Genomic DNA, 72089 nt, shown 5'->3' with positions numbered 1-72089 from the left:
ACTGATTCCAGTTTCCCAGGTCGTTCCCTCGACCTTGCTGCCTCTGAAACATACCTTAACCCATGGTATAACTTTGTTCCTCATATTCATATTCTTTCTGTTAAAATCTGAACTGACTACTCCTTACAGGATAACTTAGCCTAAATCTCCAGATTCTCATAACTCAACTCATGAGTTTCTTTCCAACTCATGTTCTCAACATGGAAATATAAAATACACAGTATACAACTGACAGTGCCAAAGATAAGGCCGATCCAAAGTCAACCTGACCAGTCCTATCCAGGACTCAAACTGTCATACTAATCTAGGGCTCAACTTGCCCTTATCTCCTCACCGCTTTTCATGGTGATACTTTAAAGAAAATATAATCTTCTACTTGGAACTCCATGCTCCTGCTTTTCAAATCAATATAACTTTTCCATTTACTCTGAGAAGTGAGCATCCAAGCTCTAACCTTTAATAATCTCTAGGCATGGCAAAATGGGGTGGTGAGGTGGGGCGGGGTGGGGCCCCGACCCGACGGGGCATCTTTGCCCCGTTTAAAACAGGGTGGAATGAATTCAAACAGGGCGGGGTAGCCCCGCCCTGCTAGGAATTTAAGTGGGGCGAGGCCGCCCCGCTTCGATTTTTTTTTTCTATACTCTAACCCAATTCTCTCATGCTACTTATATACATAGTACGTAAAATTGACATTTTATATGTGGTTTAGAATATTTTTAATTCTATATAGACTAGAAAGAATTATAAATATTGAAAAATATGTTTTATATAATTCATCCTTATTCTTATTTATTTTGTTAATTTTAAAATAAAAAAACAAAATATAATATTTGATGATGTAGTTGATACCAAATGTAAAATAAAGATTACAATAAAAAATAATATTTAGGCTTAGTGAAAATTCTAAAATTATAATTTAATGTTTATAAAAAAAAAAAGTTAAATGGGGCAAATGGGGCAGGGCAGACCCGCCCTGATTAAGCCGGGGCGGGGCAACCCGCCCTGCTCCAAGAAACTAATCGAGGTGGGGCGGGGCGGGGCGGGGCAAAATGTTTGCGGGGCAGGAGCGAGGCAGGGCAAACCTGCTCCATTTACATGCCTAATAATCTCAATGATCCCCTGGATTACTTCAAGATCCAGATATAATATCTCACCCATCTCATTCAAATGAACGAGTGATAAACATTCTCTATCATACCTCACCTCGTACTAGATAACTCTATCGGATTTACCATCAGTCTTAGGATAATGAGTTGTACTAAATTCCATCTATATACTTATTGCCTTCCTTAACCCTTCCAAGACTTGGAAGTAGCAACTGAGTCCTCATCTAATAAGATAGGCCTTGAATTCCATGAAGGCGCACTACCTTTTTCACATAGAAGTCTAAAAACTGATCAATTGTGTTACTTGTCCTTACTAATAGAATTGAACTCACTTAGAATACTAGTCCATAATGACCCAATTCCAACTCATACTGGCCCACTATCCTGGGAAGCCCCACCGCAAAACCCATCGCGATGTTTCCTTATTTCCATTATAAAATACTCAAAGGCTACAATAGCCTTACTAGTTTCTGATACTTTGTCTTGACCTACTAACAGGCTAGGAACTTTGCCACATATACCATTATGTCCCTCTCCATCCCAGGTCATCAATATAAAGCTTTCAAACTCTGGTACATTGTCATGATGCATGTATGAAGAGAATAAGAGAGTAGTATGACGATTCATCCAGAATCTCCCATTTAATCTCAGTGTCCATCGGATCCCAAATCCGATCCTTATACCATAATAACCCATACCTGACACAACAAAACCCTTAGCTAATCCATCTAAGACATTCTCCTCAATCGTCCTATCTGTGGTTCACTTAATTATCTTTCCTTTGATCTTTTTCGAAATGATAATCTCAAGGGTACAGCTGGCCACCTGGCCCACCAGAAACTCTACTCTAGTTCTGGTCAGATCCTTTAACCAACATGATGCTTAGGCAATCACTTTTTACCTATCACTGAGGTGTCATAAAAACCTACTAACTGATTCTGATCTACAAGAAGACTCAGAACTCTTTCCCAAAACACATATAATATCCTGCCATCCAAGGAAACTCCCGCCTACTGAGGCGTTCCTTGACCTTGGCAAATCTCCACAGAGAATATACTATAATACTGTCGATCAAAACGATCACAAATCCAATTCAGATAATCCTTGAATACTCTGTTCATCTAATCCATCAAAACATAACTTAGCATTAATCAATTCCTCTAAACATAATCCAGCACTCCCACTACTCTTATCTGATACAAAAGTAGTCTTCTGCATATCCTTCTCTCTGATATCTAGCTGGTACTAACCAGATCAAAGATCCACCTTGGAGAATATCATCTTACCCAATAACCGAGTCTTTTAATTCTTACAACTCTACTGAGCCGTTTAAAATAGTGCCCTAGATGTGATTCCATTCCTGGCACCAATCCAATCACCATTCTATCTCTTCATATAAAGGTAGCCCTGGCAATTCCTCTGGAAGCACATCCAGAAACTCACAGACTAATCTAGTCTGTCCTGATCCCATCGGCACAATCTAAGTGGTATCCACCACACTAGCTAAGAGTTCCATGTATCCTCCTGCAACAGATCTCTAGCTCTAGATATAGATATCATCAGCATACAAAATCCATGCACAGTGTCAACTGCCACAAGGGCTTCCCACTCTCAACTCAAGAATTATTATTCTTCCCTTGCATTCTAACATCGCCTCACACTTAGCTAACCAATCTACATCCAATATTATACAGAAGTAAGTCATAACCAACTTTATCATATCAACTGATGAGTCCTTTTCACCATAATCTAACTCATCTCTTAAATTACCAATATTGTGTCACATTTTCTTTATAACATAACCATGCAATTTGCATAACAAGTCTATGCCTCTCTAGATGCAACAAACAAAGAAATAGCATGGTACCAAAACCAATCAACATAATACAAAAAAAATTAGAACTAGAAAGCTGACCTGCCACCCCTGAGGAACTAGTCTCAGTCTCAGTCTCTGACTGCATCGGAACGAACACTCGAGATGGAGTCGAGCTGTCCATCCCCTTTTGCTCATCCTTTCTTAGCCTTGGGCAATTCTTCTTATGATGCCCAAACATTCTACATAAGAAACATGCCCTTGCTCGGCATTCTCCCAGATGACGCCTCTTACACAGAGTGCATTCTGGGTAAGTCCTCTACTCCTTCTTCTTGCTTGCTCCAATAAATGGAGGCATCACTGCTTGAGCTCCGTGCTCTCCAGCACTCTCCTTCTCAATCTGATTTCCTGTGCTCTCAAAAGCAAGAGCCTTTCCTACCACCTGAGCATAGGTGGAAGTTTCATGCACTGGGGCAATTCTAAAGCCCTGAACTATTTTGGGATTCAATCCTTGGATAAACTTTTCCTTCCGAGCTACATCTGTGGGTACCCTATCAAACGCAAACTTGGCCAACCCATCAAATCTCTTAATATGCACGGTTACTATTGCATTGCCCTAAACCAGGTTCATAAGCTCATTCATCTTAGCTGTCTAGGCCGCATCACAGTAATATCTTTCATTGAACAGTTGCCTAAATTATCTCCAGTCCATCACATCTATGTCTTGTGTTTGGGATACTACTTCCCACCACGTCTGAACATCATCCTGCAATACATATGCCACACAGATCCCCCTATAATGACCTACCAACCCCATACTATCGAGAATGGAACTGATCATGCCCATCCATTGCTCAGCTCTGAATGGATCTAGGCCTTGTTGGGGTTTTATGCCCTAATTAAAACCTAAATTCTTTGTAATCTCATTTTATTATCAATAAAATAATAGAAATCATTTTTTGACTTGGTTAATCACTTTGCTCACATGTTTTATTTTCATGATTATTTATTTAATATAAACTTCTATTAAAACCCGAGCATATAGCTAATCTTATTTATAGTGACGTAATCACAATAGAATATAAATATGATTATATGTTCAAAATAAGTTAGTCCTAAGATTAGTCAGTGCACCTGATTTACACTGACTTGCCAATCTACGATATGATCTACTTACACATTACAGTGTTATGTTCTTTCCAGAACATAAGCAAAGTAGATAAAGATCGGATGTATTTGTTACATCGGACTGGACCGATATTGACAGTTGATAAGATAAGTAAACATGTCGTTATTATCTACTCTATTCATATCATATAGTTGACCATAGGTCAATTCAATATCGATTCTGAGTGGTTAGTATTCTAACTGATTGTATTATTTGAGTTCTTTGACTTGTTTGTTACCAGCTTACCCTACGGACTAGCCCATACTTACAAGTTGGGAACTCGGTAGTATAGTTGAGTGGGAGTGTTAATCATAGATATGAACATCTATAGCTTCTGATGAAGAAGTGAAACGATGATTTCCTTTTAGTTTGGTTCAAGGTGTTATATGATAGAGATCTTATTTCAGTAATTAAATTAGTTTACTAAAATATCATTTACAAGGAACTAAGTGTTTTAAGGATAAAATACAATGAGGGGTAAAACGGTATTTTAGTTCTATCTCATTGTAGACCGTCTATAGAGGATTGAGTGAAAATTATGGTTGTAACAATGGATAATTAGTAGCGTATCTATATTTGTTATAGAGCGTTCTATGAATTCAAGAGTGCAATTCCGAGTCTATAGTGGAGTCACGAGGAATTAATAAGTTAGTAAATTTATTTGTTAGATTTATGATAATTTATTGGAGCTTGATTTCATAGGCCCATGGTCCCCATTGTACCTTGGATAAAATCATCTAGATAGTCTCAATGAATTGATTTAATCATCAATTATAATTTTCAATGTAATGACCCAACTACTCTAGACTTTGGACCATTAATGACTACTATACATAGACACTCATTTTTAATAAAACTTACAAGTGAAATAATCATAACTTCATTAAAAACTTGTAAAACAAATGTTAAACTACATAAAATTTAAAGTAGGATATGGGATCCCATTGTTTTTAAAAGAAAAACATAACATAATTTTAAATAAAATGGATTACATAATAAAGTGCGGAAAATACATATAAAATTTAAAGAGACTTCATCCTCGAATCGAACGCTCGGTCCATCGATTCCATTTCGCCTCAATACACATCCTCAAGCTTCCAAGAACCTTTCCCGCCACCCAAGCTATTTTCCTGCACATATAAACATAAAGGAGTGAGCCTAATGCCCAGCAAGGAAAACCTAACATGTAAACCATATACATAAAAATTCATAACACAACATATAATAAAACATATCATAAACATATGTCACACATATTATAATGGCCATTATTACTTGGGGCTCGTAAACTAAACAAGCCATATGCCCATTAGATTTGTGGGGCTTGCTGGCTAAGCAAGGCATATGCCCATAAATTTATTCGGGCTTGTTAGTTATACAAGTCATATGCCCAAGTCTACAACATACATAACATAACACATAAGTCATAAGTTAACATAACACATAAATCATATAGCATAACATATAATACCCTATCCTATTTTCCTTACCAAAAGTACCTGGATATGAGAACAGATTTGGGACCTTGGGACACTCCTAAAAACCATCAAAGGAAGGTGAGTATACTTAAAGAAAAAGGGATGAAAATAATGAAAGAACTATACCATCAAGAATATACTTACCAAAAACCTTATGTTTAAGATCTTAGATTTCCTATCCAAAAATAAAGAATAAATTAGGATGCTGAGTAGAAAACTATAAGAACTTAAGGAGAGCAATACCAAAATGAACTAGAGTTTGGAATACCTTGAATGCTTCTATGGCTGATCTAAACCTCAAACCGAAATGTGCTATAAACCTTACTTCCCAAGTGTTTGGTAAGCTTATAATGATTAAGCTTATAATCCCCAACCCAAGTATTTAAGCACTCAAAAATAACCTAGCAGCTTGCAGCCTCTGAACTTAGCTTAATGAATGAATAAATGGCTGGGTACTAGGTCCTATTTATAGAGTTCAAGAATGAAAAGATCTTCATTTAACTTTAATAAAATAATGGCTTTTTAAGTGAAAAATATTTGAATTATCGTTCAGCATAGGCTGAAGACTCGGTCAAAAAGATGCTGGACTTATCAAGAGGTTAAAGATTAAAATGAGAACGTTTTCAAAAACATTCAAAAATCCATCAAAGGAGTCGATATATCGCCCCTAGTAGGCGATATATCGCCTGGGCCAGTATGCCCGAGGCTCGTCGAGGTGATCGTGCGAAGTTACGTGTTTTTCGTATCCCCGTATTGCGATATATCGCCCACTATAGCTGCGATATATCGGCATACGCTGAATATTTAAACACGAAATTGCACATTTTCAGCCTAATTTGAATTGAGTAAACAGCATTGACTAAGTCCTCTAACGTTTTCAAAGCTGCTGACAGACCCTAGGATATTCAAATATTACTCTTAATAAACTTATTCCTCAAAAATACTTAATTATCATTAAACATACACAAGACAAGTGTTACTATCTTATTGGGTCTATCTAAACCTTATAATATAATAAATATCACCATCAATATCAGTCACATTAAACAAACCTTAGGTTAAAATTAATATTCTTAAACTATAGATTAAACTTAGAAAATCTAAAAGTGTTACTATGAGTGTCCAATTAAATCCCGATCTGAACCAAAATCCATAGTCATAAAAATACTACTACTATTACTATTGCTACTACTATCTAACTAGCTAAGTAAAGTTCTTGGACTCTACAATCAAAGTTGACCAGGTCAATTTTGGATAATTTCACAGAGTTGTGTAATTTTGAGAAGAAAAGAGAAATTATGGCAGATTTATTAATTAAGATTAATTGGTATCTAAATTAATAAATAAGTTTAAATCAAGGTTCAAATTAAATCAATAGAAAATAATACAGGCCTTGATTTTAAGTCCAATGGACTTATAATCAAATGGGAAATTTCACGGGCCTATAGCCCATGATAATTTCGACCTAGGGCTTCAAAATTGCTATTATTTTATTGATTTTTTAATTAAATTAAATGACCTAATTCAGTCTATAAAAGTAGTGCTTATAGAGAAGTCAAAACAGAAGTTTAATCACTAGTTTTCTGATAGTTTTAGATTCTCTCTAAACACAAGTCATTTTCTAAGCCTCTTTATTATTTTCTCTTCTTCTCTCTATATCTATCTCATGTGTTGAGAATTGCCCACACTAGTCTAGGTGGTTCTAAGGATACATTGGAAGATTGTGAAGAAAATAGAAGGTCGTTTCAGTTTCTTGATAATACTCTGCAACAGAGAGGATACAAGAGTTAGAGTAACTGAAGAAAGGACTGTTTCATTCTGCTGCGTATACTGTAAGTATTCTATTCTTTGTTTCTCTTTGAATTCAATTTTAGAAACATGTTTTAGGCTATCTCGTATTAATTTGTTTAATATTAGATATACATGAAAATAAATAAAGATCCGGTATAAGTTTTCCCAATAACTGGCCTCAGAGCCTTTGGTAATCTTTATTTTCATGCATGAACATGTTTAAAATTGGATTATTTGATATGTTTGAATAATTGGATGGATTTTCATGTTTTGATGAAGCATATTGATTTTATGTGATTTTTAGCAATTTTTTAGGTTATTTTGTTGTGTTTTCTATGCTATTAATTTTATATATGCTTTATTTTGTGTAAAACATGTTAAAAATTAATTAGAAAATGGTTTTGGTTTGAAAATTTTCACAAAAAAAATTTCTAAGTTTTTTTGCACTGGCTCCCATGTGCGCGCACGCCACCAGCTGCCCAGCCACCATGCACTCGGGTGAACAGTACCCGAAACGGGTACTATTCATCCTTTTTTTTTTAAATAAAAAATATTTAATTGTGAAAATACATTATTTATTATCAAAACCAAAATTATATATATTTTTTATCATTTAATTTTTTTTAAATAAGATATTTTTGTTAGTTGGGATTTAAATAATTAGATATTTTCTACAAATATTCAAATTCAAATTTAAAAATAGATTCACAACTTAATTTTAAATCTTTTAATATATTAAAATATTAGAATTATGATATCAGATATTTTAGATATTTTCATTTAAATTCTTGATTTTTTTATTAAATATTTATTTGAAAATATAAATATCTTTTTATTCTATAATTTTTAATATTTAAATTATTTGAAATTTGAATATTGTTAGTTAGATATTTTTATGGATATTTGAATTTGTTTAACTATTTTGAGATATTTTAGGGTTGTTATAACTATTTATATTATATTTTATTTATTTTTAAATGGTTAAAATATTAGCAAATAGTTGTAACAACATAAGATATTTTAGAAAATAGTTAAGATATTGATTTTAAAATTTAAAATTGGTTAGATTTTGAAAAATATCATTTTTTAGCCAATTAATAAAATATTTTTTTTAAATAAATGGGATTTAAATTAACTTTGGTTAATTGTTGATAAATCCTATTTAAATTATATTAATAATTTTTTTTCAAATTATCCTAAACCAAGTTGATTGTTGATAAATGAAATTTAAATTAACTATTGTTAGTTGTTGATAAATTTCATTTAAATTGACTTATTTTTTGTACAAATTTAATTAATTTGAATTTTTGATAAATTCTAGATAATTAATTGTGGTATTTTTTCAAATGAAATAAATTGTGATATTTTTGCATAAATTCATAGAATTGCTCATATAGTAACATGATTAGGCCCATCCAATTATAACATGTTTGTGTTGCACTTGTAAATATGGAGTTTTTTCCTTGTGAATTCTATTCACAAGTGAAGCTCTATGTTACGAGACGTCCTGAAAGGGCATCACATGATGGTGAAGGAGTTGGGGTAAGAGAGTCACCCTCACTAGGCGAGGGACTTTGGCCACTCGCCGATCCAAACTTCACCCTCGCTATGCGAGGGCCCCTAGCTGGCCATCCTCGTGCGCCCCATTCCAGCAGGCATCAAGCCTCGTCCACACTCGGAGGAAGAGCGTCAGCCTCGCTATGCGAGGGACCCTCGCTATGCGAGGGTTAGGGCTATGTGGAGGTGTCCGTGCTCCTAGCCTCGCGACGCCGCACCTCGGAGGAAGAACATCAGCCTCGCTATGCGAGGGTGAGGGCTGCGTTGAGGTATCCGTGTTCCTAGCCTCGCGACGCTATGCTCGGAAGGAGAAGAGGCAGCCTCGCCATGCGAGGGACCCTCGCTATGCGAGGGTGAGGGGTGTGTTGAGGTACCCGTGCTCCTAGCCTCGTGTCTATGCGATCCGCATAGGCCGGCCCTGACCCTCGGCACCTCGACTTCTCAAGAGCCTCCTTGGCACAGGCATGGGATCACTTAGGGGAATCTTGTTGATAGGCCAAACGAACGTGGAGCATTTAACGGGAATTGATGAGGACCACCGAGTACGGAACACGTGCGCTGACACGGGGTGTACGGTTATGGAGAGAACAGAGGCACGACCCTATGATCTGCGTCTGAGGAGTAGTGGCGGTACGGACCTGTACGAAGAGTGGTGAGACCACTGGGACACCCTCGACCATGCGCCAGAGCCGACAGTACTATGTCCAAGGCCACGACTCTGACACCATCAGGGTAGACACCACTACGCCCTGAGCCACTACTTTATCAGAGTACCTATGTACGTCCCAGTGGTCTGGGACTCGTTTGTATCCTGGGCCAATAGAGCCTCCCCTATAAATAGGCTCCAACCCCTCAGGCTAAGGGGTTGGAAAACTGAATGTAAAAACGAGACTTATGAAATATATGCTTCTGGTTCTCATGCTTGCCTGAGTTTTCTTCTGTTGTTTAGAGTTCTCTCTATCTAATTCATAGCTTCTTATAGTATAGAGATTGAAGTTTTCTAACCATCAATCGTTGACGAGTTCTTACCGTCAACAGTTTGGCGCCGTCTGTGGGAACGTAAGCACCAAGCTACTGTTCTTCCATTACTTCCGGCAAGGAGAAATGTCAAGACGTTCGAAGCGACTCAGGGAGCCTCGAGAGGTGGAGGTCCACCTTACCGGAGTCCAACTGAAGGCCTCCATGATGGATCCACCTCCACCTCGAGACGCAGAGCTCCAAAGGGACCCTGAGGTTCACGATAATGACGGGGAGGCCTCGTCACCGGCCTCCCCGCTTGGTGAGAATCCTCCAAGGACAACTACTGTACCACTCGGGAAGGCCAACGAGTTCCCTCCCCCTAAATCGCTACAGATACCGAACTCCGGCCGGCAAGACCCGGGCCCCTCGACGGGTAGACATGATAAGCAACCCCGGGTCCATTCCGTGAGCTCGAGTTTTAAATCTCGTTTCTATGAAGAGGAGATTCATGAACTGCACCGTAAAAACCAAAGACTGGAGACTACCTTGGAGAACATGCGGGGGGTGCTAAATGGCCTGGTGCAAGGAAAGTCGAATGTGACCCTGCCCAAGAGGGAAGAGAAGGGTCGGGAAACCACTGTCCCAGTAGGCGACGGGAGGACCAGGCACTCCACCAGTAACACCCCTAGGAGAGAAAGGCCGAAGTCGGAGGATGAGCCAGTGATATCTAAGACGCAAAGAGATGCTCCAGAGACCCGGGGAGAAGTGGGAACTATTTTCGGAGGTCCGGGGTTTGGAGGGGACTCCCGCAGAGGACGAGATCGGTATGCTAGAGAAGCCAGGCGAAGTCCACCACCCTGTGTCATGAGTTTGGAACAACGACCCCCGAAAAGCTTCAAGGGAGAAAATGATTCGATCACCTTCACTGAGGAGGACGCACGGGGGGTACACTTTCCCCACAATGATCCGCTGGTGTTGACAGTTCAATTGGCGAACATGCGTGTGCATCGAGTCCTAGTGGACAACGGGAGCTCAGTGGACATCCTATATCGCCCTGCTTTGGAAAAGATGGGACTGGGCATTCGTCATCTGAAGCCCTGCCAGTCGTCCCTGTACGGATTCACAGGGGACTCAGTACAACCCCTTGGAATGATCGAACTGACACTTACCATGGGGGAGCAACCCCGACAAACTACAGTCATGTCTAACTTTGTTGTAGTAGATTGTGCATCAGCTTTCAACGCGGTATTGGGGAGACCCTCCCTGAAAGAGTTGAAAGCCATAACTTCAATATATCACTTGGTTGTCAAGTTCCCGACTCCAGGAGGGGTCGCAAGTATGAAGGGAGAACAGAAGGAGGCGAGGGAGTGTTACAACACCTCACTTCGCACGCCTGTAAAGCCGCGTGAGCCAATGGCCATGGTGATACACGAGGCGCTATGTACGCCCACGGGGGGTCCACAGGAGCTGGACCCTCAGGTCGTGGATGAGTCAAGAGCAGCACCAGTGGAAGAAGTAGAGGAGGTTACAGTGACGGAAGAACCCTTAAGGAAATTGAAGATAGGGAGGAGCCTGCAAGGTGACGTGAAGGAGGAATTGATGAAATTTTTGAAAGATAATCTAGACGTGTTTGCATGGAGTCATGAGTACATGGTGGGCATAGACCCCAGTGTGATGTGTCACCACCTGAACATCTCCCCAGAAGCAAGGCCCGTCAGGCAAAAGAGGCGGGCGCTAGACCCAACGAGATACGCAGCATTAAAGGAAGAGGTCGACAAGTTGAAGGCCAACGGGTTCATCCGTGAGTCTTTCTACCCTGTGTGGGTATCAAACCCAGTACTCGTGCCGAAGCCAAATGGGAAGTGGAGAACTTGCGTCGATTTCACGAACTTGAATAAAGCTTGTCCTAAGGACAGCTTCCCACTTCCCAGGATAGATCAGCTAGTAGACGCGACAGCAGGACATGAGTTACTAAGTTTCATGGACGCCTACTCAGGATACAACCAAATCCCAATGAACCCGGCAGATGAAGAGCACACGTCATTCATTACAGACAAAGGGCTCTACTGTTACAAGGTGATGCCCTTCGGGCTCAAAAACGCAGGGGCCACCTATCAGAGGCTGGTGAATAAAATGTTCGCCAATCAGATAGGAAGAAATATGGAGGTGTATGTGGATGACATGTTAGTGAAGACCAAAGAAGCAACGGAGCTCAACAAAGACCTTGGTGAGATGTTTGACACGCTAAGGAAATACCGGATGAAGTTGAACCCAGTCAAGTGCACCTTCGGGGTATCCTCAGGAAAATTCTTGGGCTTCATGGTCAATTCCAGGGGCATCGAAGCCAATCCTGACAAGATAAAGGCACTAATAGAGATGAGCTCGCCGAAGAATAAAAAGGAGGTGCAGTGCCTAACGGGAAGGGTAGCAGCCCTTAACAGGTTTATCTCCAGGTCCACTGACAAGTGCCTCCCATTCTTTGACATCCTCAAAGGGAGCAAAAATTTCGCTTGGGATGAAAGATGCGAGGAAGCATTCGTCAAGCTGAAAGAGCACCTGGGGAAGCCACCCCTGTTGGCAAAGCCAGAGAAGGGCGAGAAGCTGTACCTGTACTTAGCAGTGTCTGAGCATGCCATCAGCGCAGCTTTGGTTAAGGGAGAGAAGAAGCAACAACAACCTGTATATTATATCAGCAAGCGTTTGGTGGACGCAGAGAGCCGGTATCCAGAGATCGAAAAATTGTCCTATGCGCTAGTTGTGGCTTCGAGAAAGTTGAGGCCTTACTTCCATGCACATACAATTGAAGTCCTAACAGATAGTCCGTTGAGACAGGTCTTACATAAGCCTGAGACTTCGGGGAGACTAATGAAATGGTCGATCGAACTAAGTCAATTTGATATTGTATACACTCCAAGGGCCTCCATCAATGGACAGGTGCTGGCAGATTTTATAGTAGAACTCACCCATCAGCCGAATGAAAGAAGGAGTGAAGGAGGGGAGCTGTCTGTTATGGAGGAAGAACTACGAAGTGTAGAGGAGTGGAGTTTGCACGTTGATGGGGCATCAAATGAAGGAGGATCAGGAGCGGGCATCATGATGACTGGGCCCGAGGGACATAGAATGTATTGCGCAATCCGATTTGGGTTTGAGGCCTCCAATAATGAGGCAGAGTACGAGGCGCTCTTAGCTGGCCTGCGTTTGGCCCAGGAACTGAGAGTGACGCGCCTTCAAATCTTCAGCGACTCTCAGTTGGTGGTATGCCAAGTAAAGGGAGAATACCAGGCAAGGGGACCCAAGATGGCAGCATACTTGGAGAGGGTGAAGGGCTATCTGGGGCGGTTGGTGGCATATACTATAGAGCAAATCCCCAGAGAAAAGAACACCCATGCTGATGCACTCGCAAAGCTGGCATCCACCAAGGATAGTGATGTCTTGGAATCAATACCCGTGGAGTACTTACCAAAACCCAGCATCGAGGGTGCAGACGTGCACATGATTAGCGTCCCAAGAGAATCATGGACCGAGCCAATCAAGAGGTACCTGGAAGAAGGAACCTTGCCTGCGGATAAAAATGAATCCCGGAGATTGGTGTACAAGGCCGCAAGATACACCCTGGTAAATGGGGTCCTTTACAAAAGAGGATTCTCAATGCCACTCCTGCGGTGTGTAGAAGAAGAGGAGGCGTTGAAGGTGTTACAGGAGATACATGAGGGAGAGTGCGGCAACCACGAGAGCGGACCCTCCACGGCTAGGAAGGCCATGAGACAAGGATACTACTGGCCTTCCATGGAGAAGGATGCGCATGACTTTGCCACGAAATACGACAAATGCCAGAGGCACGCCAATTACCCTCGGAAACCCCCAAGTGAACTGACCAGCATGACCAGCCTCTGGCCCTTCGCTATCTGGGGAATAGACTTAATCGGCGCTCTTCCTACAGGCAGGGGTGGAGCGAAGTACGCAGTGGTGGCGGTGGATTATTTCACTAAGTGGGTAGAAGCGGAACCCCTTGTGAAGATAACCGCCAAGCACATCACCTCTTTCGTCAACAAATTCATTGTATGTCGATATGGAGTACCCTACAAGATTATTTCCGACAATGGTACCCAGTTCGAGGGAGGAGCTTTCGATGAATATTGTAAGGAAAGAGGCATAAGGAGGAGCTTCTCCGCGGTTGTGCACCCCCAGGCCAATGGGCAAGTGGAGGCCATCAACAGGGTCCTTAAGAAGAACCTAAAGACAAAGCTGGAAAAGATGAAGGGAGCCTGGGCAGATGAGCTACCAAATGTGCTGTGGGCCTACAGAACCACCCCACGCACGACTACTGGGGAGTCCCCTTTCTCCCTGGCCTATGGGTGCGAGGCCGCGCTCCCAGTCGAGATGCAAGTCGAGTCCCACAGGGTGCAGGCGTATGGAGACGAAGCCAACCATGTAGCCCTGGCCGAAAGCTTAGACATGCTAGAGGAGAAGAGAGAAAAAGCCCAAATAAGGGTGGCGGTATACCAGCAGCGCGCCGCAAGGTACTACAATTCGAGGGTGCGAGAGAGAACTTTCAGAGTGGGCGACCTGGTGCTAAGGAAAGTACTCCCAAACACACGAGACCCAGGCGCGGGAGTGCTGGGGGCGAATTGGGAGGGGCCCTATCAGGTGGCTCAGTGCATACCCCCGAACACTTACAAGTTGGCGCGCATGGACGACGCCATCATACCCCGAGCATGGAACGCGGAACACCTGAGGAAATACTACCAGTAAGACATCCACTCCCAACACAGGCAGTAGCTGTGTTTAGTTTGTTGCAGGATAGGCAATCTCAGTAGACGAGAATCAAAGAGGTTACCTACATAACCCCCAAGTAAATGTAAGTCCTCTATATGCATGTCGTTGTAATCGGATTACTATAAATGAAAATGTTCACAACTTCACATGTGATTTTTTCTTTTTCATGCGAGCATCAACCGAACTGCCTGCTGAATTAAATCTCACCAAGCACTTGGGGGGTAGGACAGGAGGCATGAGAAAAAAAAAAAAATCTCTCTTATATTCAAAAGGATTAGCTACCCTTATGAATATCAAAGGAACGATCTAAAAGGATGACCTCTAACTAAAGGCCGACACCCCAAGAGGTGAGGCCGTAAAGAGGGAATCGCCCAATAAGTCTAGATCGGCCATTAAGCCGGCTAGCCAAAAAGGGTCTTACAAGTGACCCTTGGAAAAAATAGTACTATGTATAAGGACGAGAAGGACGCTTCTCGCAAAAAAATAACAAGCGCGCGCAATGAATATAAAAGGACCCCAACAGCCCAACGGGTTAATGTGTCCTTACAAGTATAATCAAGGTGCACCGGAAAGATTATCGCCATCAGATCAAAGAAAAATATGTGATCCACGAACAACGGCAATAAGAGGGACCTACTAGAGCACCGTAAGTTAAAAAAAAAAAAAAAAAAAAAAGAAGAAGAAGATGAAAAAAAAGGGAAAGAGCACCTCAAGAGCTTTGGAGGAGGATAGAACCCTTGAACTCGTGAAAATAAGTTGGAGAGCATGCCACTAGGCTACGCAGATCTTGGTGTGGACAAGTGGCTTCGAAACTTGGGATCTGCGATTGAGGATGATTAGTCCTTACGCAACCTTAGGAACTTACATGGATCCCCCAAGTATTAGGTGGCTATTGTGTTTCTTCAAACACTAAGAAGAAACACAACTCCAAGCCACACTTCGGGCTTCTTCGAGCGACGTTGGAAAAATTTCCAAGGCTAAGTCCCCCAAAGCTGGCCGTGCGTGTCAAACAAGAGAAGTGGAGAGAGTCTACAAACACACTTAAAAGTGCACTTATAGACTCGGGGGGAAGTGTAAATATGGAATTTTTTCCTTGTGAATTCTATTCACAAGTGAAGCTCTATGTTACGAGACGTCCTGAAAGGGCATCACATGATGGTGAAGGAGTTGGGGTAAGAGAGTCACCCTCACTAGGCGAGGGACTTTGGCCACTCGCCGATCCAAACTTCACCCTCGCTATGCGAGGACCCCTAGCTGGCCATCCTCGTGCGCCCCATTCCAGCAGGCATCAAGCCTCGTCCACACTCGGAGGAAGAGCGTCAGCCTCGCTATGCGAGGGACCCTCGCTATGCGAGGGTTAGGGCTATGTGGAGGTGTCCGTGCTCCTAGCCTCGCGACGCCGCACCTCGGAGGAAGAACATCAGCCTCGCTATGCGAGGGTGAGGGCTGCGTTGAGGTATCCGTGTTCCTAGCCTCGCGACGCTATGCTCGGAAGGAGAAGAGGCAGCCTCGCCATGCGAGGGACCCTCGCTATGCGAGGGTGAGGGGTGTGTTGAGGTACCCGTGCTCCTAGCCTCGTGTCTATGCGATCCGCATAGGCCGGCCCTGACCCTCGGCACCTCGACTTCTCAAGAGCCTCCTTGGCACAGGCATGGGATCACTTAGGGGAATCTTGTTGATAGGCCAAACGAACGTGGAGCATTTAACGGGAATTGATGAGGACCACCGAGTACGGAACACGTGCGCTGACACGGGGTGTACGGTTATGGAGAGAACAGAGGCACGACCCTATGATCTGCGTCTGAGGAGTAGTGGCGGTACGGACCTGTACGAAGAGTGGTGAGACCACTGGGACACCCTCGACCATGCGCCAGAGCCGACAGTACTATGTCCAAGGCCACGACTCTGACACCATCAGGGTAGACACCACTACGCCCTGAGCCACTACTTTATCAGAGTACCTATGTACGTCCCAGTGGTCTGGGACTCGTTTGTATCCTGGGCCAATAGAGCCTCCCCTATAAATAGGCTCCAACCCCTCAGGCTAAGGGGTTGGAAAACTGAATGTAAAAACGAGACTTATGAAATATATGCTTCTGGTTCTCATGCTTGCCTGAGTTTTCTTCTGTTGTTTAGAGTTCTCTCTATCTAATTCATAGCTTCTTATAGTATAGAGATTGAAGTTTTCTAACCATCAATCGTTGACGAGTTCTTACCGTCAACAGTTGGAGAGCATGCCACTAGGCTACGCAGATCTTCAATCTCTATGTGGTATTTTTGGTATTTTTGCAATTGGGCTTAGATGCATATAGTGGCCCATATGTTTGTTTGATATATGGTATTTTGCAAAATAAAATATTCATAAAATGATAGGTTTTATTTGGGCCCATTAGAAAATGTAAAGTTTAAATTCTTCTCTTGTGGGTGATTCCACTTGTGAAGGCCCATTTGCTTTACATGACTATAGTGGGCCTAATCAATTAATAACAATTAATAAAATGAAGGATTAAATTCCTATCTTTTGGACCTTGTATGGAAGATAGGGGGCTTTTGTAGTGGGAACGACATACTGGACCCAACCCTCATCCATACAATCCCAATTGTTAAGGCCCATTTACCTGAGTTGGACTTAATTGCATATGTTCATTATATTAGTTAAACCTAAATATTGATTAGCAACAAATTAATTTTAAACTAATTGAATTTTTTTCAATGTGACACTTTAGAATCAATAAGAAATTATAGGACTTTGGTTTTAAAAAAATTAATATGTTTAATTTTTTTTTTGGGAAAACCATAGTCATTAATTTTCTAAAAATAAATAATAAAAATACTATTTTAATTTTATAATGAGCTTATTTTAAGGATTTTATTCGATCTCCACCGTTGGTTTAACATACTCAATAGCTTAATGGGGCCTCGAGGCGCTTTGATTCGTCCCCCTACGGAAGGTGTTCATTAGTTAATTTGACAAGGTTAGATTTCGAAATATAGATAATTATAGGTCAAATTCTACTAGACTCACCCCTACAGTGACTACTAGGACTAAATCTATGATTATTGAAACCATGGGTCTAGCTCATAAAATAAGAGATTTTGTTTTCTTATTTTGATCGAATAGTAGGTTGTTAATAGTGGTGTCCATTATTAAATGAGTTTGAAACTCTATTTAACTAGTGGTATTTTTGACTCTCGCCAACCGGGACAAGGATATCATAGATTAGTTAAAAACCTAAAGAAATAGAGATATGATTGTTTTTGGTATTTTTTTTCTCATATCTTACATATTTTTGGTATATGTTGTGCTATTTCTTGAAATTTGTGTGAATAGAAGTTTTATTGAGCAAATGTGATTGATTTCTATTTTATTGATAATTTGTAGTTTTGAGTTATGGCTGTGTCTACTCCCATCCTTTCTCAACTTTCGATGGAGAAACTCACTGGAGAAAACTTCCTTAAATTGAAGCAAAACATCAACATTGTGTTGATAGGTGAAAACTCCAAGTTCGTCATGACTGAGGAATCCCTGGAAGTTCTAGTTGAAGGAGCTACCAAGTCTGTGAGGGACAAGTATGAGCGTTGGCAGGTGGCTAACAACAAGGCGCGGTACTACATGTTGACTAGTGTGGTCGACACTCTCAAGACAAAGATGGAAAATGTCGAGACAACCTACGAAGTCATGGATCAGCTCCAAGACATATTTGGTGCCAAGTCAGCGCAGACTCGTTTTGAGGCCACCAAGAAATATGCCAATGCTCGAATGGTACCTTCTTAACATGTCCGTGATCACCTGATCAAGATGACAAACTACTTTCAGGAAGCTGAACTGTACGGAGCCATAATAGATGAGGAAACTCAAGGTTGTTTAATCTTCAATAGTATTTCTCCAGCTTTCCTTCAATTCACCACCAACTATGTGTTGAATAAACTCAACTATGTTTTGACACAGCTCATGAATGAGCTTCAGACTTTTGAGTCTATCATGGGTGGACCTAGTAAGGGAGGAGAAAAGAAGACAACTACTACTGCTGCTGCTTATCCAGCTAAGGCTGAAGCTAACCAGGCTTCGTCTTCAAAAGCTGGAAACAAGAGGAAAGGTGGGCAAAACAACAATCCCAAGCCTACGAAGGCTGCAAAGGCGAGTGCACAACCAAGTGCACAGACCCCTAAGGGGAAAAACAAGAAAAACAAAAAAGGTAAAGGTAAATGTTTTCACTGCAAAGAGAAGGAGCATTGGAAACAAGATTGCCCCAAGTTTCTAGCAGATAAAAACAAAGGTAATGATTATAGTTCATTTATCTTGGAAACATGTGTTTTAGAGAATGATAAATTTGTTTGGATTATTGATTCTGGATCTACTAACCATGTTTGTAACTCTTTACAACTTCTTGAATAGTGGGAGGAAGTGAACGAAGGCAGCTTATAGCTTAGAGTTGGGAACGGGGCGTTCGTTGCGGTCCAAGCTAAAGGAAGAGCTCGTCTAAAGTTCGGAAATAACTTTTTAATTTTGAAAGATGTATTTTTTATTCCGGATTTTAGTAGAAATTTAATTTCAGTTTCCATGTTGCAATTAGAACGATTTGTTATGACTTTCACAAGTTTTAATATATCTATTTAACAATTTTGTATTGCATGTTTTGAAAACGGGGTTTATATTCTGCGACCTAACGAACCCCTCGCTCTTAATAATGATTTATTCAACGTAGCTAAACCTAGAACCAATAAATGTCAAAAGACTGATAACAATAATATGACGTATTTATGGCACTTGAGACTAGGTCACATTGGCTATGATAGGATTCAAAGACTTACAAAAGACGGAACTTTGAGGGAACTCACCTTAGGTGAATTACCTGTGTGTGAATCTTGTCTAGAAGGCAAACTAACCAAGCGTCCATTCTTTGCAAAGGGTGATAGGGCCAAAGAACCACTTGGTCTTGTGCATTCAGATGTTTGTGGACCCTTGAATATACAAGCCAGGGGTGGTTATGAGTATTTCGTCACTTTCATTGACGATTTCTCTAGATAATCATGGCTTTACCTAATTCATAGGAAATCAGAAACATTTTCAAAGTTTCAGGAATTCCTAGCAATGGCTCAGAACCAATTAGGTAAAATGTTAAAGATCTTGCGATTTGATAAGGGTGGAGAATATTTGGATATGCAGTTCCAAGATCATTTAACTGAACTTGGGATTTTATCACCACTTACTGTGCCAGGTACTCCGCAACAAAATGGTGTAGCGGCACATCGAAACAGAACTTTATTGGAAATGGTTAGATGCATGCTTTTACTCAACTCTACCAACTTTGTTATGGGGACATGCAATTGAAACCATGAATGACATTCTCAATGTTGTGCCGTCAAAATCAATCCCCAAAACACCTTTAGAACGCTGGAATGGTCATGAACCTAGTTTACGCCATTATAGAATCTGGGGGTGTCCCGTTCACGTCCTGAGGAAAAAGGAGGGAAAGCTAGAACCGCGAACTAAATTTTGCATGTTTGTTAGCTATCCTAAAGGGACTCGGGGTGGACTTTTCTATAGTCATTCAGAAAAAAAAAGTGTTTACTTCTACAAATGCTACTTTATAAGAAAATGACTATGTCCAGAATTTTAAACCTCGCAGCAAAGTAGTTTTAGAGGAGATGGTTAAAGAATTGACTCCAACCAATGTTCCATTGTCATCAACACGAGTTGATGATGAAATTCCCACTCTTCACGTCCAACTGACGCAAATCGATTTAAATGAAGAGAGTACCACTGTTCCTGAGCAAACAATCACGGAGCCTCGTCGTAGTGGGAAGGTTTCTAGGAACCCAGTTCTCTATGGTTTGGATGGTGAAACCAATATGGTTGCTGGTGACACTATTGATGATGATCTGTTGTCTTTCAAACAGGCAATGGCTAGCCCTGAAAAGGAACTATCACTCGAAGCCATGAAATAGGAAATGGAGTCCATGTACTCAAATTCCGTTTGGGATATTGTGGAAGTACCTAGTGACTTTAGGGCCATTGGGTGCAAGTGGATCTACAAGAAGAAACGAAGTTTTGATGGAAATATCGAGACTTATAAAGCTTGATTAGTGGCAAAGGTTTATACCCAATGAGAAGGCGTGGACTATGAAGAAACTTTTAGTCCGGTAGCCATGCTCAAATCCATTCGCATCCTTCTATCCATAGCAGCCGCTCTCGACTATGAGATCTGGCAAATGGACATCAAGACAGTTTTTCTTAATGGAAAGCTTGACGAAGTCATTTATATGGATCATCCAGAAGGATTTAAAGTATCTGGACAAGAAGGAAAGGTTTGTAAGTTAAATAGGTCCATCTATGTACTTAAGCAAGCTTCTCATTCCTGGAATCTTAGGTTTGATGAAATAATAAAACCTATGGCTTTGAACAAAATATTGATGAGCCCTGTGTTTACCAACCGAAGGCAAATCAAATAGTGGTATTCCTGGTTCTTTATGTAGATGATATCTTACTCATTGGAAACAATGTTAAGAAATTATCAGATGTGAAGAATTGGCTGAGCACTCAATTCCAGATGAAGGATTTGGGTGAAGCAAGTTATGTTCTAGTTATCCAGATCATCAGGGATAGAAAGAACAAACTTTTAGCTCTATCTCAAGCAGCTTACATTGATAAAGTGCTTGAACGTTTCTCAATGACAAATTCCAAGAAATGGCATCTACCGTCCCGCCATGGAATTCATATTTCAAAGAAGTAGTCTCCCCAAACTCCTGAAGAGGAAGATGCAATGAGAAAAGTTCCTTACCCATCTGTAGTTGGAAGTTTGATGTATGCCATGTTGTATACTAGACCAGATATCTGCTATGCAATGGGAGTAGTGAGCAGGTATCAGTCAAACCCAAGACCGGAACATTGGATAGTAGTTAAGCATATCCTGAAGTATTTGAGACGGACTAGGGATTATATGTTAGTCTACAAGGGTGGTGTTCTGAACCCTGTAGACTACACCGATTCATATTTTCAGACTGATGTCGACGACAGGAAGTCTACTTCTTGAATGGTGTTTACTCTTGGGGGGTGGAGCTGTGATTTGGAGAAGCGTAAAGCAGTCTGCAATCTCATATTCCACCATGTAGGCTGAGTACATAGTCACGTTAGAAGTAGCTAAGGAAGTAGTCTAGCTAAAGAAGTTCTATTCAGATCTTGGTGTTATTTCAGAAATGGATAAACTGCTTATGTTGTTTTGAGACAATACAGGAGCGATAGCCAACTCGAAAGAACCTCGAAGTCACAAGAGGAGGAAGCATATAGAAAGGAAGTATCACATTAATCGAGAATATGTGGCCAGAGGAGATGTGAAGGTTATGAAGATTGCAACTGAAGACAATCTTGCGGATCTGTTTACAAAGACACTACCAGAAGCTACATTTGATAAGCATATCAAGGAGATGGGATTAGTAGAATTAAGGCATTAGTTTCAATTAGTGCAAGTGGGAGTTTGTTGGGGTTTTATGCTCTAATTAAAACCCAAATTCTTTGTAATCTCATTTTATTATCAATAAAAGAATAGAAATCATTTTTTGACATGGTTAATCACTTTGCTCACATGTTTTATTTTCATGATTATTTGTTTAATATAAACTTCTATTAAATCCCGAGCATATAACTAATCTTATTTATAGTGACATAATCACAGTGGAATATAAATATGATTATATGTTCAAAATAAGTTAGTCCTAAGATTAGTTAGTGCACCGGATTTACACTGACTTACCAATCTACGATATGATCTACTTACACATTACAGTGTTATGTTCTTTCTAGAACATTAGCAAAGTAGATAAGATCGGATGTATTTGTTACATCGGACTGGACTGATATTGACAGTTGATAAGATACTGTTATTATCTATTCTAGTCTTATAATATAGTTGACCATAGGTCAATTCAATATCAATTCTAAGTGGTTAGTATTCTAATTGATTGTATTATTTGAGTTCTTTGACTTGTTTGTTACCAGCTTACCCTACGGACTAGCCCATACTTACATGTTGGGAACTCGGTAGTATAGTTGAGTGGGAGTGTTAATCATAGATATGAACATCTATAGCTTCTGATGAAGAAGTGAAACGATGATTTCCTTTTAGTTTGGTTCAAGGTGTTATATGATAGAGATCTCATTTCAGTAATAAAATTAGTTTACTAAAATATAATTTACAAGGAACTAAGTGTTTTAAGGATAAAATACAATGAGGGGTAAAACGGTATTTTAGTTCTATCTCATTGTAGACCGTCTATAGAGGATTGAGTGAAAATTATGGTTGTAACAATGGATAATTAGTAGCGTATCTATATTTGTTATAGAGCGTTCTATGAATTCAATAGTGCAATTCCGAGTCTATAGTGGAGTCACGAGGAATTAATAAGTTAGTAAATTTATTTGTTAGATTTATGATAATTTATTGGAGCTTGATTTCATAGGCCCATGGTCCCCATTGTACCTTGGATAAAATCAGCTAGATAGTCTCAATGAATTGATTTAATCATCAATTAGAATTTTCAAAGTTGACTAGGTCAATTTTAGATAGTTTCATAGAGTTGTGTAATTTTGATATGAAAAGAGAAATTATGGCATATTTATTAATTAAGATAAATTGGTATCTAAATTAATAAATAAGTTAAATCAAGGTTCAAATTATAAATAATTAATTTGATAAATGATTTAAATAATTATTTTATTAATTAAATCAATAGAAAATAATACATGCATTGATTTTAAGTCCAATGGGCTTATAATCAAATGGGAAATTTCACGGGCCTATAGCCCATGATAATTTCAACCTAGGGCTTCAAAATCGCTATTATTTTATTGATTTTTTAATTAAATTAAATGGCCTAATTGAGTCTATAAAAGGAGTGCTTACAGAGAAGTCAAAACAGAAGTTTAATCACTGGTTTTCTGATAGTTTTAGATTCTCTCTAAACACAAGTCCTTTTCTAAGCCTCTTTGTTATTTTCTCTTCTTTTCTCTATATCTATCTCATATGTTGAGAATTGCCCACACTAGTCTAGGTGGTTCTAAGGATATATTGGACGATTGTGAAGAAAATAGAAGATCGGTTCAGTTTCTTGATAATACTCTGCAACAGAGAGGATACAAGAGTTAGAGAAACTAAAGGAATGACTGTTTCATTCCGCTGCGTATACTGTAAGTATTCCATTCTTTGTTTCTCTTTGAATTCAATTTTAGAAACATGTTTTAGGTTAGCTCGTATTAATTTGTTTAATATTAGATATACATGAAAATAAATAAAGATCTTGTATAAGTTTTCCCAACAGGCCTCCCTCAAAGACTGAAGGGTAATACTCCTGGAATCTTCCACAGAGAAAATCCCATCTTCTCTCAACCCTAGGCTGAGCCAAAACTGGTGCTACTCCTGGCACAATAAAGGAAGAGGTGTTCTCCGACAGGTTTCGTTGTTGCTTCAAACACCTATCTTGATGGACCCAAAACGGGTATGTTAAAAAATTTATATATCGCAAGCGCACGAATCGTCCATATAGAATAGTGATCGTGTAAGCAAGGATTTCAAACCCAAAGGAGTTGTCTAAAATCGAAAATGAAACTATTTTAAATAAAAAAATAATAAATTCTAACCTAGCTCCAAAGATTGATGAGTTTTAATATTATGAACATAAAATAAAAGATTGAAAAATAAAGCTATTTAAGATAATAAAAATAAAGCAATAATAAGTTGAAAATAAGTGTTAAAAGAAAAGATTATTAAGATACTAGAATCCACAAAATGTAAGTTTAATAATATTTATTAGTATATTGATTCCCAAGTTTTAGTGATAGTTAAAATAATTTAAACTATCATTTTCCAAAAATATTTATAATTTTAAGCACAAATTTCTTATAAAAAGATAGGATTTTTCTTCACTTTTCAAAATTATAATTTCAAACCATTTAGTGTAAATCAATCTAATGAAATAACAAATAAATCAATAAACATTATTTATAAGGCAAAACATAATATTTTTGTTCTAAGCATGGATGTGTACAATTTAATGACACATCTTACACAAAGAATATTATGTTTATACATTAATGAAGAACAAAGTGTAAATATGTTCTAACAATCTAAAATACAAGATATTTAAGATGAAAGAAATATATGAATAAGAAAAATCCATAGACTTTGTTGCATTACAAGGGAAATCAACATACAACATAAATATTATCTAGTTACAAGTTGCTTCATCATGATCTTAATAATCTTATGAAAAAGATTAGAAGCACATAACTAGAGTAGAAATTACAAAATAAAAGACATACATACTTGCAAAATGCTCTTCAAAAACCCAAATGGAAGAGAGAATGGTAGAGAGAAAATGGGAGAAAAAGATGGTAACCAAAACATTAAGCACCCTAAAATGGTCTTCAAAACCCTTATTTATAGCCAAAATGAGATTATTAAAATAATCAATTTAAATTAAGTAAATTGATTAAATTAATAATAATATAGTAAATAGGGGTAAATTGTAGGAGTGATGATGATTTTGGGGTAAAAAGTGTATAGAAAATGGGTAAAAAGTGGCATTTTGAGCCTAGGGGACAATTGGTACACTTAGACATTTTTAGGCTCAAAAATGACAAAAATGCAGCATTAGGCTGCTGGTGGCAGGCGGCTGGCATGCGTGGGCTTGTGGGCTGGGCCGACTGGTGGGATGGCAGGGAGTGTGTGCTGAGCTGTTGGAGTTGGGCCTGAGATGGTGAAGGGAGGCTTGGGCCGAATGCTATGTGGAGGAGAGCTGGGCATAATTGATTGTTGGCAGGTGGAATGGAGTTGGAATGGAATGGGAGGAGCTTCTTGGACAGGTGGCAAATGCATATATGCATATGAGGAGATGCTTGGGTGATTGATGAAGGCTTCCTTAGTGCATGGCTGGAACGAAATGGGAGGAGCTTCTTGGACAGGTGGCAAATGCATATATGCATATGAGGAGATGCTTGGGTGATGACTTGATGAAGGCTGAAGACACATGGGAGCTTCTAGCGTGGGCTTGGGCCTTGGGCCAAGCTTGGGTTGGGTTGGCTAAACAAACTTCAAAAATGCCATTATCCATCTCTTTTTCAGCAAAAATGCCACTCTTTATCTTTATTTTTCTTGCTTTTCAAGAGCAAAAATACACCAAAATCCCTAACAAAAGAAACATAAATTAAATCAAATTCAAATATTTTCAATTATAACATAAATCATATTAGTTCATTGAAAATATTAATTAAGACTTAATTTAATTGAACATTTAGTTTCACTAAAACAACATTTTTTTTTACCTCAAACTAAACAACATTAATTCAAATAATTAACTACAATATTTTACAACAAAATAACTATAAAAACACACAAAATTATATAAAATCAAAATAAGACTAATAAATTTAAAATTACTTAAAAACTTAATAAGTTAATTAAAAACTAAATAACTAAGCAACAATTAGCATATAAAATATGGTAAAATAACTCTAATTTGTAGAGTTATCACACCCCCAAACTTAATATTTTGCTAGTCCTCGAGCAAAAGGAAAATTTAAAAACACACATTATATATATTTTTTTATTGGTGATATAAAAATGATTTTCTCAAAAATTGCACAATGAAAATAAATCTAAATAATTATTATGAATAAAAGTTAAGCTTATGTAATTAATTAAATTGTCAATTTTGCTTTTAGAAAATAGGTTTTTATTAAAATTATTTTTCACTTAAACTTATAGGAAATAAGAATGTTTTTGTTATGAAAAATGTAATTTTTGTTACAAGCAAAATTGACCCTATAATTAAAAACAAAGCTTAAAAATTATTCATAATTTTAAGAGAATTAAATTCAAACTCAATCATGATTTTTATCATTGAAAATGAAAAATATCACCAAATTTTTTTTTTAAATATATATATATATTTTTTGAATTTTTATGAAAATGAACCAATAAAATAAAAAAAAATTAACAAAACAACAACATATAAATAATTTTTTTTATTTTTCAAACAAACATAATAACATAAATAAAACACAAAACAAACACAAAACAATAACATATAAATAAATTTTTTTTCTTTTTCAAACAAACATAAATAACATAAATAAAACACAAAACAAACACAATAAAACTCGATACCCCCAAACTTAATTTAAGCATTGTCCTCAATGTGTCAAAATATAAATATAAATTAAAATTGACAAGAGTGTAAAGTTTAGAATGGTCGTACATCGATATTGTGCATTGCGAAGAGAGAACAAGATTCAACGAACAAAAATTAAATCACACATAAAACAATAATACAAATAAAACACAAGTTATCAAGATCACACAGGAATCAAAGAGCATGGTAAACAGGGTCCTCAAGGAGTATCTCATCCACTTCATTAGATTTTAATTCTAAAAATGGTTTTAATTTTTGTCCATTAACTTTAAATATATCACCATTTTTAGGATTTTCAATTTCAATAGCTCCATGTGGAAAAACAATACGAACAATGTAAGGACCGGACCACCTAGAGCGTAACTTTCCCGGGAATAAATGCAAACGAGAGTTGTATAAAAGGACTTTCTGACTTGGATAAAAATCTTTTCTCAAAATATTTTTATTATGGTAAAATTTCATGCGATCCTTATACTTTTTTGAATAGTCATATGCATCATTCCTAATTTCGTCTAGTTCATTTAGTTGAAGTTTTCGTTTCTCACCTGCCTTGTCTAAAGAAAAGTTTAACTGCTTAATTGCCCAAAAGGCTCTATGTTCTAACTCAACAGGTAAGTGGCACGCCTTCCCATACACAAGTCTGTAGGGTGACATGCCAATGGGTGTTTTGTATGCGGTACGATACGCCCATAATGCATCAGTGAGTCTTAAGGACCAATCTTTCCTAGTTGGATTCACAGTTTTTTCTAAAATGTGCTTAACTTCCCTATTAGACACTTCAACTTGACCACTAGTTTGTGGGTGATATGGTGTTGAGACTTTATGTGTAATGCCATATTGTTTCATCAAATGTTCAAATGGCTTATTACAAAAGTGTGTACCGTTATCACTAATTATAGCACGTGGTGAACCAAAACGGGAAAATATATTTTCTTTTAAAAACCGAAGCACAACTTTGTGGTCATTAGTGTGGCATGCAATAGCTTCAACCCATTTAGACACATAATCAACTCCAACAAGGATATAAAGATTACCAAAAGAGTTAGGAAATGGTCCCATAAAATCAATGCCCCAAACATCAAATATGTCAATAATAAGAATAGGATTTAAAGGCATCATGTTTCTTTTAGTTAGACTTCCTAACTTTTGGCAACGTTCACAAGCTTTGCAATAAACATATGTATCATGAAAGATAGTAGGCCAATAAAAACCACATTGTAAAACTTTAGCAGCTGTTTTCTTACCACTAAAATGTCCTCCACATGCATGATCATGACAAAAAGATATGATTTTAGATTGATCAGAGTTTGGAATGCATCTTCTAATTATTTGATCAGGACAATATTTAAACAAGTAAGGATCATCCCAAATAAAGTTTTTCACCTCAGAATAAAATTTAGATTTATCATGCTTAGACCAATGAGATGGTATTTCTTTAGTGACCAAATAATTAACAATATCAGCATACCAAGGCAATGAAGAAACATGCATCAATTGTTCATCAGGAAAAGTTCCAGTGATAGGAGTGGAATCATGTATAGTTTCAACAACTAGTCTAGATAAATGATCAGCAACAACATTTTCAGATCCTTTTTTATCACGTATTTCTAAGTCGAATTCTTGTAAAAGCAGGATCCAACGGATCAAACGAGACTTAGCATCTTTTTTCGATAAGAGATATTTTAATGCAGCATGATCAGAATAGACAATAATTTTAGATCCTAACAAATAAGATCTAAATTTCTCCAATGCAAAAACAACAGCAAGCAATTCTTTTTCAGTTGTGGAATAATTTAATTGAGCATCATTTAAAGTTTTGCTAGCATAGTAAATTACATGAGGTATTTTTTTCAAGTCTTTGTCCTAAGACAGCACCTATAGCATAATCAGAAGCATCACACATTATTTCAAAAGGTATTTTCCAATCAGGAGGTCGAATAATGGGTGCAGTAGTCAACAAATTTTTTAATTTTTCAAAGGCAACATGACAATTATTATCAAAGACAAAAGCATTTTCTTTTCCAAGTAAATGGCATAAAGGCCGAGAAATTTTGCTAAAGTCTTTTATAAATCTTCTATAAAAACCGGCATGACCTAAGAATGATCTAATTTCTTTCACAGTTTTAGGTGGGGGAAGTTTTGAAATAAGATCAACTTTAGCTTTATCAACTTCTATTCCCTTAGAAGATATTACATGACCTAAAACAATTCCTTTTTTAACCATAAAATGACATTTTTCCCAATTAAGCACAAGGTTTTTCTCTTTGCAACGAATTAACACAAGTGAAAGATGGTGCAAACATTCATCAAAGGAAGAACCAAACACAGAAAAATCATCCATAAATACTTCAAGAAACCTTTCAACCATGTCAGAAAAAATCGAAATCATACACCTTTGAAAAGTCGCAGGTGCGTTGCATAATCCAAAAGGCATGCGACGATAGGCAAAAGTCCCAAAAGGGCATGTAAATGTAGTCTTTTCTTGATCTTCTGGGGCAATGGGGATTTGGTTATATCCCGAATACCCATCAAGAAAACAATAATATGCATGGCCAGCTAATCGTTCAAGCATTTGATCAATAAAAGGTAATGGAAAATGATCTTTTCTAGTAACATTATTCAACTTTCTATAATCTATGCACACTCTCCACCCCGTTTGTACTCTAGTATGAATTAATTCATTTTTCTCATTTTCAACAACTGTGACCCCAGACTTCTTAGGCACAACTTGAACTGGACTAACCCATTGACTATCAGAAATAGGGTAAATGATACCTACGTCTAACAATTTTATGACCTCTTCTCTAACTACTTCTTTCATATTTGGATTTAGCCTTCTTTGACATTCCCGAGAGGTTTTAGCATTCTCTTCTAGATGGATTCTGTGCATACATATGGATGGGCTAATTCCTTTAATGTCTCCAATGGTCCAACCTATGGCTTCTTTATGTTTTCTAAGGACATCTAACAATTTATCTTCTTGTTCTTTATCTAAAGCAGATGCTATGATAACAGGTAAGGTTTCAGATTCTCCTAGAAAAGCATATTTTAAATTTTCTGGTAAAGGTTTAAGGTCTAACTTTGGAGACTCAGAAATTGATTGAACATGATCTAAGGGTGAAAAAGGTTCAACTTTGGTTTCATTTAAGGGTATAGGCTCTAGCAAAGTAGTCACATCATCATTAAAGTCATCAACATGCAAGTTCATACCAAAGTATTTTTCACAAAAATCAAATAAGTCATTTCCATCATCTTCACAAATGCTATCTATCATGTTAACTTCATGCACTTCTTCACACTCAACAGATTTAACCACATTAAATACATTCAATTCAACAGTCATATTTCCAAAAGGTAATTTCAAAACACCATTACGACAATTTATGATTGCATTAGATGTAGCTAAGAATGGTCTACCTAAAATGATAGGAATTTGAGCATGCATATTTTCCACAGGTTGAGTATCAAGAACAATGAAGTCAACAGGAAAATAAAATTTATCAACTTTTATCAAAACATCCTCTATAATGCCTCTAGGAATTTTCACAGAACGATCGGCTAATTGAAGAGTTATAGAGGTAGGTTTTAGCTCACCAAGACCAAGTTGCTTATAAACAGAATAAGGCAATAAATTCACACTAGCACCCAAATAAAGTAAAGCTTTGTTAATAAAATGATCACCAATAATGCATGAAATTGTGGGACACCCAGGATCTTTATATTTAACAAGACTCTTATATTGAATAATGGAACTAGCATGTTCAGTTAAAAATGCCTTTTTAGGAACATTAGTGTTTCTTTTAACAGTACAAAGATCCTTTAAAAATTTGGAGTAGGCAGGAATTTGTTTAATGGCATCTAAGAAAGGGATGTTGATACTAACTTGTTTAAAAACTTCTAAGATGTCATTATATTGGCCGCCTTTTTTAATTGGAAGCAATCTTTGTGGGAATGGGGCTTTTGGAATGAAAGGATGGATTGGAATTTCTTTGTTTGATGAGTCATTGAGATTAGAACTAGAAGGCTGACTCTTTTCTTTTTCTTTTTCGTTTTCAACCTCGGGTATGTAATCGGGTTTGACAATTTTCTTTCCAGACCTAAGAGTTGAAATTGATTTGACTTCTCCATTATGACTAGACTTTCCTATCTCATATTGACCTTTTAGATTAGGGATAGGTTGACTAGGGAATGTTCCTTTTTCTCTATCAGCTAAAGCAGTGGCGAGTTGTCCTACTTGTGTCTCGAGTTTGGTAATAGATTGAGATTGATTTTGTAGGATTTGTTGGGTGGATTGCATAAATTGTTGTAAAGTATCTTCTAAGGAAGGTTTTCTTTGTTGCGGATATGATTGATTTTGTGGGGCATGAGCTTGGTTTTGTGTGTTGTATTGGTGCCCTTGATTCATTTGGGGTTGGTTTTGTCTCCATGAAAAGTTCGGATGGTTTCTCCAATTTGGATTGTAGGTGGATGAAAATGGGCTATCATTTGGTTTCCCATAAGAATGAAGAGTATTGGCCTCCTCAGAAAAGGCTTCTTGGTAGGAAGGACATGATTGGGCATTATGGCAAGGACTAGAACATATAGAACAAACATCTTTTCTTGGTTGTATTGGAGAATTTATAGTTTGGCTTATGGCTAAAGCTTCTACTTTTCTCGCTAATTTGTCTAAGGATGTTCTTAAGTCTAATTCTTCTTTTACTTCATACCTTCCTCCTCTTTTTGGTGAATTAGTTGACCTAGACCTAGGATCAAAATAATTCCATTGTTGTGAATTGACAGATAAATCTTCAAGGGCGTCCCACGCCTCTTGTCCTTGAAATTTTAAAAAATTTCCAGTATGCATAGATTGAATCATTTGACGATTAGAGGGAGTCAAACCATCATAAAAATATTTTACAAGTCTCCATTTTTCAAAACCATGATGAGGACATTTTAATAATAAATCTTTAAATCTTTCCCAACATTCATAAAACTCTTCATTATCTTTTTGAAAAAACTCGGAGATTTCTCTCCTTAGACTATTAGTTTTAGACATAGGAAAAAATTTCAGTAAGAATTTATTATAAAGTTGATCCCAAGTAGTTATAGACCCAGTGGGAAGGGAATTTAACCAAGCTTTTGATTTGTCTTTTAATGAAAAAGGGAACAATCTTAGTTTGACCGACTCATCAGAAAATTTTTGAAATTTAAATGTTGAGCAAATTTCTAAGAAATCTTTGACATGCATGTAAGGATCCTCTCTATCTAACCCATAAAAAGATGGCAATAATTGAATGATTGCGGGTTTAAGCTCAAAATGAGTAGCAGAAGTAGTAGGTAAAACAATGCATGAAGGAGCATTAGATGAAATAGGTGCAAAATATTCAAGCAAAGTTTTTTCAGGCACAACATTTTCATCAACAGGATTAGCAATAGGTTCCATGATGCTCAAATTTTTACTAACACTTTCAATTTCAAACAAAGATAAACATCTTTTTACTAATCGTTTTTTAGAGTTACGTTCCCAATGATGCATACAATTTTCACAAACAAGGCAACAAGGATAATCTCAAACAAGCAATTTTCTGATGTGGAAGATCAGTTAAAACTGCAACCACAAAGCATACTTAGAATTTTTAGAGATTTCACAACAATATAATTCTTATGGTTTACTTGTCCCCAGGCCTATTTGATTCCACTTACTCGTGCACTACTAACAACTCCCCGAGGTTAATTAGTAGAGGCGGATTGGGAATTTTGTTCAAATTTCCTTTAAGCAAAAATTGCTTATGGTGAAAGGACAAGATTTAGGTTTCTCTTTTTTTTTTCAAGTATTTTTCATAATATTACACTAAAATATTATAGAAGACAAAGAAAAATAAGGCAAAAATTAAAAAAGACTAAAATTTAGGTAAGAGTAGGGAGGCATAGAATGCCATCAACCATAACAAAATTAAGGTAAAAACTAGGAGGCACAAGTGCCATCAACTAAAACATAAGATAAAAGACTAGGAGGCAAAATTGTCATCAACTAGTAATTTGCAGAATTTAAATAAAATAAAAATACAACAAAATAAATAAATAAAATTACAACAAAGGTTAGGAGGCACAAGTGCCGTCAACTAACAAAGATATAAAAGAAATAAAATTACAACAAAATTATAACAAAATTAGGAGGCGCAAGTGCCATCGACTATAAAAATTAAAAGGATAGATAAGAGGCACAAGTGCCGTCACTAAAAAAAACAATAAATATAGAAATACACGTATATTTTTTTTATGGGTGGTTGAACCGTCCCAAATTTCTTTTTATCTTTTTTTTTTTAGTTTTTTTTATAGATATATATTTTTTTAGTTTTTTTTTAAGTGCAAAAATTAAAATAACTAGTAGAAGAATTTACTAACCTTGAGATAATTTTCGTTTCTTTTCTCTTGCAACTCCCCGGCAACGGCGCCAAAAACTTGATGGACCCAAAATGGGTATGTTTAAAAATTTATATATCGCAAGCGCATGAATCGTCCATATAGAATAGTGATCGTGTAAGCAAGGATGTCGAATCCAAAGGAGTTGTCTAAAATTGAAAATGAAACTATTTTAAATCAAAAATAATAAATTTTAACCTAGCTCCAAAGATTGATGAGTTTTAATATTATGAACATAAAATAAAAGATTGAAAAATAAAGCTATTTAAGAGAATAAAAATAAAGCAATAATGAGTTGAAAATAAGTGTTAAAAGAAAAGATTATTAAGATACTAGAATCCACAAAATGTAAGTTTAATAATATTTATTAGTATATTGATTCCCAAGTTTTAGTGATAGTTAAAATAATTTAAACTATCATTTTCCAAAAATATTTATAATTTTAAGCACAAATTTCTTATAAAAAGATAGGATTTTTCTTCACTTTTCAAAATTATAATTTCAAACCATTTAGTGTAAATCAATCTAATGAAATAACAAATAAATCAATAAACATTATTTATAAGGCAAAACATAATATTTTTGTTCTAAGCATGGATGTGTACAATTTAATGACACATCTTACACAAAGAATATTATGTTTATGCACTAATGAAGAACAAAGTGTAAATATGTTCTAACAATCTAAAATACAAGATATTTAATATGAAAGAAATATATGAAGAAGAAAAATCCATAGACTTTGTTGCCTTACAAGGGAAATCAACATACAACATAAATATTATCTAGTTACAAGTTGCTTCATCATGATCTTAATAATCTTATGTTATACCCAAAAATTGGAGAATGCATCCTAGGAGGCTAAAGAGAATGCATCTAGGAGAGTGCCTCCTAGGAGGGCTAAGAGGGTGGTCCTAGGAGACCCCAAGGAGGGTGTGGTCCTAGGAGACCCCAAGGGTGTGTAGGAGGTAAGCCTCCCAAGGTTTTCTAAGTGTTGGCTCGAACGTGCCCAAGGTAAATAGCTAAGGAGGAGAAGTCTCATGCAAGAGAATGGAGACTTAGACTTTCATAAGGAAAGTCTATACAATGTTCGATCGGACATGTTTGGGAGATGCTAAAGGAGGTTGCCTCAATGTTGTCCAAGGTGAGGTTCCCTCAATGTTGTCCAAGGTGAGGTTGCCTCAATGTTGTCCAAGGTGAGGTTGCCTCAATGTTGTCCAAGGTGAGGTTGCCTCAATGTTGTCCAAGGTGAGGTTGCCTCAATGTTGTTCAAGGTGAGGTTGCCTCAATGTCGTTCAAGGTGAGGTGCCAAGGAGGTTGCCTCGGACCACCTTGGTCCGAGGAGAAGCCAAGGAGATTGGTTCAAGGAGGAACATGGCATGCTAGAGGAGAGTACATGTTCGAGGAGAACCATGCATGTTCAACCCACCCAAAGCATGTCCTACCACCATGCATATCCTACCACCATGCATGTTTAACCAGCACTTGCATGGGTAGTGAGTAGGAGGTGGACCAACTAGCTAGAGGAGACTAAGTCAGACACAACTTCAACAACATGCGCGGGAATCTCTCATTCTTCCCACAAATGGGGAATTTGTTACATTTTGAATTTTGAATGTTTATTTGTAATATAAATGTAATAAATATAATAAAATATCCATATTATAAGGGGATATCAGTTGAGGATCCCATCTCTATAAATAGAGAGCTGATGGGATGAGAAGGGGGCTCCTTTTGCTTCTTCCTTCTAGAGAGATAAAATGGGGTCTGTCTATTCTAGAGAGAGAAAGTGCTGAAATTAGAGAGAATTCTTGTATTTTCACAATCTGTACTGAAGAAACTCAGTTGGCTCAGTCCATCAGATCTTGAGTACCGGTTTATAAATCACATCTCTAAGTGGATTAGGCTATTACCGACAATCGGGGCTGAACCACTATAAAAATCCTGTGTGTTATTTACTTTTCTTGTTTATACTGTCTGTTGTCGTTTACATTCTCTTGAAGGTTCATCGTATTTGACGTTCTCACGTCGTTGGCTAAAAACGCAGTCAACATCTTATGAAAAAGATTAGAAGCACATAACTAGAGTAGAAATTACAAAATAAAAGACATACATACTTGCAAAATGCTCTTCAAAAACCCAAATGGAAGAGAGAATGGTAGAGAGAAAATGGGAGAAAAAGATGGTAACCAAAACATTAAGCACCCTAAAATGGTCTTCAAAACCCTTATTTATAGCCAAAATGAGATTATTAAAATAATCAATTTAAATTAAGTAAATTGATTAAATTAATAATAATATAGTAAATAGGGGTAAATTGTAGGAGTGATGATGATTTTGGGGTAAAAAGTGTATAAAAAATGGGTAAAAAGTGGAATTTTGAGCCTAGGGGACAATTGGTACACTTAGACATTTTTAGGCTCAAAAATGACAAAAATGCAGCATTAGGCTGCTGGTGGCAGGCGGCTGGCATGCGTGGGCTTGTGGGCTGGGCCGACTGGTGGGATGGCAGGGAGTGTGTGCTGAGCCGTTGGAGTTGGGCCTGAGATGGTGAAGGGAGGCTTGGGCTGAATGCTATGTGGAGGAGAGCTGGGCATAATTGATTGTTGGCAGGTGGAATGGAATTGGAATGGAATGGGAGGAGCTTCTTGGACAGGTGGCAAATGCATATATGCATATGAGGAGATGCTTGGGTGATTGATGAAGGCTTCCTTGGTGCATGGCTGGAACGAAATAGGAGGAGCTTCTTGGACAGGTGGCAAATGCATATATGCATATGAGGAGATGCTTGGGTGATGACTTGATGAAGGCTGAAGACACATGGGAGCTTCTAGCGTGGGCTTGGGCCTTGGGCCAGGCTTGGGTTGGGTTGGCTAAACAAACTTCAAAAATGCCATTATCCATCTCTTTTTCAGCAAAAATGCCACTCTTTATCTTTATTTTTCTTGCTTTTCAAGAGCAAAAATACACCAAAATCCCTAACAAAAGAAACATAAATTAAATCAAATTCAAATATTTTCAATTATAACATAAATCATATTAGTTCATTGAAAATATTAATTAAGACTTAATTTAATTGAACATTTAGTTTCACTAAAACAACATTTTTTTTTACCTCAAACTAAACAATATTAATTCAAATAATTAACTACAATATTTTACAACAAAATAACTATAAAAACACACAAAATTATATAAAATCAAAATAAGACTAATAAATTTAAAATTACTTAAAAACTTAATAAGTTAATTAAAAACTAAAGAACTAAGCAACAATTAGCATATAAAATATGGTAAAATAACTCTAATTTGTAGAGTTATCATATCTCTTCCTTCTGCCTCTGCAAACTTAATTGCACATCTGTAAGCACCTACTGGAGATTCTTAGGGGCAGATGAAGAACTCAACCCTTGGCTGAAACTCCCAGCCTCTGTATAACCACCATCAGGCCTCATTATCTGCCTTGGATACATTCCTGCTAGTTGATTCTACAGTCAATAACTTGACCCATTGAACATAACGAGCATATCAAGAGCTTTCCCCACGGGAACAATCTTACCACACTACAATCACAAACCGTTGGAGTGCTAAAAACATGCCCATGGCATTCATTCATCAATCATAATCCCTGCTCTTTTAACATACATACCATGCCTCTAACTCCAGCATGAACATATCAATTATATATAATCATGGGGCATGTATTCATATAGTCAAGATCCAGGCTCTATCAGAATCACATGCTCCCTAATAAAATGTGCAGGTAAAGCATTGACATTCTATTTAAGCAGTTAAGCACATAACTACAGAAATAGTTACCATTCACTGAGTGAAGCTATCTTTGATGACGAGTGTATATGCCTAGCTTGTCTTCAGGAACCCTTAACCTTGGCTCGCTCTAATACCAAATTGTAACACCTTAATCTCCAGGGACAGTTACGGTGTGCATTTAAACAGTGCTAAACTCGCTAATCAAGTCATTTGGCCATAATAGTGTAACTAAGTATGATTAGCAGTTTAGGGTTAAATTTTTTGGTTAAATACAACGTTTTACTAAAATGTTTACCATATACATTGGGATCCCAAAAATATAATTTTAAGGTTAATTACAACAAAATATTTACAACCAGGACCTAAGAAGCAAAATAGGGTTCAACCCTAGTTCCTCTTCCAACCATCGCCCACGGTGGTCGAGCAGCTGCATATGTACACATCGTCACCTAAGCTCTCCAACTCAAGGATGGTCCAACTTTCTTTTTCCTTTGCCTGCACCACATAGCACCCGTGAGCCGAAGCCTAGCAAGAAAACTCAATATATTCATGAACAGTAATAACATGTCATCAAATTATAATTTGCATGCCTATCAATTAGGGGTGTTCGTGGTGCAGTTGGTGCGGTTTTTCTCTAATTTTTTGGACCGCACCGCATATGCGGTTTGAACAATTTTTCAAACCGCAACCCGTACCGAATAGATCTCAAACTACATAAATCGCACCGCAAAAATGCGATGTGGTGCAATGCGGTTTTGGTGGTTTATACCTATCGCCAAATAATTTAACAATTAAATATTATAATTAAGAAAGATTCATAATAAATCTCATAACCATAGAGTGTTTAACAAAATAATTAAATGAACAACAAGCTAATAAACTTTAAGCAAACACAATAAAAATATTACAAACTAATAACAAATAAAAAATGTAATATGAAAGTAAATATTATTTTAATTAAGGAGGAATATCTTTAGATTGAAGTAGAATATGTGTTAGCATCCTATAAAACATTATATTTCTTTCTAGATATTGTGTATATTATATTATACTATATAATTATTTATGCATTAACTTTAAATGTAGTAAAATTGAAAGAAAAAAAAGTTAATATATATATAATGATGCGGTGCGGTGTGGTTTGAACCGCATTTATAAAATTTAAAACTGCAAATCGCACCGCCCCGCATGGTTCTAAACTGCAAATTGCGGTGCAGTGTGGTGCAGTATAGGCGGTTTGTGCGGTTTGGACAGTTTTATGAACACCCCTACTAGCAATAATAGCCTTAATCACGCATGCAAATAAGTTCAAATAATGATGGTTGTGGGCCCTGCCCTCCTGTATGGATGACTGTCAAGTCAATCCTAAACAGAAGAGCGAATTACACTTGAGGTTCCGATAACCATGCTGGGGCTTATAGCCCTAATCAAAGTCACTAATATGGGATCTGCACCCTTAGATGAGTGACTGATGAGCAAGTCATTAACATGGGATCTGCACCCTTAGATGAGTGACTGATAACCAAGTCACTAACATGGGATCTGCACCCTTCGATGAGTGACTGATGAGCAAGTCACTAACATGGGATCTCCACCCTTAGATGAGTGACTAATAAGCAAGTCACTAGCTCAAACCAAATTAATGACTAAGGATTCACTAGTGTGGGTTCCGTACCCTTATCCATATGACGATACAGTCAACATTAATGCTCATGAGGAATCATTAAATGCAGATGTCAATTAGATCTAATCTTTTTGGCTCTGCGTTCATGACGCTTATGCTGCTCTTGACTCATAGGACAATAGCACACGACCAGTGCTCAGTACCGCTGTCGAACTTGACTAGTAAGTCACAGCTTCACAGCCAGTTCTGACACCATTGCCGATTCTGACTAGTAAGTCAGTGCCACGCACCAAGTAAGCAGTGCTACCAGGCACATATCATATGTCAAATATCCGAATGTAGGGCATTCAGCATGCGTACTTAACAATTGCTAGCATAATTAGGATCATGCACAAACACAGAGACTCAAGCTCTGTTCAATCTCATATTCAACATTCATGCCATGCCCTAACCACATGTTTCTCGTGCATCACATGCATCACATACTGGGTGCAGTTTTCTTACCTCTGGTTCAAGCGAGAAATAACAAATGAACGACCCTTGAGAACGATCGATCCTTTAATCCCTTAGCATTCACCTAGCCATAAACAAATACAATCTCCATTAATGAAAATCAACAATAAAAGGGTCTTGACCTAAACTTCACTCCCGGGACCCCGAATTGTACCCAAGCGGTGAGTAGATTCGATCCCGAGCCTTAGGAATTGAAACCCCGACCCAAAAACCCTTAAAAATTCCCAAAACAGAAGCAGGGTAGTGTTGTAGCGCTACCCCCCTAGCGCCCCAGCACCCTAAGCAGACCTGAAACCCTTAAAAATTCACATACTAGGGTCCACTTGTGGGCGCTGTAGCGCTACAACCAGCCAGACTTGCTCTGAATCTTTCCCCCTTCGATTCCACCATTTCCAACCTGAACCAAAAGCTTCCAAACCTCATTTTAAGTCCCAAGTGAACCCAAAAAAAATCTACATATGTCCTAGGCATCATAACCCAAGTAACCCTTGCCAAAAACTCCCATTGAAACTCAACTTTCAAATCAAAATCCCAACTGAAACTCAATGAGAAAAGAGAGCAAGAACTAAGGTTTTAATGGTTAGAAACTCACCTTAATCTTAGCTTAGCACCCTCTTCAATGGTGGAACACAACCCTAGATTAGCAAAGCATGGTTCCCTGTCTTGGTTCCTCAAAAGAAGCCTCAAAATCCAAAGAGGAATGGAGAGGAAATGATGATCAGTTGAAGGGAAGAAGGAGACTCTGTTTTGGGAAGGTTTCTACAGCTTTCCTTAGTTATATTTATCCTTCGGGTGAAAAGACCTAAATGCCCTCATGCCTAAATAAAAGCCTTAACAGCCACCAAGGGCGAAACCGTTAATCATACTTAACACCCTCCAATTCCTGTTATTCTCAATGTCCTCAAATGCTAATAAATCATATCCCATTGCCCTTTAATTCCCGGTAAAGTTCTAATCACCAAATTACCCCGAGACTCACCCCGAGCCCCAAAATTAACCCCGTTATAACTAGATCGAAAACTTGCATTCCATGATCGTCTCATGCAAAATGGCTCGAAAAAATCCACATATAATGTGGTATTATTCATAATTCATCCACATACATGAAAATACACAATTACGCCCTCAACGAGCCAAATTCCCAAAATGCCCTTACAATTAAAAATGGACCCATATGCATGCACTTATCATCATATTATAATATAATTCACATAAACATGCATATAATTATTTAATGGCATAATAAATCAACTATGGCCCTCCCGGCCTCCTAATCAAGGTCCTAAACCTTATTAGGAAATTTGGGGCATTACACCCACCATCCTGGGCAACCCTACCATGAAATCCATCGTGATGTCCTCCCACTTCCACTCTGGGATATCTAGAGGCTGTAATAGCCCTACTGGCCTCTGATGCTTAGCCTTGACCTGCTGACAGGTCAGACACTTTGCCACATACTCAGTCACGTCCTTCTTCATCCCAGGCCACAAATATAAAACTTTCAGATCCTGGTACATCTTCATGTTGCCCGGATGTAGAGAATAAGGGGTAGTATGAGATTCATCCAGAATCTCCCGTCTGATCTCGGTGTCCATCAGAATGCACTTCCAATCCTTGTATCTCAACAAGCCCATGCTCTAGCAAAAGAATAGACAGTAGGGTGATGCTGGCTAGCTGGCCCACCACTAACTCAATTCCTACTCTAGCCATATCGTCAGCCAGCTTTGACCAGCCTTTTACTAACATAGTAGACTAGATGATGGATCTTGTTTTCTTCTCTGACCAGGATTGTACAAACAACATGTTGAGTTACTGCCAGGTGTATCCATAGTTCTTCACCCTCCAGAGGTTTTGAAATGATCGGGGGTTGTGCCAGCTACTACTTTAGAGCTTGGAAGGCTTATTCACACTCTTCAGTCCATTCAAATTTCTTTGTGCCTTTAAGGATATTAAAAAATGGAATACACTTATCTGTGGATTTGGACACAAATCTGCTAAGTGTTGATATGCATCCTGTTAGACTTTGCGCATCCTTGATCCTGTCTGGTGAGGGCATGTCCAGCAGTGCCTTATCTTGTGAGGGTTTGCCTCAATTCCTCGAGAGTTCACTATAAACTCTAAAAATTTTCCCGACCCCACACAAAATGAGCATTTTAGGGGGTTCAATTTCATTATGTACTGCCTTAGGATGTTGAAGCATTCCTCCAAGTCTTATGTGCCCCCAACCTTTTTGGATTTCACCAACATATCGTCCACGTAAACCTCCACATTATTTTCTATTTGGTCTTTGAACATATGGTTTACCAACCATTGATACGTGGCTCCAGCATTTTTCAGGCCAAATGTCATAACTTTATAACAGTATAGCCCACATCCGTGTGGAAGCTAGTGTGCTCCTGGTTGGGTGGATGCATACTTATCTAGTTGTACCCAGAATAGGCATCCATAAAAGTTAAGATCTTGTGGTCGGCTGTACTGTCCACCAATTGGTCGATTCTTGAAAGTGGGAAGCAGTCCTTCGGGCATGCCTTATTTAAATCGGTGAAATCTATGCACACTCTCCACTTGTTATTAGGCTTTGGCACCAATAAAGGAATGGACACCCATACTGGGTACAACACCCATGGCTCGTTGTAAAATGCCCCAAAATCTTGATGTAAACACCGATCCACTATCCGACACTATTGTCTTGGGGATTCCATGCAACCGTACTATCTCTTGGACATAGATGTCTGCATATTGGTCTGCTGTGTATGAAGTCTTAACAGGAAGGAAATTAGCCGACTTGGTTAGTCTATCTATTACTACCTAAGTCGAATCATGCTGCTTACTTGTTCGCGGCAAACCTGTCATGAAATCCATGGCTATATCGTCTCACTTCCATTCTGGCACGCTAAGTGGTTGCAATAAGCCTGCAGGCTGCTGGTGTTCTGCTTTCACTTGCTGGCATACTAGACACTTAGACACAAAATCTGCTATGTCCTTCTTCATCCCTGGCCACCAATAGATTGCCTTGATGTCGTGAGTCATCTTGGTCGACCCTGGGTGAACTAAGTACGGGGTATTGTGCACTTCTTCTAGAATCGTCATCTTAATCCTTTGATCATTTGGCAGACATACCCGATCCTTATATCTCAATAATCCTTGACTCGACATTGAGAAATCTGTGGCCTTTCCTTCTCTAACCGCATCCATATGTGCCACTAGTGTGTCGTCATGCCCTTGCCCAATCCGTAAATCTTCTAGCAGATTTGATTGGATAGACAAGTTAGCCAGCTTACCAACAATTACTTCTATGCCGGCACTAATCAGCTCCTGCTGTAGCGGCTTTTCTATTCTGCTAGCGCTCCTAAACTTCCATAACTCTTCCTACTTAGCGCATCGGCAACTACGTTTTCCTTTCCGGGTGGTATAGGATTTCGCAGTCGTAATCCTTCACTATCTTTAACCACCTGCGTTGCCTCATGTTGAGCTCCTTCTGAGTAAAGAAGTACTTTAAACTTTTGTGGTCCGTATAAATCTCGCACTGTTCTCCGTAAAGATAATGGCGCCATATTTTCAATGCAAAGACCACCGCTGCCAACTCCATATCATGTGCTGGATAGCGTTGCTCGTACTCCTTCAGCTACCTTAAGGCATAGGCTATCACCTTGTCATTCTGCATCAACATGCAACCCAACCCTTGCTTCGATGCATCACAGTAGACTACGAACTTATCGTTGGGTGTTAGTACGCAGAGTACTGGTGCTGAGCACAACTTTTCCTTAAGCAACTGGAAGCTTTCTTCACATCTATCATTCCAGTTGAATCTTTGCTATTTCTGGGTCAGGTTGGTGAGTGGAGTGGCTGTCTTAGAAAATCCCTCTACAAACCTCCTATAATAACCTGCTAATCCCAGAAAGCTCCTTACTTCGGATGCGTTCTTTGGTCTTAGCCAATCCTTCACGGCTTCTACCTTTGATGGGTCTACTGCAACTTCATCCTTGGATATAATGTGCCCGAGGAACGCCACTTGAGAAAGCCAAAACTCGCATTTCTTGAACTTGGCGTAGAGTTGATGCTCCATTAGTCATGACAAAATCAACCTCAAATGTTCCTCGTGCTCGACTTTGTCCTTGGAGTATATTAAGATGTCGTCAATGAACACTACAAAGAATTTATCTAAGTAGTCCTTGAAGACCCTATTCATCAAGTCCATAAACGCGGCTGCTGCATTGGTAAGAACAAAATACATAACTAAGAACTCGCAATCCCCATAACGAGTCCTAAAAGTTGTCTTAGGAATATCTTCCCCCTGAACCATGAGCTGATGGTACCTGGACCGTAAATCAATCTTCGAAAATATGGTCGCAACTCGAAGTTGATCAAACAAGTCGTCAATCCGGGGTAGCGGGTACTTATTCTTAATCGTTACCTTATTCAGCTCGCAGTAGTCTATGCACATCCACATACTTCCGTCCTTTTTCTTCACAAATAGAATCAGTGCTCCCCATGGTGAATGGCTTGACCTAATAAAACCCAAGTCTAGGAGTTCTTGCAGCTGCATCTTTAACTCCTTGAGTTCCGTAGTTTCCATCCGGTATTGTGCCTTGGAGATAGGCTCGATGCCCGGTACTAATCCTATTGTGAAGTCAATTGCCCGAGTCGGCGGCAACCCTAGCAAGTCATCGGGAAATACCTCTGGGAATTCTTTTACAATACGGACGTCTCCAACCTTAAGTGGTGTTTCTTTACCACATCTGTGATGCTAGCTAAGAATGCTTGATACCCTTTTTCTATCATCCTTTGACCTTTGAGAGACGATATTAGCGGTGTGCATAGTCTTGAAACTTGTCCCATGAAACATAATATCTGGCCGTCAGGAGTCTCGAACATCACCTTCTTGTGTTTGCAGTCGATGGTTGCGCCATGCCGTGCTAGCCAGTCCATGCCTAGTATTGTTAGGAAAAAATATATTGCCTCAATAGAAATGGTAAGAAAAATACAACTCTATGAAATATATTACAAATAAATAATGATTGATTAAAAGGAGTGTTACAACTTTATAACTGAAAATACAAATAAAAGGAGAAGGAGATGTAAGATGATAGAAATAGAAATTACAACTCTATTACAAAAGATACAAATAAGCTAGAAGTGTTTGAACAAAGGAAATAAAAGGATTACAACTCTTAAACAAAAGTACAAGTAAATAGAACAAGCAGAGAATAAGAAAATAAGAACAAGAAAGAAAACAAAAAATAATAAACTCTCACTCACACAACCAAAGTGAAGAGTGTTGGGGATCACCAACTTGAACAAGGTTTTAAACCTTTGTCCAAAAGCTTATTTCCCTCTAACTCAAGCACTAAGGGATCTCTCACAGATATTGGAAATGCTTTCTGGAATTATCAAGCCTCAAGGTGTTTCTAGCCAAGTGCTCTAATGGATAGAAATGTTGTGTCTTTCAAGTGAGCTATAGGCTCCTATTTATAAAGTTTAGAGACACCCTTTGAATTTCAAATTTCACCAACCCACATGGCTGTTACCAATGTTTAATTGGATTAATATGGAATTAAAAAATGAGATTGGGGAGTTATTTGGGTTTTTGGAACCATTCAACACATTTGGAAAAAACTGAAAAATTGGCCTGAAATGTACCTGTGGCCGCGGCCACTGCTCTCTGTCCCCCTGGCCACGACCACCATCATTCAGTGGCTGCGGCCACAACCCAGTTTCAGCACTTGAAAATGTGCTTTTTTTCCAAACGGTTCCAAACCCTCCCAAATGATTTTGTAACTCCCAAAACACATTATTGGGGTTAAAATCATATCTCTAACAGCCATTTCACATATGGCTTTATGAAATTCATCTCAATATTGTGTAACACCAAATTTACACAATAAAGGGTAATATTTGGAAGTTACAAATTTGTAAGACCAAATATGTTACATTATTTGGATATATCTCATATATCTAAATATTGCAACTCTTTATTATATGTGACACTCTTTGTCACATTTATTTAATCTAAAACATTATATTATAATATAATATAATATTACATTATATTATAAAATAATAAAAAAAGTATCACGTCGAAGTCCGTGATCTCCAGCACTATTAGGTCTCATTCTAGTTCTACGTCCTCAATCTTAATCGGTACGCCTCGTACTATCCGTGATGATAGAACTACTTTGCCCAAAGGCAACTTGGTTACAAACCTAGTTCTAAATCTTTCACAAGGTTTGTCTAGTTTTTCTATCATTCCTAAAGAGATATACGAATGAGTGGCTCCCGAATCAAATAATACAGAACATATATTATTGAGGATAGAAACATGACCTGTGACCACCTTATTGCTAGCATCAGCCTCTCCTTGGGTTAAGGCAAAAACCCTGGCAGGAACCATCTTATCTTCCTTTTTCCCTTCTGTCTTGAGCTGGGGACACGGCCTCTTTTGGTGACCTTCCTAACCACAGTTGAAGCATCCTTTGGTGTTTGCATGGCATTCACCAGGATGTTTCTTCTGACACTTAGCATTTTACGGGTACTCTATATAACCCGACCTACTTCCTCCATTATTTGTGTGTGCCCTTTTATCGTTGTCGGACTGTTTGTTGTCAGGATGCCTTCTTTTATGACTGTTGTTGTTGTTGTTGTTGGACTGATTGTGGTTGTTGTGGTTGTTGTTCTGACTTGTCTGAGCTTCCCCTGCTGTCTAGGCTCAGGCTTACTAGCTTCTTCTTTACTAACGTTACCGTCTCTAGAACGTCGGCATAAGTAGTATTTCCTGGGTTTGCTAACTTAACCCCTTGCTCGATCTTCGGTCGAAGTCCTCAAACGAACTTAGACACCCTCAGATCGTCAGTTGGAACCATTTTCGATGCGAACTTAGCCAACCTGTCGAACTGTTGAGCATACTCTGCCACTGATAAATTTCCTTGCTTCAGGCCAGCAAACTCCTCAACTCTTGAAGCGAGTACAGCCCGAATTATAGTACTTTTTGTGGAACAGCTCCACAAATTGGGTCCAAGTCATAGTGGCAACATCATGCGTTTGCTGGACCACATCCCTCCATATTCTGGCATCCTTCTTGAGCAAGGAAGAAAGCAGGATATGCGGTCCGTGTTGCTGAGGTTCATGTACGTCAGGATTGGCTCCACGTTTCTTAGCCACTCTTCTGCCTCGAAGGGGTCTGTAGTCCCTTCAAATTTTGGAGCGTGCTACTTACGGAACTGCTCATAAACTAGCTCCATGTGCTGTACCGGATACAGCGCATAATACGCCACTAGCCATCCCCCATATGGACCAACTTGTTGGGGTGCTGAGGCCATTTTCTATGGCTGTGGCTGTGGCTGTGGCTGTGGCTGCGGTGGAGGCTGAGTCTGGGGCTGAGCCTATTGTCCTTGTTGCTGCAATAGCTCCTCGACTTGCTGTCGCAGTCTGGCGATCTCCGCAGTGTTTTCCACTAGCGGCGGCGGCGCGTTGCGGCTGGCAGTAGCACGCAGTCCCCTTCTGTAAATTGGAGGGGCTTCATTGTTCACCGAAGCATCGTTGGAGGCGTTTCCATTGGTGCGAGCAGATCTTCGGAGTGACATCGCAGCAGAGTTCTTAACAGTTGAGAGAAACATGTCAGAACTTCACCCTAATAGGCTCTAAGGCAGCAGCTTAATCTAAACAAACATAACTCGGACCTATTAATTATGACTTCTTATGAAAAATTATATAAGTCTTCTTTATTATAGTGGGTTTCTATACTTAGAAAAACAAGCCATCTTTATTTTCTAAGTTTGTTTCTAATCATCCTATATGACTTAATTCTCAGGCTTGAAACTCATCGTTGTTCCAAAGTTAACCATATTGAGGGAGGGCTGGGATTAGTAAAATTGTTCCCATTACTATGGCCCCCTAACTCTCAATATAGAAACTTGGTTCATTGATTTGTATCCACCCTCAGCAAACTTAGTCATTATTTATTTTATTTATTATGTATTATGACTGCGAAAGAAAATCAAACTCATATATGTTAACAAAATAACATTGATATTAATTTGGAAAAAATTAAAGTTTTCACTAATTACAACCATACAAGAAAACAAATAATAAATTTAAACAAACAATGAAACTAATTATTCTAAAAAATCAGGATCTTCTATATTCGATCCTTCATCTAGCATATCATCATTTAAGTCCTCATAGTCCTCATTGTCATGTGCCTCAAAATGCCCTCGAGGAAGGTTCGTAAAAACTCTATGCTTTTGCTCATTTGTAAATTGAAATTCTGTTTTTGAAGTGAACCTAATTAAGAGAAAATAATATCTCATTGCTACCGGTAGTTCATCTTCATCATCCATTGTTTCCCATATTTCCTCTAAGGCTGCAATTACAGTATGATAATCTCTAAATAGTCTAATTACTAAAACGTATTGCTCCGTTGCTCTCATCATGATTTGCTTAGAGTCTTGGAGATGACCTATTTCCCTGTGGAACAAAACCAGCCTCCGAGTGATTCTTTCTAACACTCCTACAGTGTTTCTCGGTTCTCTAATTATTTTTAAAGCCTTAATGGCTCAAATATCCTCATAAGTTAATGCTCCGTTCATTCTTAACTAAAACATAAAGGCTAAAATTGTTAGCTATACTTATAAACATAATAACTATAACTTAAACACTTACTTGGTGGTCAGATTCGGAGCTTTGAGTGTGTGTATTGAGGAGAACTTCATGCGAATGAACCGTGCTCTGATACCAACTGTAACGACCCAACTATTCTAGACCTTGGACCATTAAAAACTACTAAACTAATCTTAAGAAAACATACATACGAAATAACTATAACTTTATTATAAACTGTAAGCAAAGGTTTGAAATACATAAAAATTCATAAGTAGGATGTGGGATCCCATTGTTTTGAAAATAAAATAGATCATGACTCAAATCTTAAAATTTGTTACAACTCAGATGCGGAAAAATACAGATAAAGCATAATTTTAAAAGACTAGAAAACACTTCATCCTCGAATCGTTTGCGCAGTCCACCGATTACATTCTGCCTCAATACACATTCCCAAGATTCCAAGAACCTTTCCGTCGCCATACTATTTTCCTGCACATATAAAACATAAATGAATGAGCCTAATGCCTAGCAAGGAAAATCCACTACAAGCATGAAACATATACATACACATAAACTATAAACTATAAACTATAATCATATGACTATATAAATACAACATCTATTACAATGGCCATCATACTTCTTGGGACTTGCTAGCTAAGCAATCATATGCCCATAAATTTACGGGCTAGTTATCTAAACAAGTCATATAAATTTATGGGGCTCGTTATCTAAACAATCATATGCCCAAGGAATATACTATTGGGACTTGTTATCTAAACAAGTTATATATTTGTTATCTAAACAAATTATGTGATTTGTTATCTAAAAAATTCATATACTAAAACAACTAAAAACATATCATACTTATAACATAGACATATATCAACAACATAAAAGCATACAAATCTACCCTATTTTCCTTACCAAAAACCAGAATGTGAGAACAAGATCGGGACTTTGGAACACTCCTAAAAACCATAATAGAGATGTGAGTATACTAAGAAAAGAGATGAAAAGAATGAACTACACCATTGAAAAGATACTTACCAACAAGAACCTCAAGTTCAAGAACTTAGATGCCTAACCAAGAATAAAGAATACTGAGTTAGGATTTGAGTAGAGAAAAAACTATAAGAACAATACAAAAAGAAACTAGAATTAGGAATACCTTGAATGCTTCTATGACTGAACTACACCTTGAAACCGAAATATACTATAAACCTTACTTCCCAAGTGTTTATCAAGCTTATAATGATTAAGCTTATAACCCCAACCCAAGTGTTTAACACTCTACAGTAATCCTAGCAGCTTGTAGGCTATGAACTCAGCTTGATGAATGAATAAATGGCTGGGTACTAGGTCCTATTTATAGAGTTCAAGAATGAAAAGATCTTCATTTAGCTTGAATAAAATAATGGATTTTTAATTAAAAAAAACATTTGAATAATTGTTCAGCAGAGGCTGAAGACTCGGTCAAAAAGATTCTGGACTTATCAAGAGGTTAAGAATTAAAATGAGCTCGGTTTCAAAATTATTCAAAAATCATGCACCACGGTCGATATATCGCCCATGCTGGGTGATATATCACCTGGACTGATGCTCCCAAGGCTCATCAAGGTTTTCGTGCGAAGCTACGTGTTTCTCGTATCCCCGTATGGCGATATATCGCCCTCTAGAGCTGCGATATATCGGCATACGATGAAATATTATACACGTAATTACAATTTTTTAGCCTAATTTGAATTGAGTAAACAACCTTGACTAAGTCCTTTAACGATTTCAAAGCTGCTGGCAGACCCTAAGATTTTCAAATATTACTCTTAATAAACTATTCCTAAAAAATACTTAATTATCCATTAAACATACACATTACAAGTGCCATTACCTTATTGGGTCTATCTAAACCTTATATTATAATAATTATCATCTTCATAATCAGTCATATTAATCAAACCTTAGGTTATAATTAATATTCTTAAACTATATGTTATACTTATAAAATCTACAAGTATTACTATGAGTGTCCAACTAAGTCCCGGTTTGAACCAAAATCCACAGTCAATACTATACTATAACTACTACTAGACATTTCTATTACTACTACTACTATCTAAATAGCAAAGTAAAGTTCTTGGACTCTACACATACCTGTCAACACAATGGGGCCTGTATGCGCTACTGACCTCCGGCTCATCTCTTCGGGTCCTTGGTCGGTACTCTTGATGTTGTTTGTATCAACCAGGTTATTGTTGGTAGTTATGGGGTTGACCATTCCTATTTGGTGCTAGAGCTTGGGGGTTACCATCTCGTCCTACAGCACCAAGATCCCTATCATGGCCGCTACCCTGAGATCTTGGCCAAAAATTTCCTGCTTGGTCTTGTCCCATGCCACACTTTGGTAGGACATGCTCATCAGTTGGGAAGGATCGCCTATTATGGTTTGCTTGGGCACCCCGACCAGATCTGTGACTCTTGGTCAGTCCCTGGTTTCCATTCTGAGGTTGAGCCTCTGGCCCATGCATGACACCTTCACCGAAACCAAAAATGGGAGGGTGTTGTTTGTTTTGGGCAGTAGTTCCAACCGCAGTTCCCATACCTTGGGTTTGCTGCTCCTGTATATAATTATGGATGCACTCGACCGCCTCTCGTGTCCGGTGTTCCATGTCTTCCTGATGGACCTGCATCTCCTGAGCATGTCGATCCATCCATTCTTGATAATCTTTCCTTTTCTCTTCGAAAGCTTCATTAAGGGCCTCCTGCGTAGTGGCTCATCCATAGTTCATGGAGAAAAAGTTGATCCTGCATCTGCTCAACGACTTCCCTTATCTGATCAATTTTAGGGTCAAGTCATTCAATATCTATGTGGGGCTCATACCGTCTAGGACCTCCAGCTCTGGGTCCTTGTTGGTCGATACTCCTCGCAGTAGTCCCACCTGACATTCCTGCCTGAGTGATTCCAGCGGAGGCAGTAGCTCCGCATCTTGGTGCGGTGGGCCCAGCAGTTTGCCCCCCAACACCAGATGGATTCCTAGGCAGCAAAGTGATTTGCTGCCCATTGAAATTGCTTATTGATGAGACTTGGTGAGAGACTTCAGCCTCGGGCTCTAGAGGCTCTTAACTCGACCTTCTGGTTGAGAATACCATCATTGCAGCATTAGAATCCGAATGTGATTGTCTTAGGTTCTCAATGAAAGCACCAAAATATTGACTTGATTTTTAGCCAACTGACGCGGAGTCAAATAATTAATTAGAAAGCTTTCAATTAGACAATCAATGAACTATAAACAAGCCAAGAACCTAGTAATAATGAGCAATAAATAATAGAGAACACCAAGATTTATAGAGGTTCCGCCCCAAATATTGGTAATGACCTACGTCCTCTTAGATTTGTATTAATCTTAAAGGCTTACACAAGATCACAAGGGTTTACAAGTATATTTCTATGTGTAAAAGAAAATACAATATGGAAAATTCATTGCTAAGTACCGAGCCAAACTTTTCGGTATGTTCCTAATGCTGGTCGGTAGGCTATTTTTTTGAACCCCCTCCACTGTAGTGGAGATTTTTTATTTATATTTTCCCATTCGCCCCTGGTCTGCTCTTGTGCCTAACTGATAGGAATATCTCTCTCTTCTTGCAGGTAGTTGTTGTTCTCTTCTTCTGGAGCTTTGACCGAGTCTTCAGGGTTGTCAGGCGCTCTTTGCGAGTGGTTACACGATCCTCGCAGAGCGCTAACGGAGAGTGTAACTACTCCCATCCGATCAGGTATGTTTGTTTGTCATACTGACCAGCTAACCTGGAAATCGTACTGAGCAAGGACAGTTATTCATTTGTCAAGTGTACTCCGACCAGCCTGCCTGTCATACTAACCAGCAAGTTTTCTCGTAGTCCTGCCGAGCAGCTGAGCCTCTAGAAATAGTATGTCGACCAGTAACTTGTCCTATACCCTGCAGGTATACACCGACCAACATGTCGGAGGGTCTTCCTAGTCTGCCCCATGTGTCCACATTTAGTGCCACGTTAGATTATGCCAAATTTTTGGATAATAATAGACAAATTCGAGCTGCTCCACAAGAAAAAGGATAAGTGGATTAACGACGAATCGACGACGAAATATGTAAGTTGTCTAACCTTAACTCTATTAAAGTGTGTATTAATTTAAAAGAATCATTATGATTTAACTAAAACTTTAGTTAAAAGAACTAAAAGTATAGTAAATAATTAATAAATAGTAATTACTAGTGTTGACGCGCTTCTTCGGCAACAGATAATTATATGAATTAATGGGAAGGATTAGTGCTAAGTGATGAACCGTAATATGTGAATAATCTCAAAGGAAGGTTATAACTCGTTTACTCTTTTTAGGTGGTTCAAATGTTAAAATCCCTCTCGTCCACCAGTCAATATTATTGATATATCTCTCGTATTCCTTACAGAGTGTTTCTTTACAAATTAGAAGCCAACCCTTTGCATCACCCAGGGTCTCCATATTTATAGGGAGAGGACACCTGAGTGTTGGCAAAGGGGGTCATCCCGTGACCTTCTTACTCATCATGTCACTTCTGTGACATTCATGATTAAGTCCTAAAACCTGACAATGAAGTGTGGTCTAATCAATAGTAAAGGGGGATGATGGGCCGCATGGCCCAAGCCAGTCGTGGGGTGCCTGAACACGCACGTTTATGCTGCGTGTCCGAGATTTCAGGAATGGAGCAGACACGTGATGTCTGATATGCGCACGTTTACATTGCGTGAATGACTTTATAAAGGGTCTGACGTGTCAGCTCTAGGTCTCACATCGAGCTTGATGTAGTCTCAGCTCGTGGTGACCACACTGCTGACCCGATGCCTTTAAGTGTTCTTACTAAACCTTTGGCTACCTCGAGCTAAAGAGGTAGAGACTCGTAACAACGGCTTTGGGTAGGTGGCTTCCATGTGGCAAGTAGGATTATGCCATTTTCCAGCTCGCTAATAACTCGTGGATATTTAGGGCGTACATTTTCCCCCCAAGCCCCTACTCGTGGCATATGACGTCACCTATTTCCACAGTTGGGGCTTTTAGGCTTCCTTGTCGACTCTTCATGTTCCGCCCATTGCGCTGGTATCGGATACGTGGAGCATCGTGGTTTGAGACAGTCCGTCTTCTGAGAACCGCATTAAATGGCCTAGCTTATCTTCGGCCGTCGTTTCGTCTTTCGAGTTGTGATCCTCGTATCCCACATCAAGACGATCGAACAACCCTCATTCTTTGGCCTTTTACGTATATATAAGGTTGTCCACCTTTCGCATGAGCCACCTTTTTATTTGAAATTTTTTCTCATCTTCTTTCTTCTCTCTTCTCAGTTTCAAAACCCCTCTTTTTTTTCCGGTCACTGTTCCAGACATTCCTGAGTTCCAAACACGAGGGTTCTTTCGTGACTCCGGCTCCAAAGATTCCATCAGGATTCCAACTCCTACGCTCTTTTCAGTCCTTACGCAGCAAAAAACTTCTGTAAGTCCTCTGTCTGTTGTATGCTTTAAATGTTTCCATTTTTCTCTGCTTAGGTAAACTTCCTTTTTAGCCGCATACTGTAGGTTGTTTTTCTTTTGTTTTTCTTTGCTGGTATTTTGTGCATAGGTTTTTATCCTAGGGGTATCGACCGTAGGAAAGAGAATGCCTAGGAATATGACTTATAGGACAAAATTCTGGGGTAATTTTTCTGGGTTATCTTTTTAAGTGCCTGTTTGGAGAGGGGAAGACAACAAGTTTCTGGGGTGCAAAAACTGGGTTATCTTCACAGGCAATTTTGCCTTTCAAACTTTCCCTCCAAGGCAAACTTTATCCTGATCCTCCTGACACACGGATCCCGAGCAATCGGGGACCCACTGGGAGCATAGGCACGTGTTCATAGAACCGCGTGGCCTCACTCGCCGCGGGCTGAGATTACCTCAGCCCATGTAAAGGAAACCATCCTTCGTGCTAGATTCTTTCTTATGCTCAGGTCGCCTTTTCTAAACTTTCTTCATCTGTGTTCGTTAGGCGACCAAATGGGACCCAAGAAGAATATGCCCAAGAAGAGTGCCAGCAGCTCGTCCTCCCAGCGGGCCAGTAAAGGGAAAGAGGTGGCAATAGACTCCCCAATCCCCCAGTTCGGTCCCACCGTGGAGAAGGAGGTCGAGGTGGGACCTAATGCCTTCTTTGAGGCTGAGAAGATTGCCTCAAAGGTTACAACCCAGGGGAAAGTCAATAAAATCATGCTTTCCCACAACATCGGGATAGGGAAGGGTGAGCGGAGTTGCGCACCGCTCGATGAGGAGTTCGCGGCCTGGAGCGACGAACACCTCAAGGCTGGGGCCTTTCTCCCCCTGAATTAGTACTTCGCGGATTTCCTGAATTTCGTGAAGCTGGCCCCCTTCCAACTCCCCCTAACTCCTACCATCTGTTAGCGGGGTTGAAGTACTTGTTCCTGAAGCAGGAATGGGAGGTCCCCACACCAGCGGACATCCTCTACTTTTTCTGCCTCAAAGCCATCCCGGACCAACGGGGGCGAGGTGACGGGTTCTACTACCTGACTCATTTTCCCAACTCGGTCGCGGTCATCGAGCTGCCCAGCCACCCCAATGAATTCAAGGATCAATTCTTCATGTCAACGGGGTTTTGCAACTGTGAATACCATTACTTCAACCATCCTCGTAAGTTCCTTCTAACTTTAGCTCGCAAGATCGTCGCTGGTTAGTTTCTTCCCATTCGTTATTGACTTGAAAACTATCGTGCAGCTATTTTTGCGAGGACAGCCAACTTAGTGACCCTTGTGGGTCAGTACGAAACCTTGGCGGGGCTCCCCCCAAGTGAAAAAGACTACCGCCAGCTCGTGTCTGATGAGACGATGCTAGCATGTAAGTTAATTTCTCCAGGCCAGACTCTGGCCTTGAGGAGGTCGCGGATCATCCCCGCAGCTCGCGAGATGGCACCCATCCCCGAGGATGAGGCTGCGGATGAGGATGAGGAGGATGAGGTGCCCCTCGTGCACTGGAAGCGGGCTCTTGAGGTCGCCCAGGAGGTCAACGCAGAGCGGACCCAATTCGAGGCATCAGCCGGCCCCTCCGGCCAAGGTAACCCTTACTTGCTTAGGGATTTAGACAGGGCCGTCGTAGACCTACGGCTTGCTAGGTTTAACCCCAGCTAACTCATTCACCGCCACCAAAACGACCCAAATCACAACATCACTCTACCCCAGTGTGTTGACCAGCTAGTGTTGTGTTATGACATGGGCCGCCCTAGGGGTACTGTAGTAGTAGATAATACCCTGGCCTTTAGGTTGCCCTTTTTTTAGGAGTACGAGACCAACCTTAGGTTGTGGCCCTCCCTTCTGGAGGGTGTAGTAGCTCCGGGTCTTAGGCAGTATGTAGAGGAGTCCAGTCCTGAGGCGAATCCGGACCCAGAGCCTCCTCTCACTCGTGAAGTCATTATCTTAGACTCCCCCGTGGAAGCTTCGGGGCTGGAGGTCCTAACAATAGATTCCTCCTCTAGCTCGGAGGGTAGGACCTTTTTCAATACAAACTTTAGATTTTTTTGTTATCAAAGTACTTTTACATGCATACTAATGATTCTCTCTTTGTTTCAGACGAGGAGATGTTGCAGCCCGGGGAAAACGTTCTGCAGTCTATGTTCCAGGGGGAAATCCCTCCTCCGGGTCGTCTGGACCCTTGGTGAAGAGGCTTCGGGTGACCAAGAAAACTCCTCCCCCCGGGACCAGCTCCAAGTATCTTGCCAAGGGGAAAAACCAGGGTCCTGTTGCCATAGAGAAGGTGCCTCCACCCCCTCCTACAGTGGAGAAGATGGCTCCACCTCCCCCGCGACCTCTTGTCCCTAATCAGGAACAAGAGGTACCAACCGGGACCTTGTCAGCCCCGACTCCCAGCGTGGGCGTCCCAGTCAATCCTCAGGCCTTGGAGAAAATCCCCGAGGTCTTTAGGGGGACGGTTTACGAAACTGCGACCTACATGGTGGACCACTACTACAGCGCCACCTCGAGGGACTTGCGAGAGATCGAGACGAGGAGCCCCGAGCACATGATGGAGTCTTCACTGGGGATGACCCTCGCGGTAAGTTTGATTTACCACTAGTTCTTTATGTTGTTTTTTTTTTCTCTAAGGCACTTGCCTTATTATCTTTTTGTCTTGCAGACGACTTTGGCTCTCCACCGGAGCATATCTTAGTCCAGGGCCAGGATTGAGGAGATCCGGGGCGAGCACCAGGCGGCCCAGGCCGCCCTCGCGTTCTCTCGACAACAGGAGCAGGATGCCAAAGCTGCCCTGGCAAGTGCCCGGGAAAGCAAGAAGGTCGCGCAGGCCGCCTCGGTTTCTACGAAAGCCAACATGGAGGCATCTCGGGCCAAGCTGCTGGAGGTTGAGGCTACTAAGGTCGCCCTGGACGCTGCGAAGGTTGAACTTGAAGAGGCCAAGGCCGCCCTTATGGCGGAGAGGGCATCATCCAGCTCCTCCATGGAGTCCATGCTGTACCATTGTTAGGCCTTCAACCAGGATGGTGACTTTTCCTTCCTGGGGCCGGAGGTGTGGGAGTCCTTCTTGGAAAATTTCAAATCTCGCTTTCAACAAGAGGCGCCGTCTGAGACCGGGGAGACTTCTACTGCAACCGAGCAGGACGCCGAGGGAGTGACTTCAATGGAGCGGCCTGGCGGGGCTTAGGATTTTTGCTCCTTTTTCTTTTATTTTTATTTGTAACTTTATATTATGAGGTTTTTTATCCTCGAGACAATTGATTTCCTTAGATTTATTTAATCTATTTCTATATATTTGTGGTTTAACTTACTTTCTGTTGGTGTTATGATTGACATCTTATGCTTTTTAGGAAAAACATCTGTTAATCAATTTGAACCAACTTCTAAGTCTTAGGACCTGGTTGTACCCAGGACATTAATTTTAAAAACTTAGTTCGCGTTAATCTTTTATTGATATCTCGTGCTTTTTTAGAAAAACATCGATCAATCAATTTGAATCAACTTCTAAGTTTTAGGACCTGGTTGTATCCAGGACATTAATTTTTTAAAACCTTAGTTCGTGCTAATCCTTTATCGATATCTCGAGAAAAACATCAATCAATAAATTTGAATCAACTTCTAAGTTTTAGGACCTGGTTGTATCCAGGACATTAATTTTTTAAAAACTTAGTTCGTGCTAATCCTTTATAGATATCTCGTGCTTTTTAAGAAAAACATCGATCAATCAATTTGAATCAACTTCTAAGTTTTAGGACCTAGTTGTATCCAGGACATTAATTTTTTAAAAACTTAGTTCGTGCTAATCCTTTATCGATATCTCGTGCTTTTTAAGAAAAACATCGATCAATCAATTTGAATCAACTTCTAAGTTTTCGGACCCGGTTGTATCCAGGACATTAATTTTTTAAAAACTTAGTTCATGCTAATCCTTTATCGATATCTCGTGCTTTTTAAGAAAAATATCGATCAATCAATTTGAATAAACTTCTAAGTTTTAAGACCTGGTTGTATCCAGGACATTAATTTTTTTTTAAACTTAGTTCATGCTAATCCTTTATCGATATCTCGTGCTTTTTAAGAAAAACATCAATCAATCAATTTGAATCAACTTCTAAGTTTTCGGACCTGGTTGTATCCAGGACATTAATTTTTTTAAAAACTTAGTTCTTGCTAATCCTTTATCGATATCTCGTACTTTTTAAGAAAAACATCGATCAATCAATTTGAATCAACTTCTAAGTTTTCAGACCTGGTTATATCCAGGATATATGCCCCCCAAGTAATCAGGAAAAGGTCTTTTGTGGTTACTTGATGTTACATCCACAAACATATACGATAATGCAAAAAGATTAACTCTTATTACTTAATAAGCAAAAGATGGCTTTTCTAACTAAGCCTTACAAAGATATTATTGATAATATTTCTTTAAGTGTATAGAGTTCCAAGTCTGTGGGACTGCTTCTCCGTTAAGCCGAGCTAGCTTGAAGGTTCCTTCTTTCACGACCTCGGTTATTTGATAGGGCCCTTCCCATTTTGGTCCTAACACTCCGTCCTTGGGGTCCTTACCGGCCAGGAAGACTCTTCTGAGTACCAGGCCGCCAATGCTAAAGACGCGTTTCTTGACCTTTAAGTTGAAATAACAAGTGATCTTTTGCTGATAATGCGCGAGCTGCAGCTGTGAAGCTTCTCGTTTTTCGTCAATTAGGTCTAGGGACGCGCAGAGCAGTTCGTCATTCTGGTCCTGGTCAAATGCTTGGACTCTATGTGAGGCTACCTTTACTTAGACAGGAAGGACTGCCTCACTCCCGAAAGCTAGGGAGAAAGGAGTATGACCCGTCAACGTTTAATGTGAGGTCCGGTATGCCCACAGTACCTGGGGGAGTTGTTCGGGCCAGACTCCCTTGGCTTCATCCAGTCTTTTCTTAAGGCTCACCTTTAGTGTCTTGTTGACAGCCTCGACCTGCCCATTGGCCTGGGGATAGGCCAGGGAGGAGAAGATTTTAACAATGTCGTGCCTCTCGCAGAATTCGGTGAAGAGGTCGCTATCGAACTGCGTTCCATTATCCGACACGATCTTCTTTGGCAGCCTGAATCGACAAATAATACTCTTGACCACGAAGTCGAGGACTCTCTTTGAAGTGACCGTCGCCAGGGGCTTTGCTTCTGCCCACTTGGTGAGGTAGTCGATAGCCACCACCGTGTAGCGAACTCCTCCCTTTCTAGTAGGGAGGGCACCAACTAGGTCAATACCCCAAACCGCAAATGGCCATGGGGACGAGATCATCTTCAGCTCGACCGGGGGAGCCCGAGCAATTGTGGTGAATCGTTGGCACTTGTCACACTTCTTGACATAGGAGATCAAGTCCTTTGACAAAGTGGGCCAATAATACCCCTGCCTTAGTATCTTCAGGGCAAGGCTTTGCCCCCCAGTGTGATCTCCGCAAAAACCCTCGTGCACCTCCTGCAAAATGATCTTCGCCTTGCTTGGCAGAACACACCGTAGGAGAGGTAAAGAGTGTCCATGCCGGTATAATATCCCATCTATCACTGTATACCTTGGAGCCTGGTAAAGTACCCGCCTTGCGTCATTTCGTCCCTCGGGTAACTTTCTTGCTGTGAGACACTCGAGGATGGGATTCATCCAAGTCAGTCTAGCGTCAATCATCTCGACCTCCGCCCCGACTTCCTCTATGCTTGGTTTTTCCAAGAACTCTACCGGTACCAACCCTAGAGTCTCAGCCTCGCCAGAGGTAGCGAGCTTTGCCAGGGCGTCTGCGTTGGCATTCTGCTCTCGAGGTATCTGCTCGATTGAGCTGTGCTCAAATGCGGATAGTTCTTTCTTTACCTTGACCAGGTAAGCAGCCACCTTGGTTCTTCGTGTTTGGTATTCCCCCAACACTTGGTTTACCACGAGCTGGGAATCGCTGTATCACTGGACGCAGCTGGCCCTCAGCTCCTGGGTCACCCTTAGCCCAGCCAATAAAGCTTTGTATTCAACCTCGTTGTTGGAAGCTTTAAATCTGAATCGTAACGCCGAGTGGAATCGATGTCCCTCCAGGGATATCAATATGATTCCAGCCCTGGAGCCATTCTCGTTAGCCGAGCCATCTACGAAGACCTTCCATGAGGCCTGAGCTGACTCTTCTACCAGATCTGGGTCTGGAGCTTCCCGGAACCCTATGCAATCTACCACAAAATCAGCCAGGGCCTGGATTTTTATTGCAATCTGCGGTATGTACATTATCTCAAATTGGCTGAGCTCGATAGCCCACTTTAACAGACGCCCCGATGCTTCGGATTTCTGTAAAACCTGCCTTAAAGGCTGATCGGTTATGACGTGTATTGAGTGGGACTGGAAATACGGCTTGAGCTTTCAGGAGGCCGTAATAAGGCAAAAAGCCATCTTTTCCATCAATGGATACCGGGACTCAGCTCCGAGAAGCCTCTTGCTGATGTAATAGACTGGCTTTTGAGATTGGTATTCTTCTTGGACTAATACGGCGCTAGCTACATCTTCCGTGACAGTTAGGTAAAGGAAAAGAGGCTCTGCTGCCGTTGGTTTGGATAATACGGGCGGCTCAACCAAATGTGCTTTCAGGTCGAGGAAGGCACGTTCGCATTCCTCGGTCCACTCGAATTTTTTATTTCCCCGGATCAGGTTGTAGAATGGCAAACACTTGTCGGTAGATTTAGAAATAAACCGATTAAGGGCTGCCACCCTTCCTGTCAAACTCTGAACGTCTTTTCACGACCAGGGTGAGGGAATTTTGAGCAGCGACCTGATCTTATCAGGGTTCGCTTCTATTCCTCTGGTATTGACAATGAAACCCAGGAATTTCCCCGACAAGACCCCGAAAGTACACTTTTGGGGGTTTAGCCTCATGCCGTATTCTCTCAATATCTTAAAGCAATCCTCCAGATCAAAGACATGGTTATCGGCAGTTTTCGACTTGACCAACATGTCGTCAACATACACTTTCATATTTTTCCCGATCTGATTGGTAAACATCCTATTTACCAACCTCTGGTACGCAGCTCCGGCGTTTTTCAGCCCAAAGGGCATGACCTTGTAACAATAAACATTGGTTGGGGTCATCAAGCTAGTGTGTTCTTGATCTGCTGGATTCATGCCGATCTGGTTATAGCCTGAGTATGCATCCATAAAATACATAAGCTCGTGCCCCGCCGTGGCATCTACCAATTGGTCGATTCTTGGCAAGGGGAAGCAATCTTTCGGGCAGGCTTTGTTCAGATCGGAGAAGTTGATGCAGGTCCGCCATTTCTGGTTGGGCTTCGGGACCAACACAAGATTGGCGACCCAGATCGGGAACTTTGCTTCGCGGATAAAGCCGCACTTTAAGAGCCGGGCTACTTCCTCCTCTAGAGCCTCAACTCGGGTTGTTCCTAGGCGCCTTTGTTTCTGGGATTTTGCGGGCACGCTTTTATCCAAGTGGAGGGTGTGCATGATGATGCTCAGACTGATCCCTATCATGTCTCCATGAGACCAGGCGAACACATCTAGATTTTCTCGCAGAAACTTAATCAGCTCTGCCTTCCTTTCGCTACATAGATTTTTCCCGAGCTTTACTATCTTCGAGGGCTCTTGTGGGTCGATGCTTAACTCCTCGAGCTCTTCGATGGCCTGGAGCTCGGATCTATCCTCGCCTAATCTGGGGTCGATATCATTATTTAAGATGATATTCTCCCCTTTGGCATTCTGAGGTTTTTCAAAATCAGGACTAGGCACAAGTTCCTGAGATTCCTCATTCCCGCCATGGATGATCATCGTCTGCTGCCCGGGTTTTGATTTTCCCTTCATAGAAATGGTATAGCATTCCCTGGCAGTGAGCTGATCACCTCGGACAGCGTATATCCCCGTGGAGGAGGGGAATTTTAGAGCGAGGTGATGGATGGAGGTTATTACTTTGAACGCTATCAAAGTAGGTCGGCCCAAAATAGCATTGTACGCGGCGAGACAATCAATGACCACAAACTCGAGGAGTTTTGAGACAGTCCGAGGTCCCTCTCCCAAGGTGATCACCAGCTCGATCGTTCCTATTGCTGCCGACCCTTCTCCAGAAAATCCATATAGCATCATGGAGGTGGCTTTCAACTCGGTGACAGATAAACCCATCTTTTCCAACGTAGACTAGAACAGGAGGTTCACCAAACTCCCATTATCGACCAATATCCTCCTAACTCTTCGGTTAGCGAGCTGAGCGGTTATGACCAGAGGATCGTTATGAGGGAACTGGACGTGACTAGCATCTTCTTCGGTGAATATGATTGGTTGCCTCTCCAATCGTTGCTGTTTGGATAGATGCTGCTCTGGGATGAACTCCACTCCATTATGAGCTTTTAATTCGTTGAAATATCTCTTTTGGGCACCTCTACTCATGCCGGCCAGATGGGGGCCTCCGAAGATCATGGAGATCTCTCCTCCTATCACAGGAGGAGGGGTGTCCTGATTTATGCGAGACCCGGGCTGACCTATCAGAGCTTCTGGAGCTGGTTGACCGATGAGAACTCTATTCTGAGCATACTAAGCCAAGGGTTCGGCTCTGATGAGAGTCTCGATCTCATCCTTCAGGTGCCTAGAATCGTCAGTGTTGTGGCTGATGTCGTTGTGGAATCGACAAAACTTCGAGGGATCTCACTTAGCCTTCTGATGCTTCAAAGGCTCCGGCCTCTTCTAGGGGAGGCGAGCAGAGTTCGCTAGGAAAATGTTCTCCCTAGTGTTGGTGAGCTTGGTGTAAGTCGCGTAGATTGGCTTAAACTTTTCCACGAACTTGTTCTTCTTCGGGCTGTGTTGGCCGCCTTCGCTGCTCCCTTTTCTCTTGCCTCCACCCAACTAGTTATTATGTGTAATGGTTTGGGTCCCTGTCACAACCTCTGTTCCCACTCTAGCAGACTGTTCAGGGGCTTGGCTGGTTCTTGCAGCTGATTCTCGCGCTTCCTCCAGGTTTATCCATCCCTGGGCCCTATTTAAGAATTTGTTCATGGTGCTGACACCTTTTCTCTATATCTCTTCTCAGAGTTCGCCTCCAACAAGGATCCTAGTCCTCAAGGCCATAAGTTTGGAACTATCATCTGCGTCCCTAGATTGGGCCGCGACGTTTGTGAATCTGCTCAAGTAAGCTTTCAAAGGTTCATCGGGTTATTGTCTTACGTTTGCCAGGGTGTCGGGTTTGACGCAGGCGGCCTGAGAAGCTTGGAATGCCCTCTTGAAGTCGGCAGAAAAGGTTTTCCACGAGCTGATGGACTAGTTTTTATTTTGTTTGAACGATTTCCTGGTCGACCCAGTCAAGGTGGAAGGAAATATTAAACACCTCAGCTCGGGACCGATGTTGTGGGCCATCATCAAGGTGTTCAACATACCCAAGTGATCTGATGGGTCCCCGTCTCCATTGAATTTGGACAAGTGAGGCATACGAAAACCAAGGGGATATGCCGCGGCTGCTATGCTGGGAGCGAAGAGCTCAAGTTCGTCCCCCGAGTCGTACTCATCTTTTTCTTTTTCCGATAGGAGCTTCCTCATCAGCTCCTCCATCTGAGCCAGCCGCTCCAGGGTTTGGTTCTTGCTTCCTTGGTTGTTATAGGACTGTTCAACAGCTCCAGTTCCATTGTACGTGTTAGGTGGGTTATAGTCCCTCCTATCTTGAGATAGGTTATGTGGGACATTCCTGCTGTCACGTACTTCAGATAGGCCCTCCCCTTGGCGAGTACGACTACCATTTCTAGCTGGGTCTCCTCTCTGAGAGTTGAGGCAATCTCGGAGGTCGGCCCTCGAGGTGGCCCGAGGGCTTTGAGCCGAACTCAAACGATGGCACAGGTATTCATCAGACCTGCCACTTCGATTACTCCCGGTCCAGTAACTTCCATTTGAGAAGCTCGGAGCCCGCCGCTGAGGGTGAGGATCCGGGATTTCCCTGGGCGCCCGGCTGCGATGGGAAGGTCCGACTCCTACTTCTCCCATGAGCTGGAATGTCTCGGACTGGACGGGGAGGAGATGGGTATCTTATTAGTGGTGGAGGATGTCTAACTGGTGACGCGATCCTAGTCTCGTCAGGGCAAATTAAGCTAGGTCGCGGCCTTTCCGCCCTACCATCCCCCGCGTCCTGCGCTCGGTAGTCTGATCGTGGTGCAGGACGGCTAGCCAGGGCGGGCTGTCGTCGCGAGCCCTCCCCGGATCTTCTTCGCGAGCTGCCTCGGGCCCTCCTGGGTGCACTCGAGGGTGGAACTGAGCTAGAATTTGAGGTCCGGACTGATCGGCTGAATTGTTGATCAGCCCTAGGAAGTTCCTCAAATACAGTTTCTTGGTGGTGTGATGTGGGAGTAGAATTTGATGTCAAGGGTCTGACCGACCAATTGGGCCTGGACCGGTTACCACGGCGGGACTTATGAGTCCCACCTTGCCTCTTTCCAACGTTAGCGTCGGTTGTAAGAGGGGGTAATCAGGCCAAAACCTCTTCGATCTGCTTGTTTGCTTCGCCAGCTGACTTATCAACTATGCATTTTCCATTTCAACCGCCGTGTAGAAATTCGGGTTCGGATTGGACGGCCGAGGAGCCGAACTCCCAGTGTCGTCTTGGCCCATTGGCTGCTTTCCTAGTCGCTGCTGAACCTCAGGGTTTTGCTCATCGGATATGGCGGCATGGTGGGCCTCCTGCCCATCACATTGATCCGCTTCGTTACCATGCCTTGAGCGAGTAACCACCATGGTTGGGTTTTTTGCAATAGCACCAATCTAAAATACTCTCAATGAAAGCACCAAAATGTTGACGTGGTTCTTCGGCAACAGATAATTATATGAATAAATGGGAAGGATTAGTGCTAAGTGATGAACCGTAATATGTGAATAATCTCAAAGGAAGGTTATAACTCGTTTACTCTTTTTAGGTGGTTCGAAGGTTAAAATCCCTCTAGTCCACCAGTCAATATTATTGATATATCTCTCGTATTCCTTACAGGGTGTTTCTTTACAAATTAGAAGCCAACCCTTTGCAACACCCAGGGTCTCCATATTTATAGGGAGAGGACACCTGAGTGTTGGCAAAGGGGGTCATCCCGTGACCTTCACCCATCATGTCACTTCTGTGACATTCATGATTAAGTCCTAAAACCTGACAATGAAGTGTGGTCTAATCAATAGCTAAGGGGGATGATGGGCCGCATGGGCCAAGCCAGACGTGGGGTGCCTAAACATGCACGTTTATGCTGCGTGTCTGAGATTTCAGGAATGGAGCAGACACGTGATGTCTGATATGCACATGTTTACATTGCGTGGTTGACTTTATAAAGGGTCGGATGTGTCAGCTCTAGGTCTCACCTCGAGCTTGAAGTAGTCTCAGCTTGTGGTGTCCACACTGCTGACCCGATGCCTTTGAGTGTTCTTACTAAACCTTTGGCTACCTCGAGCTAAAGAGGTAGAGACTCGTAACAGCGGCTCCGAGTAGGTGGCTTCCACGTGGAAGGTAGGATTATGCCCTTTTCCAGCTCGCTAATAACCGTCGATATTTAGGGCGTACAACTAGTTTATTGGAGCCAATTAGTAATTACTTATTAATTAAATCAATAACAATTAAAACATTATGATCTATGTGTCAATATATTTATGATTAATGATTGTGGACCAAGATAGAAAAATAACATAACTAATTTTTTCCCCACATATGGGAGCTTATGGGTTAAGTTAATTTGGTCGTTTAAATTCATATCTCAATAAAAAAAAATATGCAGATATTGGTTATATACATGCAAAGAGACATAAATTCCCCCATGAATGAACTGCTCTTAGCATATATGTCAACAATATCTACATTTATTTATTGAGATATGGATTGCTATGTTCAAATAACTTAGCATATTTGCTCTCATGTGCGAGAAAAAAATTACTTATATGGTGTTCTAATCAGTGGTCTGCAATTATTAACGATGTAGTATTGGCAAATAGATAATAAAGTTCTACTTTGAAACAAAATAACCGATAACTTCGCTTTAGAATGTCATATTGTTTAGTTATTTTTTTCAAAGTTAGGCTTTCTTTTAATGTTATATTGGAATCTAATATATGTGTTTTTTATTGTGCAGACTGAGATGATAGAGCATTGGGTGTAGCGTGTTTCTCCTTTGGCACATCCACAGGGTTCATTTTATAAGTGAGCATGCCTTGGTGCTTGAACATTAGTCAAGTCTTGCACCAAGCAACCTCATGGGGTAGGGTAGCGGCAGTATTGTAATTATGCATATGTCTCCCATACAAATATCATATATGTTCTTGGGAAGATCTTTTATCCTTAGAATTCTCCTTAGGGGGAGGTGACCTAGTGACTTAGGGAAACACCATGGCCACCAGCATATAGGGGCTTAAGTTGTGCACTCCCTTGCCCTATCAAGACCATATATTAATAAATTGATGTTTTTCCATACTTGTCTGTGTATGCTTCCTTATTGTCTATGTGTTGATTTTTTGTTGCCTTTGTTGGACCATCGCGTGCCACTTACCTCGTTGTATGCTTTTCTGTGGTGTGGACATATCTATAGAATGACTTGCTTTGTGCTTGCTCATACTTTGGTATTGCTCGTTGCATGTATGAGACGTGTTTGTGGCTAACCAATGAATTTGTTTGTTCGCAGGCATGAGTTGTAGGCTGACTTGTTAGCTTGGAGTGCCATCAAGTGCTGCATTTTTCATCTACTTGGAGATCCCAAATAGCCGGCCCGTGACAGTTGGTATAAGATTCGGGTTAGAGAAATCTTGGTGGAATGCACAAAATGGTGAGCAATACTTAGAGGATCGAAGCACATGAGAAGCACATGGGAGAACTAGATGGCCTGGACAAGATGGTCGGGGATCTATCCATCGCTAGTCGTAATTCCGGATCGCCAGACACATGCAATCGCTTAGTTGCACTAGAGAAGGAGAATGCATTTCTAATATCTCGACTAGTTGCGTTAGAGTAGTGAGACGCTCCCGCGAGTACATCCGATATCCCTCGATGGGAGGAATGTATTGCGACAGTGGAGCGCATGTTGAAGGACCAACAAGATGCCATGAATGACATCATGGAGGACTGTAGAGAGTTAGTTGGTGCACTTAGAGATGAGATGACTGAGTTATCCGCAAAGGTGAACCTAACCATGTGACTGGTTGGGAATGCGTCAATGGCAGGTCCCATACGTATGGAAAATGGCTGAGTTAAAGTACTTGTGTTGAGGCCCTACAATGGAGCTAGGGATGCGAAGGATTTAGAAAATTTATTTTTTGACATGGAACACTACTTTAAAGTCATGCAGGCCGAATCTGAAGAAGGAAAGATCGCCATGGCTACCGTGTACTTGTTTGGGGATGCCATGGTGTGGTGGAGGACAAAGAATGATGACATTGAGAATTCTAGATACATAATTACAGCATATGGATATTTGAAGAGAGAGTTGAAGATGCAATTTCTACCAGAAAATGTCACCTACATGGCTCGACGCTAGTTAAGAGAGCTTAAACAAGTCGGGACAGTCTGAGAATATGCGAAGAAGTTTTTGGGATTGATGCTTGATATCAAATACATGTTTGAAGTGGATAGGCTCTTCAGATAAGTGACTATAGTGTCACATTGGGGCTCGTTGCCCTAAATACGTGACCATAGAGTCACACCAGGGCTACTGCCCTAAATAGATGAATATGAAGTCACACCGAGGTCAGTTGCCTTGGGATATGGGACTATAGAGTCACCCTTGGGCCCATTGCCCTATCCTCTGTATAACCAGCCTTAGAGTTGGTCCAGCGTACCTAGCGCTTTATTTTCCAAACAACCATAGGGTTGATCAAGCATATATCACGCTCCTAATTAGGCCTAATCATATCAACCTGTGCTTCACATGCTATTGTCGCCCTTGACTTATAAGTCAATGCTTTCAACCAGCGCTCAGCATGCTACTGTCGCCCTTGACTTATAAGTCAATGCTTTCAATCAGATAATCCCAACAAGCATACATCATTTAACAATTATCCAGATACAGAGCATTGAAGCATGCTTAATCAAAAAATCACAGGCATAGTCATAATCATGCTCATTCACAGGGGCCCGAGCCCTAATCATATCCATATTTAACAACCGAGCCAAGCCCTAATCACATATATCACGTATTGGGTGTAGTTTTCTTACCTCTAGTCCAAGCACAAGCTAATTAACAACATCCCTTGAGCATAATCCCATCCCGAGCCCTAGCGGTATCCTAGTCATAACCATAATAAGAGATATCCATCAATATCGAGTAAATAAAGACTTTCGAACTAAGTCCTAGTCTCCAGGACCTAGAATTCTACTAAACGAGGAAGTAGAATTCTTCCCGAGCTCTTAGGTTTAAGTTCCTGTAACTCAAAACATCATTTGGCTAACCTTCCCAAGTAGCACCATGGTGCACCCCTGAAGGGTCGCGCGCGTGCTCCAAAATAGAAAGCCCCCAACCTTTTTTCCTTAGACACGCGCCGCGGCGCTAAGGCGATTCAGAAGACCGCCCTGGCCCCTGAGTTCATGTGGTTGCGACACTTCAACAACAGTGCCACAGCACAACCTCCCGAACCCAGATTTTCAAACATTTTCCCCGAGCCAATTCCCTCAAAATTCACCCCAAAGTAGTACCAAACCCATAATTGAGTCACAAAATATCATCAATACATCACAGGCAGCAAAACCCAACTCGAAAACCAATCATAACACTCTCAAAATCACAAAATTCAAGCAAAGCTTAAGAAACTTAAAAACCAAAACTCATATGCTTGAAAGCTCGAATTACCTCTGATAAATTCGTTTTTCAACTGAATTTCAAGACTATAAAGCTTCTAATCTTCCCTAGAATCACTATGATTCTAATCTCACTTGAATCTGAGCTCTAAAACTCGAGTTTCCTTCGAAAACGCTAACAAAAGAGAGAACGGGAGAGAGGATGAGAGAGAGAGGGAGAGGGGGAGGTTTGTGTTTTTTGAGTTAATGAACTCTGCCTTAACCTTATATTTGAATGATCCCAAATGACCAAAATGCCCCCACTCAACCCGCTTCTCTCTCAACACCCCATAAGGGAAAAAAATGCCATTTTCACTCTCTAATCCCACTCTATACCCAAATCTCCCCAAATAATTATGCTAAATCCAGAATATCGCTATTTCTCCCAAAATTTGACTCATACTACAATGAGTCCTGGTGACCCTCCAGATCACCCAAAATACCCCTTGGCTCGCCCCGAGTCGAGTATTTCTCCCCGTTGTGACTAAACCACTAACTTGGCTCAAATATATGCACATAATAATGTGGTATCAATCAATATGCACATATATATATTCAAATATGCCATCAACGGGAAAAATTATGAAAATGTCCTTCTGATAAGAAACAGGCCCACATGCATGCTTAATACACCTAACACATGCAAATATAGTCATATTATAATATGACTCACATAATTCATGTAATCATGCATATAATCACGTAATACATAATTAAATCAATTATTTCCCTCCTGACCCCCTAATCAAGGCACTAAGCCTTATTAGGGAAATTTGGACGTTACATTACTGCCCCTAGCCTGATCAGGGTTGGTCTCTCGAGCAGAATATTGTAGGCAGATGGTGTATCAACTACTATAAACTCGAACATTTTTGTTACTGAGGTCGGATAATCCCCTAAAGTTACAAGGACCTCGATGGACCCTGTGTTTGCAATTCATTCCCCTGAGAATCCATAAAGGGTTGTTGCACATGCTTTGAGGTCTCAAACCGATAGAACCATCTTTTCCAATGTTTTTTTGTACAATATGTTCTTTGAGCTCCCATTATCGATCAATACCCTGTGAACTCTCTTGTTGCAAAGCTGGATAGTAATGTCCAATGGGTCATTATGGGTAACTAAACATTTGAGGCATCATTCTTAGTGAAAGTTATTGGTTGGGATCAACCCTTTGCTATTTTGGGGCACGTGGCTCCGGAATAAAAAGGTGTACCATTTTTTGTTCTTTAACTCCTACACATACCTCTTTTGGGCATTTCTGCTCATTCTGGCTATATGTGTCCTCAAAAGATGGTTATCACATCATCTCCATCTATCGGTGGTGGTCGGTTATCTTCCCGAGCTGGGAGTGTCAGGGTTTGAGGTGGTGATGTAGGTTGAGGCGGTGCTGCCCTTTGATTATGTGGGGCCAGACCTTAGATATTCCCTCTATTCTGAACAAACTGCCCGAGGTTACCTCTTGAGATCAAATTCTCGATCTCATCTTTGAGTTGCATGCACTCTTCAGTGAGATGGCTAATGTCCCTTTGGTACCGACAATACGTGTTCTTCCTTTTAGCGCGTTGATTATGCATAGGTTCGAGTCGCCTAAACAGGACTTTGTCACAAAGATATTCTCCTGAGTCTCCGTTAGCTTGGTGAACACACTATATATATTGAGATATATTTATCTCATTTCTTCTACTTACTTCCTTCTGTATTAGGGATATTCCCCCATTCCTCTTCCTCTTAGAAGAATTATCATTGGAAGAATGCACAGCAGTTGGAGCTGCTGATCTCATGACTGGATTTGTATTCATTGTTGTAGTTATGGGAGTCGGGGGTGCCAGCTATAATGCTGACCTAGCCTCCTCTATGTTAATGAAAATCATAGCTCGCTTTGTAAACTCCATTATTGTTTGAACTGGTTTTCGCTGCAAATCATCCCAAAGGGCACTTCCTGGCATGATTCCAGCTCGAATGGGCATTAAGTGGGTGATGTCATCCACATCACAGGCTCTAGAAGCTTCAATATTGAATCTCCCAATGTAATTTTTTAAGAGATTGCCCTAATTGTTGCTTAATGTTGAACAGAGACAATGCATCGGGCTTGATACTTCATGCAACTCGAAACTGCTTCTTGAAGTCTTTAGACAATTCCTTCCACGACGAGATCGCATGTCGGCAGAACTTATCAAACCATCTTTCTGCTGCCCTAGTGAGAGTAGTTAGGAACAATATACACCTGAGCTCGAACCCCACATTACTCGTTCTCATCACGGTGTTAAAAGTACTTAAATGGCTTCCTAGGCTAGTACTACCATCATATGGTGCCACATGAGGTATCTTAAACCCATTGGGGAACGATGTGCTCAAAATATGTGGAGCAAAAGGTTCAAGCTCCTCGTCCGAGTCGTAAACCTTCTCTTTATTTTTCTCTTCCTGCAGGAGCCTTAACTATTCCCTGAGCATATTGATATGTTCTTGGACCGGATCAATGGGAGGTGGTATATGTACCCTGGGGAGCTAGTTATAGTTCAAAGGAACTCTAGCTCCTTGTTGCAGTATAGGGTTATAGTTATTCCCATATACCGATGGTATATGCTTTCCTCACTGGGCATTTAAATGTGCGCTTAAGTCCAGGTTTCACTGATTAAATTGTCCCCGGAGCTGATTTAAATGGTCTCGGAGATCAAGACCATTATTCGAATAGTTATCATATTATATAGGCTTGGTGTTATACACACTTGCTGACCTACTTACATCCTGGTTGTTAGTCTGGTAGCTATCCTCAGCAAAAAAAAACAGTTTGATGTTGTTGTTGTTGTTGTTGTTGTTGTTGTTGGGCATTGTTTCGAGGTGGGTTGTCTACATGTACCCTGGTCCCGGTAGCTCGAAACCTGGACATGTGACTTCCCAATTGTTGGGGCTGCATCACATGTCTTGCCCCCTAGTTTGCTCCTACTGGGACTTCATGATTATCCCTTTGTCTGGACCCAAGTCTAGGATTCCTATCTCCACTGGCACTCCTTTCGCTTCGAGCTGGCCTCTGAGGTATTCCTATGCTAGCTCGCCTTCCTCCTGGGACATTATGTGAAATGTCCCGAGATGGTGATAGGTGCCTAATTGGCAATGGAGGATGCCTAATTAGAGATGGTGGGGGTCTTTCACTATTTTGGGTTGGCCTTGCAGGTTCTGGGTTGTTGGTCCGAGCTGCTTGTTGAGTAGATTGGCTATTCTCAGTGTCTACAAGGACTTCCTTAGCATGGTTGTTGTTTACGCTCGAGGGATTTTGAGATGAAACCCTCGGCTAGTTAACTCCAAGATTTGATGCAACTCCCCCTGTCTATGCCTAGCGAGCCCTCTATTAGGCCATTCGAGCAGTCGCACTCCCTCGGGGTCACCCCCAGGTTCTTCTAGGAGCTTCTTGGGTTTCAATAGTCATTCTCGCTATCGTCCCGTTCACATGCATTGCTTCGACCAGCTACTCCCTTAATCACCTATTTTCCAATTCTACCAGAGGCACATATCTTGTCGAATCGTAGTAATCCGAGTGAGGTGGTCGTGAGCTTTGTATAGGATCTCGGGGAGTCGTGGAAGCACTCTTTTCATCTGGAGTATGATTGTCGTTCAAAGGTCGTTTGTCAACCCTTTGAGGGTGTTCCTCAGCCCTTGGTGTGGTCTCTTCAGATATTCTCAGGAGTGGGCATCCACTTCTAGATCCAAGGACGTTTTCGGTTGGTGCAAGGAAGTTCAAGATTTTTAAGGGAGGTAGATATTAATTGATTAATGCTCTCAATGAAAGCACCAAACTATTGACGCGATTTTTCGTCAACTAAAATTAAAAGAGTAATTAGAAAGATAATTTGTTCTTAAAGAATAAAGAAGAACACAAGGGATTTTTACGTAATTCAGTAATTTAATCTACCTAGTTCACGAGTGACTCTTATTAATATTTCTGTGTTAAAGCTGAAAGCATTTTCATAGAGTTTCAGTATAATAATTTGTGCATGAAAAATAATTGACTAGGGTCCAGGTATTTATAGACCTGGTTACAGGTACTCTCCTCCATGAGTTTAGGAA

General features: G+C 40.4%; 1 protein-coding gene and 1 non-coding gene across 2 annotated transcripts; one reads left to right on the top strand and one right to left on the bottom strand.

The window, feature by feature from the left end:
* Positions 1-26988: 26988 nt before the first annotated feature.
* Positions 26989-31093, bottom strand: LOC133829456 (uncharacterized; the record flags this gene model as incomplete). The annotated part of the gene is made up of 3 exons (XM_062259183.1): positions 26989-27998; positions 28113-28265; positions 30424-31093. Coding segments are annotated over 3 exons (1812 nt in total), but the record flags the coding sequence as incomplete, so codon positions are not given.
* Positions 31094-31748: 655 nt separating this feature from the next.
* On the top strand, positions 31749-31855 carry LOC133833412 (small nucleolar RNA R71). The gene has a single exon (XR_009892793.1). It is a non-coding gene; the product is annotated as a small nucleolar RNA R71 (small nucleolar RNA).
* The last annotated feature ends 40234 nt before the right edge of the window (positions 31856-72089 follow it).

The sequence above is a fragment of the Humulus lupulus genome, chromosome 4 (assembly GCF_963169125.1).
Source record: "Humulus lupulus chromosome 4, drHumLupu1.1, whole genome shotgun sequence".
Classification (NCBI taxonomy): domain Eukaryota; kingdom Viridiplantae; phylum Streptophyta; class Magnoliopsida; order Rosales; family Cannabaceae; genus Humulus; species Humulus lupulus.
This window is presented reverse-complemented; position numbering and strand designations above follow the sequence as displayed.